Source organism: Trichoplax adhaerens, genomic scaffold, assembly GCF_000150275.1.
Source record: "Trichoplax adhaerens TRIADscaffold_5 genomic scaffold, whole genome shotgun sequence".
Classification (NCBI taxonomy): Eukaryota; Metazoa; Placozoa; class Uniplacotomia; order Trichoplacea; family Trichoplacidae; genus Trichoplax; species Trichoplax adhaerens.
In genome coordinates this window covers 2,482,734-2,533,340 of record NW_002060947.1, presented here as the reverse complement: position 1 = coordinate 2,533,340, position 50,607 = coordinate 2,482,734, and the positions used below count along the sequence as shown (strand labels likewise).

Here is a 50,607-nt window from a genome sequence, read left to right as displayed (position 1 = left end):
CGAGGGATAGGTCAGTCCAGGTCTTCTTCTACGTGCAGTACTGTAGTCCATGGCTGTACTGTACTGTACAGTGTAAAGTCTAGTAGACTACTGTACTGTAGAGCAAGAGAGAGGGACGCCTAGCGGTTCTTCAGTTCAAAATAATAAGGTTTATCATTTTTCTGCTCGTTCTACTGCACAGTACAGTACAGTACATAGTATACGCTACCACCGAAACTGTACAGTACAAAATCAAGCGGCTAATTTGGATGACAATCGTGAACAGTACAGTGTACCGTTTCAGATATTAAACTGTACAGTACGTTTCAAGTGAGACTAGTACAAACTCCCGTCGCTTTACGATAATGTGCTCATTTAACAGATAGTACAGTATTACTGTACCATTTGATAGACCTGTCAGAGGTTCAGTAACTTTATACCGTGACTACAGTACTGTATTTTTAGTACAGTTTTGAATGGCTGTATTGTACCATTACTTCGTCGTGCAGACGTAGTGTTACGTCAATAATTAATTTAAATTAAAACCATTATATTCAGTAGGATTTCACCCGCACAACTGTACTAAAAGCTAGAAGAGAGGTCCCTGTATTGCTGCTACGCCACTGCTATATACACAGTATACAGTACTGCTACTACTATACACTATACAGTACGTATAGTAGTGGGGCAGTAACTAGTGACTACTTGTAGCACAGTAGGACAGTTTCAGCTGAGTCTACTGTACTGTACTGTACAAAAAACATTTAATTCTCATGCTGAAATTTTAATCGCAGTTGCTGCAGGATTGTTAACGAAAGATTAGTATTTGCAAACCGCTAAAACCTCAATTAATGCGTATGTTTTACTTGGAGCCAATTTACAGCATGATAAATTAAATTGTATAATATGTTTACCTTGGTAGTCTTAATGAATGGACTGTATAGTATACTGTACTGTATATTTCTGATGAAATATTTATTTATAAACGAGACTTGTGTTCTGCAGTATATCGCATATTTTAAGTTGTATTAAGGATGAATCTTCAGATATACTGTAGTTATCGTTTATGAAGTATTTTAGCCAAGCACGGCTATATTACCATTTTGATCATACCAAAACGATAAACAAAAACAGTAAGGTTATTGAACATCTATTTCTTTTATTACTGCATCAATAAAATCTGCAGTTGTTCTATCCCCTTGGATATCAGGCGTACGGCACTAATAGAAGGATATATTATTTCTTAATTAATTTAACTGCAAAAATGAGCAGATTAGAAGCTTTAAGGAATAAAAAATGACAGCAAATTTCATCATTCTATAAGGACTCTAATCTTTTTACTAAAATATTTAGTTTCATCTCTCTACTAGTAGTACCTTCCCATTCTTGATTGTCGTCCTAACGGCGCTTTCGATGATATCGGCATAATCATCCAAACTATATTATGAATTAGAGTGACGTCGCTTATTACAGGTTTGCGAGCACTGTTGAAGGAATAATTATGTACAGGAAATTTGGCTATAAGATAAAGACGAGAAACCTACCCTAAGTGTCGCAACATCAAGGCACTTGTAAAGAGAAAGCCACAAGGGTTCGCCCGATTTAATCCTACTAGGTCACTTCCAATATTTCTTGCACCCTTTGTATTTAAAGTCAATAAAAATTGAATTGTTTCAAGAAGGTGGATAGAGAATGTACAGTATGCATAATTTGGGAGCTTAGTACATCCCGTTTATGTTATTGATAAGCAAAGTAAAAATAATCTGGGTAAGAATTAGTTAACTATAAGATTAAATTAATTTTACTTAATAAAGAAATAATCATTGACAATGTAAATTCGTCTAAAAGTAATGCTACTACCGTACTGATTCAAAAATAGCGTATTTATCTCCGATGTTTTTCCCAGGCACTAGACCAATGCCACCTACTAAGCCGATGCCAATGTGGCTCACGATGTTACCATATAGATTTGGCATTACCATAACATCAAATTGCTGAGGATTAGTTACCATCTAAGGGATCTCGAAAACATGGCATTATGAAACGTTAAAATCTACGGTTAGAACATGTTTTTGAATATTCTTGGGAGTAGTAAATCACGTAGTAATTCAAGTAATTCTATCAAAACTCGTAATAATGAAACACAGCCTAACTGCTAACAGATATAAAAGATTTTGACCTGCATACAGCAATTGTCAATTATCATAGACTCGAATTCTATGTCTGTGTAGTCTTTTGAAATTTCTCTGCATGTCTCCAAGAATAAGCCATCGGCTAGTTTCCTGTATAAATTTTTAGTTGGATAAAACTTAGGTGATAATATCAGTAATACTGCATACTTTAAGTGGTACTTACATTATGTTAGCCTTATGAATTGCAGTTACTTTACGCCTGTTATTCTGAAGTGCGTAATCGAAGGCAAACTTTGCAATCCGCCGACTTTTCTTTTCTGTTATAATTTTTAAACTTTCAACAACTCCATCGACGTTCTAAGTATTTGATAAGTTACATAGGTTCCTCATTCGCTAAAATATATTGCTTATACCCAAATTTACGATAACTATTACGATATTGAATACTAACCTCATGCTCGAGGCTGCCGTACTCGCCCTCCGTATTTTCGCGAATAACTACTAAATCAACCTGGCCATGCCTGTTATCAGCGAAGTCGCATGAACATACGAGTGTATTAATTACAGTAGATAATCTGACTTAAACTGATTCGTTTAAACAATCTAGCTTAACTATTACTGTATACACATTTACCTAGTCCAGACACCAGGTATTGATTTACACGGTACGATATTAGAATACAGATCAAGCTTTCGCCTAGTATAGCAACAATTTAAAAATAGAAACCGCATCAAATTTCATACTTAATATATTTTCTATAACCTGCCGCGTATCTTTCATTACATAATTATTAAAAACATATTCACCTGCTAGACCTTTAGGAGCTACAAGAACAGTAATACAAAATAATACACTTGTATGTTTGTCACAATATAATGATATAAGGATTATGGCAGTACCAATACCTTATTTGAGCGTTAATTGATTGAGATTGAGGATTGGAAATATTAGTAGTAATTGTTCCTAAAGTACATTCAATAAACTTAATATTCAAGTACTTAAAATTGCAGTATAGAGAATATTCGAATACCACTCAGGCATATTGAAGTCGTACTAAACCAGAAATTATTGCAATTTGATCATTTATAAGCAACAGCTTTACAAGCTATAGGCGAAATTAACCTTTTAGTCCGATACCGTTTCTTTTCAAGGAAATGATAGCAGCATCTGTAGATGATTCATCTCTATCGTAGCGATAAAATTAGAAAAAAGCTGTATTACGTATTATTGAGTTCACTTTATGCGTATTTCAAATAATTATATAAAATCAGATCAGCTGTCACTAAAACATGAGTATGCTAGAATTCAGTACTGTGCTTTATGGTATACTTTTAAAGAGCTATTAAAACCAGTTTACGTAGGTTATTGCTATACAGAAATTTAAACAGATGTCAAGTAATATATTCAATAAAATACACACTTAACTTACTTGATATCTATTACTTCAAAATCTATTGGAGCGCCGCATTTACTACGATAAGGGACGTAAAATTATCAGATTACGGAATAATATCAATAACGTATCTTAAAGTCTATTTATTTGTGAAAGTGAAATACTATCTTACTGTAGCACCGTCTTAACGTGCCTTGCCATCTCAGGACCTATTCCATCACCTGGAATTAAGGTCACAGTATACCGACCTCCGTATTGAGAAAAAGCATACTAAAGAAGGCAAAAATAAATACATAGCACGGTAAATAGTTAATTTATGCATAATTGTAACATAAGAGATGTTTCGCTTTGATTTAGCTAAATTGTTAACTTAATACTGATACTACTGCAATTTATTGTTAAAGTATTATACCGCAATACTGCAGTATTATTAAATCATGTATGAAAAGTTCGGGTAGCTATAAGATGGTTAGTAATAAATTTGTAAATTCATTAATCTAACATTTGCTTTGGACGAAGATAGTAAACGATGTCCAATCGGATAGAATTGCATGTGCAAACCCTGTAAATTGAAAAGATACATGTAGGATGAAATAACTGAATTTCCAGTGATGCGCGCTGTATCTATTTTATCTAATTAATTAATTATATTATTTTATGATGAGTTCATCAAAAATTTTGTTATGGAAGAACATTACTAAAATTGCAAGTGGCAAAGAAACTGATTGAGAATGATTTTACATGGTAGAACTGGTAGGTGAGTTATGATTGATTTTCTTTACGAAAAATTGCCTACTTTATGCTTGTATAGATTTACTGTCTTCCATATGTTACAAGCAGAAGCCATTACGTCAAATTCGTTAACAGGAAATGTAACGAAGTTGGTAGTTCAGTACCAGTCTGATTCAGCTAGGGGCTGCAAGTGCTAAGAGAGCTGGAAATAGCTTTTCAGTCTGTACACTCAGTGTACAGTACAGTACGTAGCAGTCTCTGCAAGAGAAGCCACTGGCTACACTACACGTCTCGTTGTAGTCTTACCGCATACAGGTTGCACCAGTTTGAGTCATAGGATTCCTTTTTTCCTCGTTCGTTGTTAATTACTGTACTGTACAGTACTGTACAGTACTGTGTTGATTTCTACAGTACAGTACTGTATTTTACGTTAGAACTCACGGTACCAAATACTATACCGTACAGTACATACACGTACAGTACAGGACAGTGTACTGTACTGTACTCTACCGTCGGTTACTGTGCTTCTGCTACAGTACTGTACAGTACACTCTATCGCTATACTGTACTGTACTGTACGGTCGTGCGTAAAAACTTTGAATGCTGTACTGTACTGTACTGTGTACGGTACTGTTACCAATTGAGGTTTAAAAGTCTCTGACTAGTCTTGCAGGCATAACTGTACCCCACCGTTAGAACACCATGCACTGTACACTGTACTTTGTACAGTACAGTAAACTACAGTAAATCACTCTTGCGACTTTTGCGACTGTCATGTTACAGTGCTGTACTGAACAAATGAACAATGAGTAGTACTGTACATTGTGCAGTACTGTAATCTCTTTTAGCAGTCCGTAGGACTGTACTGTATTTTTATATTGATGCACAAGCAATATCAGCTTACAGTACGCGGTGCCAACTACTGTATCAGTTGCGGCGGCAGCGGTGCGCGAGTTGTGGGTGTACTTTTTGGACGAATAAATATACAGTATTTCTTCTCGTTTCATTTCTGCATATCAAAATTTCTGCTGGTTTGTTTATAACTTGACATTTAAAATTTAAGTTATTGATGCTATTCGTGACTAGAAAGTGTGAAATAAAATTCGATTTTTATGGTACAATAAATCCAGCAGTTTTGGAAGTTCTCGTAAAGAATCGATTTGAAGTTAATCTTGGGTTATCGAATCAAGATCATTTTTAAGTTTAAAAAATATCCTTTAGTTTTAGACTACCGTTAGTAGTTAGTGTACCGTATATAAGTGCGAAGTCGTCATATCTTGCACAAGATGTAATAGTTTAAGATTGACTTAAAAATCTAGTCAAATGGATTATTATGATTATTTTTATCTTATTTTATATTATTACTACTTGCAGTTAGTGGTCAGTGCAATTCATTATTATTACTATCTTATATTTCTGAAATATTATTTTATTGTACTGTATGTTTTAACTGTAAATAGCATTGAATTAATTTACCGTATATACGCGTAAAATGTACCATCATACAGTGATCGTTTGTTAATCAGTAACTGCTGAATGATGATTTTGATTTATTATTATAGTAATAAGAGATCACATATCCAGAGTTTTAAATGAAAACTATGCTATAAATATATTAGATTGATAATATTTAGCTTTCCTTATTAACATACAACACTTTTCTCTTTCATTTATAATAAAGTATTGTAACTGGATCGTCTAAGAATCAGAAGGAATGACTAGCAATACAAACGAAATGGATAGCAATATAAGATGTACACGAGAACAGTTGATTACACTGATGAAAGTTCGCGGCAGAGAGGGAGCAGCGAAACTAGGAAAAATGTTTGGAGATGCATCGGCTTTAACCGAAGATTACCTTAAGTCTTCTATCACTGAAGGCTTAAGTGGTGATCCTGATGACATTGCTGAAAGGAAGAGACTGTTTGGTGTCAACGTTATACCTGAGCCAGAAGCAAAGTCGTTTTTACGCCTAATGTGGGAGGCTATGCAGGATTTAACACTAATTATTCTGATGTGTTCTGCTGCAGTTTCTCTTATCCTTGGCTTAACGATCGAAATAGAGTCGAATGGCTGGATAGAAGGAGTTGCTATTCTTGTTTCTGTAATTGTTGTTGTGCTGGTTACGGCATTTAATGATTATACTAAAGAAAAGCAATTTCGTGGCTTGAAAAACCGTATTAAGGAAGAACAAAAATTCGCCGTTATTCGAGGCGGAACTGTTCAGCAAATTAATATTGCTGAAATTGTGGTTGGTGATGTTGCTCAGGTATGCATAACAAATCTAGATCGATTATTTTCTATCTTGATAATGCCTATATGATAGTTGTGTAGTGATAATTATAGCAGTAGCAATCTTTCTGAAAGGTAAAGTATGGCGATTTGTTGCCTGCGGATGGGGTTGTAATCCAGAGCAACGATTTGAAAACGGATGAAAGCTCACTTACCGGCGAATCTGATTTAATTAAAAAAGGACCAAATAACTTGATGTTATTATCCGGTACTCATGTAATGGAAGGTAGTGGTAAAATGATCGTAACCGCTGTTGGTGTTAATTCACAATCAGGGATAATTTTTACATTAATGAGTGGAAAGAAAGACATGGCTGATGACGCTCATGATGACGATGACGATGAAGATGAGGATCTGCGTATTGAAGATGACACTTTATCTGGGAACGGTGAAATCGACATTGAGAAACCGGAAAAGAAGAAAAGACTGAAAGTATAATTTTCTGTATATTATTTATGATTAATTTTTAATTGTAACCTTGATGCAAATTTCTACTGTGCTAGGAAAAATCAGTGCTTCAAGGAAAATTAAATAAATTGGCAATATTAATTGGTAAAGTAGGCCTATGCATTGCTGTGCTATCATTACTGGTCCTAATCGTTCGCTTTTGCATCGAAACTTATGCTATTGGACAACTACCGTGGGTGCCTTCGCATAGCCGACGCTTTCTGGGCTTCGTAATTATTGCAATAACAGTTATCGTAGTAGCTGTTCCTGAAGGCCTTCCATTAGCCGTCACGATTTCTTTGGCCTATTCAGTAAAGAAAATGATGCTAGACAATAACCTTGTAAGACATCTCGATGCATGTGAAACCATGGGTAATGCAACCGCAATTTGTTCTGATAAAACAGGAACTCTGACTACAAACCGTATGACAGTAGTTAGCAGCTACTTAGGGAAAAAACTCTATCCTCATGATCCAGTTATTAATGACTTGTCCAGCAACTACATTGAATTACTTTGCGAGGGTATAGCAACAAATAGTAGTTACACTTCGAAGATTACGGTATGTATATCATCGATCTTAGTTTTTCTTTTACCTGGTAGCATCAGATCTTATAATATTCTTTCAAATATATTACTAAAGCCGCCGCCTCCAGAAAATCCTGATCAGTTACCCGGCCAAGTCGGAAACAAAACAGAGTGTGCTTTATTAGGCTTTGTAAAGAAATTTGATCGTAATTATGATGATTACCGAAAGAAAATTACTGAGGAAAACTTTCTTAAGGTGTATACATTCAATTCGGTACGTAAGTCGATGTCTACCGCTATTCCGAAGAGTACTGGCTGCAGAATTTATACAAAAGGGGCGTCTGAGATTATTCTAAAGAAGTGCAGTAGTATCATTAATTCTGATGGTGCTGTTCAGTGAGTAATTGAGAGATACAGTGATAAGAAATGAATTTAAATTTGAAAAATAATCATTAGTTGCATGTGTACACTGATAGTGATTTCTCGAGTGAAGAACGTGATGATCTTATCAGATCTGTTGTGGAAAGTATGGCTTCTAACGGTCTACGTACTATTGGACTTGCTTATAAGGATATAGACAACTGTACGATTTTCTTGAGGGAGAGATCTTATTTGATTAATGATTTTAAGTTTGTGTTATTATGAGTATTCAAATATTTTCCTGATATATAAATAAATCTGAAAATACGTGCATAGATAATCTCGTAAATTGGGAGGACGAAGAGAGTGTGATAGACGATTTGACTTGTATTGGTGTTGTTGGTATTGAAGATCCAGTAAGACCCGAAGTTCCTGGTGCAATAAAGCAATGTCAAAGTGCTGGTATTGTGGTTAGGATGGTTACGGGAGATAACTTAAAAACTGCGAAATCAATAGCTCTTAAATGTGGCATAATATCGGAAAATGACGGATTTATAGTTATTGAAGGAAAAGACTTCAATAGAAGAATTCGAGATAAACATAATAAAGTATGTAAAATACGTATACGTATTGTGTTACATTACTAAATTGACAATTTCGTTGTAGATGATTGTTTGTCCTCAATATCGTATGTATGTACCATTTTCAGATAAGTTTAAATCTTATGAGCAAGTTACTCCCTAAAATAAGAGTATTAGCACGATCATCTCCAGAAGATAAGTATACGTTAGTAAAGGGCCTGATTCAAAGTAAAAATATTCAAGATGTTGTAGCTGTTACAGGAGATGGTACAAACGATGGTCCTGCCCTAAAAGTGGCGGATGTTGGCTTTGCTATGGTAAATATGAATTACATACGCGTAATTGTACCAACTGTAAATTACTAATACATTAATTAAACGTGATAAAATGTTTAATGTTTGAAAGGAGCATGCAAGTACTGTACAACATATTATGTTATGTCCACTTTCTTAGGGAATTGCCGGCACTGATGTTGCAAAAGAAGCGTCAGATATTATATTAACTGATGACAATTTTCGTAGTATTGTGAAGGCTGTAATGTGGGGAAGAAATGTTTACGACAGCATTTCAAAGTTCTTACAATTTCAGCTTACCGTAAATGTTACTGCTGTCATAACGTCATTTATTGGAGCAGCTTCAATACAGGTAAATTACAAAAAGAACAGCTGCACAGATATGTATTTAAACTGTTATCATACGTTACTGTACTTTCTTTCAGGCTAGCCCGTTAAAGGCGGTACAACTACTATGGGTCAACCTGATAATGGACACTTTTGCGTCTTTAGCCTTAGCAACAGAACTACCTTCTCCCGATTTGTTAAATCGCAAACCGTATGGACGTAACAAGGCCTTAATATCGAGAACTATGACGAAGAATATCGTAGGCCATTGCCTGTATCAGCTGACAGTGCTGTTTCTTATTATATTTTATGGAGAAGTCTTATTTGATATTAAGGAAGGTCGAGCAAACGAGACTGCTCACTCGCTAGTTCCTACAAAACATTTCACTATGGTATTTAATACTTTTGTTCAAATGCAGGTAGGTCTTAGTCATACTGGATGTATAAAAGAATTATTCAGTAAGTCTTATATACGCATTAATAGATCTTTAATGAAATCAACGCTCGAAAAATTCATGGAGAGAGAAATGTACTTCAAGGAATACTTAAGAATCCGATATTTTTAATAATATTTTTCGGTACAATCGCTGTTCAGGTAAATGATGTAGTATTAACGTAGTGTATTTGCTTGTATAAATTGGTTATTTAAGCGGATACTAATTGGTTTATTCAATAAATATTATGATTTCAAGTATGAGAAAGTAAATTGTATCACATTGCTTAGGTTGTATTAGTAGAAGCTGGTGGGATAGCTTTCCACTGTTTACCCCTCGATCTCGATTTATGGCTCTGGTGCATATTTTTCGGAGCTGGCGAACTCGTTTGGGGTGTGATGCTTAGCTATATTCCCAGTTATAAATTACCCAAGAGCTGGAGATTTGGGACGAAGCCAGTAGAGTATCCGATTAGTGAACCTGATTCAGTTCCTGATAACCGAGCACGAGTAATTATTTCTTTTAGGTGTTGTATCTAGACTTTGTTTGCTTTTAATACGGTGACTCAATTCTTTTATAATAGTTATTATGGGTACGAGGAGTATCACGTCTTCAAGCGCAGGTTCGTTCGATATTATCGCTTGGACGAAAAATCTTACCTCGTTGGAGATTAAATTCTATGATATAAATTGATTTTATTAGATTCGAGTCATCAATGCCTTCCGCTCAAGTCTAAGTGAAAGAAGAGCTTCTACACATGTTGCATTGGGGCGAAGACCTACTTATGGCCAGATTCACACTCGTGATTGTGTTGAAAGCACCGTTTAAAGAAACGAAATAGCAACTGTGTACTAATACTAATTATAACATATACGTCACCTTTCTTTTCAGTATTAAGCTTTCAAATTTAGATTACAGTACTACCAACATACTACAGTAACATTTTGGAATGTACTTTCAACTTGGATTGAAATGATGTTTTATGTACTTTTTCCATTAAATGTGATAAGTTGAAATTGTTGGAGTTGACGTGTACGTCACCCTGCTTTATTTTCGTTTTATATCCGAAATAGTAACTTCTTCCCAATAAATCATCCGAAAGTATTTACTTATTTAAGTCAAACCGGGTTGTTACTTATCATGTTACTTAATACAATTGATATTATTATATAGGTTCTGTTGTACTTATTCATTAGACTCTTTTAATGGATATATGTAATTCTTATCCTTGTAATGTATAATGTAACGGAGTACCATCTCACCATTTACTGCGTTCATACCTGCTAGCGTGATTCGCCATTACAATTTCGTACTGTACTCAATGTACTGTATTTGTTGCTAGATTTTGTAGCTAAGACGGCTTATCGAAGTAAGAGCATAATTATATAATCCTCTATCTCCTATAATTTTGTGGTTTATAATTTTGGTATGAACCATTCTGAAAAGAATAAAAAATTCGCTAATTTTGATGACTTAATACAAAAAGATCGGCTCCTACTTTATGTACCGCATATACTGAACTAGTGTGGAAGGCCAAATTTTCTAGACTTGACACTCCTCGGATGGACGGATTTTTCATACTAGATGAGGGCGAAAATGTCGAAAAATAGTCACTCAGTCGCTCATATTGCGTTGAACAACATTTATGATCTAAAGTTACTGCTTCCAAGCAACAGGCAATGGAATACAATGTAATATTACCTAATTAAAAAAACAGTCATTTCAGAATCGACTGTCTGAATATTAAATTACTATCATAATGAAGTGTTTGACACAATTTATTGACGAAACTAGGCCAAACGCTATACTGTACTGTAAAATAAAATCTAATTTATTGCAGAAACAAAAAATTTCTATACTGTACAATGTACTGTACGGTACATTGATTGCTTGTACTGTACAGTACTGTACTGTACAAAAATATGGAAAAATTCACCATCCACATTGGTAGTGTGGTACTGTACTGAACGACAGCGATTACAGTACTGTAATGTACAGTACAGAACAGCATTGTCTGGGGCTGATCGCTCATTGACTACTGTTTTACTGTAAGTTGATCAGTGCATTGCGCAGTCTCAAAGTACTTAGCCAACTTTTGTTAACTTGCCTCACTTGTAAAGATGGCGGTGCCGATGAAATGGAAGAAGATTCAAGGCACATCAGGACCAAATCCGCGTCCACGTCATGGGCATAGAGCTGCTGTAATAAATAATATGATAGTTGTATTTGGAGGTGGTAACGAAGGAATTGTAGATGAACTGCATGTATACAGTATAAGTAAGTACTGGGATTTCATACCATTAGCAGATATTGTACTTGTATACAGTGTGATATAATCAATTATAATAATACTGTACTGTATTATTGGTGTGAGTAACGCTATAAAATGATCTCGCAATACAAAAGCTAGTTTGTTAGCATCAATCTTGAGTTGAGAGGATTGTACTACTGTAAAAATATTTAACCTTTTAATTATGCTGTTAACTTAGTTGATCCAATATAACGAATAGCTCGAGTAAAAATGTCTAACTTGTACTACACATTATCAATTTTTGATATCACTTGTCTTCCTTGGTTGACACTACTTTACAGTGATAAGATTCCAGTACTGGCTTAGCAGGAAGATAAAATTTCAGTACTTTTCACGCTATCATGTTAAAAGTTAATACCGAAATATTCGACATTACGTTTAAATTAAATTAAAAATGCATTTGTCAGCACATTTATTATTGTAATAATTATAGCATTCTCGATTTTACTGTTCTTTGCTATTTGCACAGCGAACATAAATGCGGTGACTACGTAGCTCGCATGCCTCTAAGTTATGAACTTATGAAATATATTTTACTCATTGCTAAATTGCTAGATGTACAGTAGCTACAATACAGTGTGACTCACTGTGACTGTACATACAGTATTTTAGGGTGTACAATCACTGTACTTATGATGTGATATAAAACACTCATAATTTACTTCATTGAGATGATTTTACTAAATTTTAGTTAAAATTGTAGGGAAAACAGCAAACTGCAAGGTAGTTTTGATTTATGTCAAGAGTTGTTGTTCAGTATGCCGTTTAGTACAGTGAAGTGTTATGCCTCGCTATACAGTACTGTACTACAGTGGCATAAACCAGCACATGTACACTAGTAAGGTTACCTATAATTCTTCTAATTTTGAAGATTGTACAGTAAAGAAAATTGTAGCGCTACTGGTGCTTGCTTAGTCGTGCTAAGGGATGACCCTACAATTGAAGGATAGAATAGTGCTTGTTACGAATATAAGCTGCAAAGGGGCCACAATTCATTCAAACAGTAGCTTAGGAAATTGATTACTTTTATTATATAGTCGTACATTATTTTAATAAATTATTAGTGCAAACTTATAGTACAGTATAGCCTTTTTTATCTGAACTGTTTAATGCTGGTTAGTAGATACGCTGCAGTTCACTAAATATGGTATACATATTACGGTATATAAGCAAAAGTCATAGATCATTTAACTAAGCAAATCAGTTACTCTGAGAGTCAGTTAATGGGTATATTTAACTCTTATTAAATTAAACTTAATTCCTTTGTATACTGAAGTGCTATTCTGCTTGTAACTTAAATTAAGGTATATATTCTATTTCAAAAGCTAAGTGTATTACTTTGTAAGAATAAAAATTGTTGATTATAGCTAATGCCAAAGATTAGTTCGTCTAATGTCATAATTTTTTTAAGGCAACAATCAATGGTTTACCCCAAATGTTCAAGGCAACATTCCTGCTGGATGTGCTGCTTTTGGCTGTGCGAGCCATGGCAATAAAATGTACATATTTGGTGGTATGATAGAATATGGGAAATACTCAAAGGAAGTGCGTTTAACGTTAACAATCCATGCAAGACTTGTATAGCAATTAGTATAGAGTAACTAATACAGTTAAACAATCATTAATATTTTCTCATCAGTAATAATCTCCTAATTAAAATGCTACGTTACAGATGCATGTATTAAACGTGCGCTCAGTGCATAGTACAACAGACGCAGAACCTTCGAACTACCAGTGGGAATGGACACGAATAAATCCGAAATCGCCTGTAAATGGTCCACCTCCTTGCTGTCGTCTTGGACACAGCTTCGTGATAGTGGATAACAAGATTTATATGTTTGGCGGATTAACTACTTTGGAAGAAGAAGGAAAAGAAAACGTTCATAGGTATATAATTCATGACGAGTTATCCTTGACAATCGATCTAATTTATATACTTTAATATATATTTAGATATTTGAATGACTTGTATATTCTCAATCTGGCGGATGAAAAATATCCGAAATGGGAAATTCCTGAAACTTTCGGTACTATTCCTTCACCTCGAGAATCACATATATGTATAGTTAAGCAAAATCGAGATGAAAGTCAGCCGAAATTGTTGATTTACGGTGGCATGAGTGGAAATCGTTTAGGCGACATTTGGATTCTAGATATTGGTAAGTAAGTCTTATTCTTTATGTGTGAGACGTAGAAAATACTGGTAAAGGTTCAAGTTTTAATCCCTTTCTTAGCATCAATGACTTGGTCTAAACCCGAAATACATGGAATTCCTCCATTACCTCGCAGTTTGCATTCAGCTGTTGTTGTGGGCAGAAGGTATATAAATGATTATTGCTATATATCATTATCGGAACTTTTAAATTTTTTCTGTCTATAGGATGTTAATTTTTGGAGGGTGGGTACCAATGGTTTCCGATGATAACACTAACAGAGATGAAACCAAATCAATGTCCCATGAGAAAGAATGGAAATGTACTAATACGTTAGCGTCGCTCGAATTAGGTAATAAAATGTGATTGCAATATATTTAGACCTCTAGATTGCTTTATTATTAAAGTGATTTCTTCAGATACTATGAGTTGGGAAAAAATCGACATGGATATATCAGAAGATAACGTACCTCGAGCGAGAGCTGGACATTGCGCTATAGCAGTTAATTCAAGATTATACATATGGAGTGGACGTGATGGTTATAGAAAAGCTTGGAATAACCAGGTATAGGTATACAAGTTTAACGATTTGCTATTATATTGCACTCTACTTAGAAAGCATTCTTTTTAGGTTTGCTGCAAAGATATGTGGTATCTAGAATCAGGTACTTAAGTTTAGTATTTTATGAACTTGATATTGGTATTTACAACAAGAATGTTTTTCTTAGAAAAACCAAAAGTTCCTTCGAGGGTGCAGCTCGTAAGAGCAAGTATTAATAGCTTGGAGGTTTGTTGGAGTGCCGTTAGGTCAGGTAATTGTGTTATCATAGCTTAGTTAAGCAATTTTACTTAACGCACAGCCTCATTACAGCGCTGACTTAAAGACTTGTTTTCCATGTTTAGCCGATTCTTATTCACTGCAACTGCAGAAATTTAAGTTTTCTACAAGTGATGGTCTTTCGAATTCACAACGGTCAAATAACCTTACCTTAAGCGCTAATCCTTTAAAAACAGCTGCAGAAGATAATCGTAGCACTACGTCACTAGACCTTATAAACGATAAAACTACTGAACTTTTAGGTACAACCAATAACCGTACTTCAAGTACGAGGTCATCGGTAGATAATAATGATGATTCAATTCCAGGAGCCACTATCTCATCGGTGTTGGCCGCTTCCATTGGCAAAAGAACACCTACTAGTTCTAGTTTCTCCGCGGGTACTGATACCCCTAGCAGTAGATCTAGAATGCAATCTGCCGAGAGTGAAGATCGGCAACATGATATTAATCAATCAATAGCGGAAACTTCGGAACCTTTTTCTTCTGATCTCAAAGTTACTGATTCTGTATTAGATAGCCGACGCGAGTTGACCGTAGAATGTACAAGTAGTAATGTTAACATGTCGGCAGCGGTATCCACTGTGAGTAGATCAGAACTAGCGAGTGATAATCATTATCCGATTGTTATGGATTCCATATTGGCGGAAGGTATTCAGCCGTCTACAGTAGATTCTGCAGCTTCTTTGGCAGTTTTACGTAATAAGGAATGTGTAGTTCACAAGGGTACCATTTCTCAAGCATCAGATATAACGACTGCTGTAAAATCTAGTACAGTGTCTGCAGCTACTATTTCTCCAAGTACACAGTTAATGTCAAATAGTGGTGATGATACTACGGCGCAGGTTTCTCAAACTTCCCTGGCTGATATCAATGTTGACTCTACATCTCAGCCCTTCGATTCCGATTCACGTACGATTTCTACTTCTACAACCGGTACATCAAACTATTGATTAAGTTGCAATTTAACTACATTTATACCGGATTATGATTACAGATATAAAGCAACTACAGCTGGTGTGATATTCAAACTTGACGCAAACACAACTTTAATTCTGCTTTGCCTTTAGTTGCCTACGGCTGTTCCACAGCTGTACAGAATACTGAGAAGGCTGCTTATACTCAAGATTCGATTTCGGTAACCGATATTCATCAGTCTAGGATATTAACATCATCCGACCTTATTTGGTGCAATGTTGGTCTTATAAATAAAACTTCTACAATTGTATCTTCCTACTTTCTTCCTGATAGTTCGACTGAGGTTGGTATACATACCAATTTAATATCACTTGACAAAATTTCTAATATTCATGTGTGATTAAGGGGTCTTACATGAGTTTTTACGCGCAGAAAAAAGAACTTGAATCTGGAACAGCTTATAAGTTTAGAATTGCGGCCATTAACTGCTTAGGAACTAGCGATTACAGCGAAGTATCCGCCTTTAAAACATGTGTACCTGGTTAGTATCGTTTGCTTTAGTCGATTAATAGCGCTCTTTGTGACTAAATCTGTTAGCTAATATTACTTGCTATTAATTCCTACTTACTAGGCTATCCCGGTGCACCCGTATCAATTCGTATCAGTAAGGTTAGGCAATAGCGTCTCAATTATGTCATTAATTAAATAAAGCATCGTATTAATACGCGTCCACAATTTCATATTAGAACGCCGATGGAGCCCATCTTAGTTGGGAAGCTCCAACAAATACTTCAGGAACAATTTCAGAATATTCTGTTTATCTGGCAGTGCGTAGTGATGGTCCTGCGTCTTTAAATTCGCAACAGTCAGGACAATTACTTAGCCCTGTAGTCCACTCCGTTCATCTCTCCTTTATTCGAGTATATATTGGTACCAACGCTTTTTGTTTGGTAAATAATGGTCTCGTGTCTCGCGCTTACATTGATCAATCTGCCAAACCTGCTATTATATTCAGGATTGCTGCAAAGAATGAAAAAGGGTATAGATGGAATAGTACTGAGAAAACTTTGTAATTTTTATAAATTTTTGTTGAAATTATCTTTTAGGTATGGTCCTGCAACGCAAGTGAGATGGCTTCAAGGTATGCAATTCAATCATAGTAGACTTTGACGCGATCTGTCGTGAGACATGTAAATTATCACTTAGAAAGTTAAACTTCATCGTATTTTATTACAGAAGTGCAATCTACACTAACGAAAACAGTTGCTGGAAAAAACAGATCGAAAAAACCGCAAAGCGGTAGAAAAGCTTCAGATAAGTACGTTTCTCGTTCATATTTGTACAGAACTATGCTAACATCTTTACCTCATTAGGGATGAACCTCAACTAAAGAAAATTAAGACCTCCTCGGAGCCTTTGACGTAATTGTGTGTGATTGGACCTTTGGCTCATTTATTCGTTCTCCGACTTTCCCTTGTAAAAAGAGTAATTTTTATTTTTACAGCTCTCATGAATGGCTTACTTTATTTATGAAGATTTCTATGGATAACTGTATGTTACAAATATACTATCAACAATTAATCAGTCGTATTTCGATAAATGCATAGAGAGGTTCACATTGACTGTCTTACGTAAAGATTATACCTAAACACGTTCGTATAACATTTACCGATGTTGTTGATGAGAATTTTGAGAGTTTCCTTAGTTGAAATTGTGTAGGATAAATTGTACTGATATTCAGTTCAATTTATTTTCTGCCTGCACTGTTTAATTAGCTATTAGCCACACTTAGTTAATTAAGCATCAGTTAATAGTATTGTCTTTCTATTGAAAAAGTTAATCGTTACCTAACTGACATCTTTAATCACCGTCCAGTATCTACCTTCCATTCGTCTTTGTAATCGTGGATACCACTCTGATCTACAGTACGGCCCTATAGCAGATTTATTCTTCGGAATTTAATTTAATTTAATATATTACTGTATACATATCGTTCACGTAACCTGATAGATACATTATATAATTATCGTGGATTACTAATCCATGACGTTATTGCGTAATTACTTGGTTAAATGTATTTCATGTTTTGTAGTCCTCTCTGATTTACGTTACTCAGGCACTTATTCTTGTGTCATCGCTGTAATGCACTTATTAGAGACAATGTTAGTCAATATTTGATTTGTAATATTAAGTGTGTACCTATACTATCGATTCTTTATCTCAAATAATTTTAAAGAACTCCTACATGTAAACGATAACTTTGCGTTGCGTGAACTCTGAATATAAAGACTACGATGTCAACTATCTTGTTGATAGAATTCGTTGGAAAGCGAATACTACAATAAGTGTACGCGTATTCGCTTACTAACTTCGCTAGCGATAATGTATAGTTAGTTTTCAACCTAATTTATTAGCAGGTTTTGTCTATTAATTATAATTATTAATCCAAAATTGTAATAACCTATTCATAGCAGTGCGAATAAAAAAGACCAACTCTAGATTTATTGATACCTTTTGGTATAAAATCATGTCTTCATACTGTATCGATGCTGCAAGATTTTATGCATATACAATATGTAGTAAAGCTGATTAAAATAAAATAAATGTTTATTAAATGTTTACTATAGCTAAAAAATTTCATCGATAAAACAGCAATCACTTTTATTATCAAAATGCAAATATCAGAGAATATTGCAAAAATTGGATTAACTTGTGATTACGAATAAGTGAAATAAACATTCCAAATTAGAATGTAGAAGTTTGCTTTACATCATGCTTAAAAATGGAAATAATATGCTTTAGTTGAAGCATTACGTCGCTACAGAAGAACACTAAAAAACAGCTAGGAATAGTTAATTAAAAAATGTAACTTAGTGCTGTAACTTTTATGTTACATTGTCGCACTGTAGAGGCCAGCGCACAGCCTGGTTCAAGTAATTTCTATTTTTGTCCATAAAGATTTTTACAGAAACTCTACGTAATCACATAAATTTGCGTAAAGCTTGTAATAAAATAAGTTAATGAAATATACTGTACTATTGTGGCAAAGCAAAATCCACAGCTAAATATTTCTAGTAGTAGCTCACTGTTCTACTGTATGATCTCACGTAATTACGCGTAAATAAGCTGTCTGGCAGCAATTCAGAATCCTGTGGACTATCTCACTTCGCCAAGAGACCATCCACCACCTGTACTCTCGCTGTACTACCAGCAACTCTGCTTCGAACCGAATACGTCTAGAATATTACAAAAATTTGTTAACACAGTAGATTTGCTTCAAATTCATTTCAATGCGTACATGTTTATATTACCTCTTTAATAGAATTTAGAAATATACTAGAGTTAGGGTAGCGGAGACACAGTGTTATAGACTAAGAGCACACGATTGAGATTATCGATAATTATGGTTGATACCTTCAAACCAATTTGGCTATTTTTAGAGAACAGAAACGATGGATAGCCAAAGATTGCGTGAGCAGTTAGCGCTTCTCGGAATTCTTGAACTACCGCAGTTGCTGCCCATTGTGATCTTGTTCGATCGGCATTCTTCAAGTCAGCTAAGGAGAACCACTCATGCAGACCATTATCAATATCAAAATTAGTTAGGTGGATATGAACGTCACCCATTGGATCATTCTTTCCAGTCAGATCATAATCAAAAACGCTAAAAATAATTGTTCTAAAGAAAAACTTAGAATCAGCAAGATGAGCTACAAAATAGATTGTAATCTATTAATACAGATTACTAGATATCACCTTGAAGAAAACTCCTCTTGAGGAATATCGAATTCAAACGTTTCATCCCAAACAGGATTAAGAGTAGAATGCTTAACCTATAAACGGAAAATTTATACAGGTAAATTAAAATTTGTTACGATAGATTTTTTGGTAAATGCTATTAGAAAACTAAATTAACGTACGCTGGTTTTATAACGATTTGGAGTATCAACAACGTAGCATCGAATAAAAGGATCAGATTTGCCGGAAATATCCCTAGAGACTAGGTCTCGACCTTGAATAATTGTAACTATCATAGTTGAAGGCAGTTTGTATTCGAGAGAAATTTCGATTGCACCAGATATACTTAAATCAGTCTAAGAGCACAGAAAAGATTTCATTAGAAATTTGTAGTTATCTAGCAGTTTTCGATAATTTGCGCAAAAATTAAAGAACGAATATTACAGACCGCTTGTTGCAAAGGATACCAACCATTGCCCATTTGATCAAAGTCCAATTCACTGAGATTAATAATACATTCGCCCATAAAATCATCCTTTCCTTTAATGATAATTCAATATTAGAAGTATAATCAACTAGTCCATGAAATTAAAATCCACGACTTTATAATAAAGTCTATGATTACAACTAACCAAGAAGATCCCAATCATATGCCATTAATCGAAGTCTAGTTTCATGTAACTGTTCGGGAGGGACATTGAAAGCAATGACTTCATTGTAAATGGGATTTAAAGATTTCTTGACGGTTCTCGTTTTTTTAGCACCTTCTTTATTGCGATCGGGAATTAAGTCAACTTTGAAATATGGATCTGAAGTTCCAGCAGAAATATCTTTGATCGCAAGATCTCTGGCTCTAATGATCTAGAATTTAAGAAAGCTGAATTACATAACTATAACAAAAGCTAACATACGTGCATGGCATGACTGTAAAAAACATAAAGCGCTTAATAATTTTCGATATACTACAAGCAGTACGGAAAACTGTTTTTCCACAATTTTGGTTTTGAATCAAACGAGCGTTACAAAATTGGTTTAAATTTTTTTACCCTTATCATTCACGTTAAGTTACACTTGCAATCTATGCATACAGTACAGTAATAGTTAATAACTATTGTGATAATCCAACTGTGCATATTATACGTATAACGTTAGTTACTGACGCAAACCTGAGTACGAAACATATTATTTTAATACGGAATGACTATATAACCCTAACATAGCTACCATCGTCCGTTAAGGTCATAAATATTGATCGTAGAGGTAAGAAACCTCTATGGTCATGAGTTGTTAGAGATAAAGATACATTCCATTTATTGACTATAAGGTACTATAAGTCAAAAAAGCCACCTGCTCACTTTAAACGACTGTGTAATTGCATGTATTTTATACTATATTGTACTGAACAAGCGAACATGGGATTATGTATTAATAATTATAATTGATATTAATATAGAATACAGAAATTTGTCGTAGAGATTCGATGTAAATAAGGTTTACACGTGGCAAAGCTTGTTCAGTTATCTTATCATTAGAATTACTGCTTGTTTCAGTCGATAAAATCGTCCAATATATAAAGCAATTCACACAGAATAAATGAATAGAATTCAAGAAGCGAATTGACAACAATTGCAATAAAATCAATTCACGTTCAATGTTCTTAATTTTTTATTACTTTACAGAAGTATAGTACTGTACTATAATAGCGCTATTTAATTATACTAACAAACAGAATTTCCTGCATTGTAGTACTTTCAAACGCTTACTAGCGAGAACTCTGAATTGCGACTTGTATAGTCCGAACTTCGAGAGAAGTTTCATTTGATAAAAGTATACGCGTACAGTACAGTACATAAAGTGTAATTTATTCAAAAGTGTCTACAGTATAGAGATTCGATTGTTTAAGGATAGCATTCTACCCAGAGGCAACTAAGAGAAGGACAGAAGTGACTGTTGACTAAGAATTAAATTATTATGCCGACTATCTCACTGGCCATTTTAACTGTACGGTGCATAATTTCAATCGAAATTAACTGACTCTACCCGATGGTACTATAGTAGCACGAATTTAGTTTATTCACTACCAGCTGAGAATTCTGAGAAAGAGTTACCTTTAATCAATAGCCTTCATAAAACTTTTTATTATAAAGTACTAACCATGAAGGAGAATACATTAATAATTACAGTATATCGTTATAGATATAATGCTCGGTTGCTTACCTTCACTAATACCGCCGATTGTTCATCATTGTACTTAAAAGACAGTTGAACTTCTCCTTGTGCATCACCGGATTTCTTTACAGAAGGATCCATCAATCGATAGAGTTCTTTTAGAACCATCAAGTTATTCTAAATTATTAAAAGGATAATACACCTTTAATGGTTGCAAACAGATTACAGACAATATAGTTTGTTGTCTAATATACTGGCTTACAATATACCGTAGATTTTGTGGTCTTAAATTTGTTTAAAGTCATTTCATGTGATGGACTCGATTAATACACATTAGCCCCGTCATTTGCATCAAACTAAACGGGGACTAGTACTGTACACAATATGGATGAAATATCGTAGAATTTACAAATTACGAGTACAGTACAGTTATGTACATTTGCACATTGTACCGTATGTACTGTACGAACAGCTGGATTTTACTGGAATACTATACTGTATTTAACTGGAAGTATACAGTACCAGTTACAAGACTGAGTTCAAAAATTGACTGTGCTCCATTAGTAAAGTACGCGTAGAATTATTATTTTAACTGCGATGGTAAAGTATCTATTTATGGAAGAATTAAGAGTTGTCTGACACCGATCCAACGTGAAACGTTTATATGATTAGATTAATGCGCGATAAATCGTGGACTAATGAAAGAATTACCCGGTATTTCTTTAGTAGTCATAGATAAATCAACTACCTCCGATATCAGTTCAATAACTGTAAGTGAGCGAATTTACTTACTCGCTCACAACTTACACGTTGCTTTATTGTAAAAATGCGCCACGTTGAAGGTTGATAAATCGAACACTATGTGCGTAAAATGCGCATTGTATTACAATAGGACGCTGTCTAATAATTAATGGTAACGGTACTGATGGTAAATAAGTTGTAAAAGGCAAAACAAAATAAACAAAACTGGCAACAGGCTGCGGAGTGAGCCGGGGTCCGAGATGATACTTAGGATAGTACCGTATTCTGTATTTGTTTTGTTTTTATTGTTTTTATAAGATTCTGGTACGAATTTTAAACATTGACTATTTGCAAAATCAGATAAAGTTGATCCGTAAAGCCTAAGTATAAAGACTTCTAACTGCGATACTACGGTATATTACATGTGCTCCTGGGATGCAATAAACAGTACTTACTATTAGTTAATAGTCTGATTGACTTTCCTAATTATTGCTGAAGGTAAAAAGTTTTTACCATCAAGATCCGGTTACTGCACAAGTACTGTACTGTACAGTAGAATAAATAATTCTAATTCTAATAGAAAGTCTGGGGCAGTACCTTACGCGCACGAAATTTTCGATTACGTTCTTCTTTTTCCTTCTGCTCCGGAGTTAGAATTCCCTGATTTACAGCCGCTTCTAAGCTGTCAATAGATGATTTTCGGTAATTATCCATGTCTTCGTTTTTTTCCTTGCTCGTTCCAGCACCCATTTTTTCGCTTGTAATGTAACTAATTATTTAATTAATTATACTGTATATACTATATTATATTATATTATATTATACTGTATAGTGTACTGTACTGTACAGTATATTGTACAGTATAATCGCTATACTGTACTGTACTGTACTGTACTGTATAATTATTATTATTACAGTATTTATTAACAGTAAAAATACTGTATGATATACTGTACACTGTACACTAGTGTACTGTACAGTACTATGCGGTTGTGTAAAAAAAGTGATTCAATGCAGTACTGTACAGTATTGTACAGTACAGTATATGTACAGTACATAATGTACACTTGTACAGTCTGTACAATACTGTACTGTACAGTAAAAGGATAAACAAAAAATAAAAAGTACTGTTACTGTATAGTACTGTACTGTACAGTACAGTACAGTAACAGTAAAAAATAATATAATTTCTCGCACGGGGATGATGCAGGACACTAATTTGATTTGCGCCGCGTGAGATTGGACGATTTCTTTATTTTTTTTTAGATATGTCAATACATGTCTAATGTATCAGTAGGACAGCTTAAACGAAGTGTATAAAGTAATTTATGCAAAATGATCAGGGCTACTGTACAGTACTGTACTACAGGAAGCAACTTCCGTACAGTACAGGAGATTTCTCCACAGAAATATTTGGCACTTTTAGGCCACCCGCTTTTACTCTTCTGAGGAGTGTTCATTAAATTATTTACTGTACTGTACAGTACTGTACCATTAAGCGCGTTGACACATCGACTACGTTCTTTTACTTAACCTAATTTGCGCTTAATGGTACTGTGTACTGCAGTACAGTACAGTACAGTAAATGAACACTCCTCAGAAGAGTAAAAGCGGTTGTACTGTAGAGTGTAGAGGTAATAAAAACCTCTACAGTATGTTTACAGATGGATATCCGGCCAGCCATCCGTTTTTAAGATGGCGGAGATGTTAGCTGGCAAGCCACTTTGATGAACTTAATACTGTACTGTACAGTGTACAGTGTACAGTACAGTACAGTACAGTACAGTACTGTATTACCTTCATCAAAGTGGCTTGCCAACTAACATCTACTGTACTGTATACTGTACAGTACTGTACTGTACAGTATGTCAGCCACTTAAAAAACGGATGCCCGGATACCCATCTGAAAATGATGAAATCCTTCTTCGTAATAAAATGAAAACATTTTTGGTTTGGTTTTCGGTATTAAAATGGTGAAAGGTTTCAGACCTAAACCAGACGGTGATTAGGGATAAAAAGAAAGAAAGGAACGGAAAACCGTCGTTTGCTATACTAAAATATGGAGGTCGATTATTTTGCTGGTCATTTCAAGCTTATTGCATGTCTATGTACTGTACGAAGTACTGTTACTGTGGCCTGTACAGTCTTAAGAAACTTTTGAGTGTTGTACAGTACTGTACAGTACAATAAGTGAACACATGACATCCGCATGCTGCAATGAAGTACAGTACTGTACATTACTGTACTGTTCTAATTTTACGTAACGAGTTGATTGCCAGAGGCGTACTGTACAGTACAGTACTGTACTGTACTGTACTAGTGTACTGTACTGTGCTGTACTGTACAGTACAAACGACATGTTGATCGACATCTGTTAACCTACTGTACTGTACTGTAGCATGATTCTGCTTCTACCTTGTTCTTGGCCCTCTTGGGTATCTTGGCATTAGTAGTACTATACTCTACTTGTTCTTTTTCATCAGTTTCTTTGCCGTGCTTGCATTTTACTAATTATAATTAAGGATGGAAAAATATCTAGGAATCTTTTTACTATTCTTTTACTTTGCAATCTTCACCAGTACCGCTTTGCAGACCGGAATGCCTGTTCTTATGTGGTCAAGTGATAAGTAAGTCTGAAAAATAAAGTTGCCTATAATGATCAGTATGAAAGTTCTCTTCTACTGTCTTGAAATCTCACCTCCGCAGATTATATGGTATTAAATTCCAAAATTCTAAGCATAACACGTTCTCTGTACGTCCTATGAATGTAGACCTTCATCACAAGTGCTAACTAAAATTAAATTAAACTTTACAGTGTTAATCTTATAGTGCAAATTACACTATGTTAAACCCAGTACTAGTTATTACATCTAAGAGCTAGATAAAATCTAAAAGCCTTGCATGCGAAAAACATCTGGATAAAACGCGGGTTTAGATTGGTTTCAAGAATTTCGCCTGTCGGTCCTCAATCATAAATAACTGACTATGAAGCACTGATATTGAATCTGTTACATTATAATAATTATCTTTGTAGTATGGGTGTTTTCCTTCTTAAGCACATATTCTATTCCCTCTATAACTTAGAAGTACAAATTCGCAATATGTGAAATTCATTTCAATTGTCGATTGCTAGAACGTAGAATGCCCATATGGTTCTATCTCATGCATACATAATAAACTGTACCGTTATCGAAAAGTATGAGCTAATAAGTACACTTCGGTATATCGTGCTGCAATATAACTTGAATCGAACTTTATAATTTGGTTAGTAACCCCGTTTAATGTTCATCGTGTATAAATCGTCGAAATTCGGTTACTATAGTAATCACATTTTGTCCATGGTGCGTAAATATAGCCAGAATTTAGAAAAATTAATGCCCCAAAAATGTAGTTTGTATGCGTACATAATTTTAGCTGACAATGATAAAAGATAGTCTTATCTGCAAAATGTGTTTAACATAATCTTGGCTTAGCTTGTTTTTTATTTATTGGCACTTTGACTTCACCTAGGAGCATAGTTACAGACGATAATGTATTTGCTGGAGAAATTCTTGATGTTCAAGAAGCCCAAAAACGTTTACTTCCTATATTTTCCGGTAAACCTCGAACTGTCTGCTTCTTCGTGCAAAACAGAGTAAGTTTCAATGGCCATTTCTTACGTATTTTATTATTTACCAAGTAAATAACTCTAGTTGTTAAATTGGTGCAGCTAAGTTTAAATGATGTTACAAGATTTGGCCATGTTTATGGTTATGAACAAACAAGATCAAGTTTTCATCATCTAAAGGTAAGGAAAGCTATTAGCTAAACTGCATTAGACGTTATACTCGTATTTTACATCGAACACTAACTCCACTTTATTTTGAATATTTTTGATATCAGCTGGCAATTCAAAATGCCAAATCCTCTCTGATATTGCCATCTGTTATGAATGCTGATGTTCTAAAGGAGTTCTTGAAGAAGGCAGCGTCCGGTAAAGTGTTAGAGCTAACAGCGAAAGAAGCTAAGAAATTTAAATTTAATGATCATCACTTCGATAATGACGCTATCAACGCAATTATCGTTCATCTACCAAGAGTACCAGTGAGGCAAGCATGACTAAGGATCGTTAAGTTGTAAATAAATAATAGGGTAAGGCTTTTTTTAAGCTACTTTTTACTCTAAATCTGTAGCAATTCTAAGGAAATAGCCGCCGTATTTAAGAAGAATGATAGAATAATTCATGAGATTATGAAAGAAATTGGAGATCATGTTTCGACTCTTACTGGGATCTTTTCAGGGGCGAAACCATCGAAAGTATGTTTGATAGTTCTTGTAACGATTTTTCACTACGGAAACTCTAAAAAAAATATCTTACCGTAATAATAGGAGTTTGAAGATGGCTTCCTAGGCGAGACTGCTGATATTTACGAGGCATCCGGATACATTAGGCGCCGACTTCGGAAGGCTACCGAAGTCGTCACGCCTAAATACACAACATTAATAACGAATGATACATTTTTTGTTAACGTTAGTAATTGCGTTTACATTTACGCTACCAATTTCGTCTTTGGATTTTACAAACCCGCCCTTAACGTCAGCTTGATGTCTGTGCAACCAACCACCGTAAGTGCCGAATGCGATATGAAAAACTCTAGAAATGTCTCGTAAGTTTTTTTCTTATTTTCCTTCTTTTCGTAAGTCATGGGTATTTTGTAATTGAAATGATTGATTAAAATGTTTAGACTAGATTTGAGTTACAATAATTTGAAGAAAAGTCCGCTTAAAGATCTACGAATTTCGTTAGTAGATAAAATTTCAGAAACTTTCTTTCATGCTTTAATATGTTCTTACTGTAAGAATTGATGATTCTTTCTTCTAATTACATCTAGTATGAGATTTCAACGAACTGATCATATGTTTTACTGGAAGTGTGTTAGTATGAGTGTGTCATACGATTGGAAACAACCGAAATATTCTATCTCTGGCACAGAGCAGTATACGACACAGATCGAACTTATGTCTCCGTATGGCTACTCTTACGCATGCCATAAACCAGGAGTTCTGTCGGATGCAGTGTTAAATAATGGTAGCTACATTCGATTCGCTAATTTGCAGGCAAGTAGGATACTGTACTGCAGAATTATTCATATACTACATCATCGCTTAATGGAGTCCTTTTCCTTTAGATTCAACCAATGGCTATAAATGAAAACAAGTTTTCCTATGCCAGTAATTGCGTTGGATTCTTTACTGCTCCAATTTGGATGGGATTGGTAGTTAGTTTAGTTCTAATTGTTATATTATATGCTGGAGTTTTATGTACGATGTACGTGAAAACTATGGATCGCTTTGAAGATGCAAAATCACCAGGTATAACGATCAATATTTCCAATTAAATAGTTTGGCTAGTTATTTCTTGTATAGATTGCTGCTTTCAAGTATGATTGATACCTTAGTGAATTAGATTTACAGACTTTGGCTGATAGTACATCGTTACAAAGGCAGCGTTTTAGACTTAACAGTTTTTGCAGCTATGGCCTAAGTTCATGTACTCAGTTTAGCTAAACGTATAAAATCAAATCTTTCTATAATGTACACGCTGTCACCTAATAAAGTATCTAATGGTTACAATAGAATTGACTCATTCTCACTCGACTTGTTATAAAGGTATGAACAGGCACTGCCCTGTTGCGCTAATGTCGAATTAAGTAAATTCGTTTACACTACTACATAGTGTACATCGTGCTGTAGATATCCTTTTCGAATTGATTAGATAAGTTTATTTAATAGTAATCGTTTCTCAATTCGAATGTTTGAAGAGAAATTGCAATTATTTGATACGTGAATAGAGTTGATAATGCTTTCTATAACTGAACTCAAACCCGTAACTCTCGATAAGTAATGAAAGCAAACAAATTATCTTGTTGCTTGGGTCTGTAGTACAAATTGTTGCTGCCGCTACTATTCATAGATAACATTATTTGAAGTTTAAAAATTTATACTCATTACTCTCCCAAAAAAGCAAGCCTGACCAGCAACAGGTGGATATATAAGGAAATTAAAAAAATCACCGAATGTGTTCGTGCGTGTGTTGTGTCATATCCGGCACTATGTAGGCGTAGTCATGCAGTTGCACCTACAACTATTGTATGTTGTGGACGTAGCTCAGATATTGCTAGAGGCTCGATGAACATCAATTCTTTGACTAGCATGCTGCCCTTTCGAGTATTTATATTAGCCTTTTGCTTACGAATTCAGCACGCACGATAAATTATCATCGTTAATTCAATATTTTGGCAGCAAACGTATTTTCATTATTTGAAATTCGAGCAATTAGATTACGAGATACTTACAGCAAGAGATCGTGATTACTTAAATGATCAGCAAAGATATACAGCAAATTTGACTGAAAAAGTCATAATCAAAAATATAACTACTGTATGTCTTCATGCGACCGAATCAGCATTGTATACCAATATACTGTGCGTACTTTTCTCAGATTCGAGTAATAGATCTGTGACTTCTTTTTCTGTTGACGTAAATGACGTTTTATCAAGTTATAAGTCAATAGGAACAAAGCGATATAGAATTTAATTCTATTACACTTATTCTCTTTCGATTCACAATTTGTTCATTAATGTGAGTGTTGTAACTGCAGTACGAAATTACGAGCAAAATTGATCGAATGGTAACTTTGATGATAGATTTATAAGGCAGATAGACTGATTTCTCAGACTTCCTTGATTGCTTACTCATGTAATATTAACTTTTAATGAACGCACATTGCGTCTATTACCAAGAAGTAGCTATATAACTAAAAATGAAATTGTTTACATGTGACATTGCCGGTCATTTATTAATGCCCTGTTTCAGATATACGAATACATCATCTATAATAGATTTTGTAGCGATTTTTGTAACATTACATAAGAAGCTTGCAAATATATAATTGAAGAAATACATCAAAAAGCATCATTCAGGTTCTATCTAGTCGCTTAACAAGATATTTAAAAGAAGAATAATTTTCTATAAGCTTTCAATGAGAAGATCGTTTTTAATAGTTTCAGAAGAGAATCATATTATCGTAAGATTAATAAATTTACTGTAGCGATTCATTTGGTAGTTGAGGAATACAACTATTGTCAGAATTTTGAGAAAATCTTAAATAATTTATTTAAGATTAAGTGATCAAAGTACAGTAAAAAGGTAGATTTTCGTATTTATAGTGAGTTTAAATTATTGTATCAATTGTGCTAAAACAGGATTATGCAAATAACTGGCTTTAAAATATGTTCTAAACTTATATTCTGGAATAATTTAAATATTGCCGGAGTGTACAAATCTTCGATAGAGAACATATTCATTTTATTTTATTTCTATACCTTGGCTACTATACTCAACTGTAAGGTAATAATCATTTATGTGACTCAATTATTAGGTCATAGACTCATTGATTGAGTACTGTATAATAAGATATGGTTTTGAAATGTATTAATGCTACGATACTTGGTAAGTTAGATCGCATTTAAATTGCAAGTATTAATTTTCTTTATAATACTTCAGTTACTTTAAGGTTTAACAGAGCAGTATAGCAGCAGCTAACAGTACGGTTATCAATTTAAATACTTAAAAAGTTTTTCTTGACAGTATGACGATAAACCAATTCATTCCTTCAGTTCACGAATAAGAAATGTTCTTCTTAAATTGGCTGTAGTTTTATAAATAGCAACACGTAATTATATGACTTTCATCTATTGTTCAGCTTACTCTGATTAGCGAAAACCATGACCTCACTAGTGAGTTGATATATTAGGGGATCTCATCGTATTGATTTGATTGAATTCAGTTTTTCTCTTAAATATGGTACTAATTAATGCTTTTCGAATATTGGCAGTGTAATACGCATAGATAAAAGGTTGTATGGCAGGATAGCTAAAGGCTAAGTAACGTGTGGTAGATGCCGCTTGTAATCGTGCTGTTGATGTAAGATTATAAAATGCCAAAGTAGATGATAACAAGAAAGGCATCAGAAGTGTAAAATAGAATGTGAAAACTACAATAGCTTGGATAACCGCTTTTCGCTCGCGTCTTACGCGAACAGAGCGAGTATCATTTGGTGCCGTATCCTCTAAAGTATAACTTTTTACCAAACGGATTTCTTGCGTACGAACTAGACAGATCACTCTGCTGTAAATTAAAAATAGTATAACTAGAAGGAAGCAGGCCACAACCAACAAACAAATATGAATATTTGTATCGACAACAACGAATGAATTCACGTATTTAAGTGAACAATTATTGATTGAGTTACTGTTTTCACTCAAGGTCACTACGGCGGTAATAGGTATAATCGAGGATAATGTCCAAACAGTTGTAATAATGATAGTAATCTTTGTCTTGGTGATTAAACGCTCATATCGAAACGGGAACGCCACCGAAACGTAACGTTCCAGCATGATAAAACAAGCGTGTAAATTTAGGTTAACGAACATTCCTTGACCCAGACGCGGTAAAAGTATACATAGATAAATAGAATAGGATGAAAATTGTCCCGTAAAGCGTACTATTACATAAATACTCCATAAAATACCATTGATAAGCATACTTTGCAGAATAGCCGTCGAGAGCGACCTTAAACCTGATTTAGACCAAATGAAGGATAGTAAAAAGGAATTGGTAACCAGTGACATGGAGCCCAGAGTAATTAAAGCTGCACTACTCATGATTGATGTACGCCACAGGTTAATTTCTGATCAGAAGAAGATAATCAATCATAGAACGAATTAAGGTTAACTTATTCTGGTTTAAATAAAAATTCTCTCTATAATTTACTGCAATCGGTTGCCCGCTAGATAAATATTCTTTACGCTAATAAACCATTTCAGTGAAAATGTTAACAGTATAAAATTTTTAAAATGTAGGACAACGGACAGGTGAATCATATTAGTAAGAAAAGAGGATAATTAAGTTAAAACTGCCTGATAGCAAATTAAGATTTTTATCTTATATTCATAAAGTAATAACAATGGCTGCGACTCAAATTTTATTGTTGACTTCATTAATAACAAATACATGACAAAGAATTGTTACATAATCAAAAATGCCTGTTAGAACAGATGACTTGGAAGTGCTAGAATCAGGAGTACACTTAGGTGATATAGGCTCGTATTGCCGTAAAAATAGAAGAATAAAGATGCAGCGAATTTAAATAATCAAAAAAAAATTTAAGATAAATGCTGATGTAACCATCTGGTCATAATAATTGATTACGTAACATTATTGTTTCGATCATTTATTCAGTTCGATATTAGCTTAGCACAGGTTTGTCAGCTTGTTATGTAGGTTAAGTTGTAATTAGCTAAAGATTGAGATCGTAAAATATTGTAGTCATGGATTGAATAATCTTATCGATTTTTGGATGATTCGAGTCTATTACATTTCGAAGATAAGAATATGAGTAATGAGTCTAATGACGACACAAAAAAGGTTATGATAATAATTATAATTACGCATTCATAAGCATCCGTACACTAAAAGGAACTGATAGCCGGAGAACATCAAATTTATGACACGAAGACATTAATGTAAGTGCGGAGAATCCTTTCCCAGCCTAAATGTTTTATTATTGTCTAGACAAGCTTATGACTAGTCATAGGAGAACTATTTTTAATGAGCAAACAAATGATATGACGATTGTCTTAGGTTCTATTCCCTGTAGATACTACTTTTGTTTTCTTGTCAAAGAGATACTTTCCACTTCTGTCACTAATTAAAAACACAGACCTATGCTTTTTCAGAATTAGTAATTGAAGGTGGCATCCTCGTTGTAGAATGAATAAGTGGTTGAAAATGAATTCGAAAGTGTGAGGGGCCCTATGCGAAAATTAATCCCACTGATATGCTGTACTGAGAGGAGTTATTGTAAATATAAAATAAAAATAACAATTCAGATCTTAAAAATATTGTTAGAGTTTGAATTACAACATTTAAAGCAAATATCACCATTGATATCATTTATTGCTAATATTTCTGTTTTTACAGCAGAAAAATTCAGCTCATCACGAATCTAAGCCCTTTATCATAAATTCTATCGGTATATTTATACCACCATGTACAGCATTGTATTTAGGCGAATGTAGTTACATTATTCTAGGATCGTCTGTTTCACTCGTGTAAAATTTTTCCCTAATTTATCAATTTTCTAAATACGATATCTTTCTATTATATATTTACAGTATATTAATAGATTCATGCTTGTGACGGTGTACGTCACTGTATGTATGCTCTTATGGTGGATAGTATTAGATATGTTGTTACCGATGACTTGGTACGCTATAGACATGAATACAGAATTAAGTTGTTAGGGATAGATAGTACGGTATGATAACGTTTGATATATTATATATATCACTGGATAAAAGACCGGTTGTTATTGTTGCATATATAAGAGTAAGGAACAGGACAGGCGCTCGAATGAAGACTTAACTTAAAACCGTTACAATACTTGATAATGGAATATATATAATCATATACTGTATAATGTCCGCCTATCTTGGTACCAAACTGTATTGTAGGATATTACTATGCCATACAGTTCTTATTAACATGCACTCCGTAATATGTGTATGTCTGGTTGCCCTGGCTATTAAGTGATTTATACAATTATCTGTACATAGATATACGTCTTCCATAAAGATTTGACCTACACATAGATACTCCACCGTATAAGGTTGTTCGGTTTAGCAGTAGTGATACTATATTTGTTCATTAGATCAATGTTCACAACAGAAACGAGTTCTTTAGTATCGATAGTATAATGCGTCTGAGGATGAGTTCATTCTATTTAGTTGCTCTAAGATAAGATGAAAATAGCCTTATTTATGCTTCAGCTATCAATAGAATTTTAGAGTACCGATTTTTAGAGTCTTACTTATGTATTATAATTCATATTGTAATACTTGAATTGATTAAATAAGTCTTAACCATGGCCTTAATTATGTTCTTATTTAATATGTCATTGAAAGGTCTGTCTTTAGTAAGTAAAACTACTTTCATCGATACTTAAAGTTTTAATGGGTTGATTTTCAATTTATTATTTCGGTAGCGATTAAGTTTGACATTGTAAAATTAAATATAAGAATTTCAAGGATATTCATGCCTTCAGATACAATGATGATAGGGTCTGTATCATTAGCTATGTATAGCAATTTAGAGAACTATTGCTATTTTTGATATTTGATTTGAAATTTTATTTTTAATATTAAGGTAGATAATTCACGGATGTAACTACCTGCTGTAGGGTGCTTTAGTACAGTAGCTTTAATTTCTTGAAGATAGTACGTCACATCTAGTACATACTTAGAAATATCTTTCATTCTGGTATATGATGTCTATTACACGGTTTGTGAAATTTTAATTTAATCTATTTTGATCCGTTTTTTACTTATCATTCGGAACAATGAGCAAATAAATAGATGATGTAAAAGAACTTAATATTTGTAAGTTAAATTTCTGAATATAAAGAGATATTATCAAAAGGAAGAATTCGTTGAAATGACTGTTATCATTAAATGTTAACAAACAATAGCGGGATATACTTAGAACTTACGTGATATAAACAAAAGATGATATATTTCAGAAATTATTCAGTATTGTACAGTAGTATACATTTATCTTACAGAATGATATTTGGGTAATAGCTAAATATATCACAAATTTAATTATTTACCTAGCGTAGAGAACAGGTGTGCCATCCTTCGATCACAAGGATGGCTTAAAAGGTTTTCTTGATTAATTAATTAATAAAATTTTATGTTTTGTTGATAAATAGCAGCGGAAGATGATATTTCGGAACTACTGGATATTGATCCTGGGCTAAACGATCTGAAATTGTTATTACAAACCTCTCACTATAAAAATTAATCAGTTGTTATAGTAGTTATAAATAGGAAGAATGGCAATTAATGTTACGTAGTAATATTTGGTATACGCGTACATATATTTGGTTCGTTAGCTATCTTTTCTTACAATTTTATAGTAATGTTAACTATTACGTTAATAGCGCACTGTAACATTGCACTATTTTGTCATTATGTAGCTGATAATTGTTAGTAGGTTAAGGCGTAGCTAAATTATTGTTGTATAGTAGTAAATACTACTGTGCAATACCAACCATTGATTTTAAATAAAGTTTCGATAAAAGAAGAATGTTTTTCATATAAATAATTTACATCGAAATGTCTTCATTCGGCTATATTCAAGGTAAGAATGATATATTTCGAAAGACTTTATGCTTCTTTTAGTGCTCGGTGGCAACAGCAATTACCAAGCTTATATGAATTAAATTTTCAAATGTGTATAACAAAATGGCACAATCCAAAAATCAACCAACTTGAGTAAGTGCGAATAAACAGTTCACAGCTAGCGAGCGTAATTTAGTGGTATAAATTTTTTTCATGCTTTTTACAATAATAGTATCAAAATAGAGTTTTATTACATCGATTAAATTGATGCTTTTGTCCGATATTGCTCTCTTTTAAGGAAGGAATGACTTTAATCTCATTCTAATTTAGGACTTTTAATGTTACTAGATAGTTGCTAGTATAAATTATATATTAGGATGATGTAACTTAATTAAATTTACATGCTTGCACCTGTCAGATGTACTGTATATTACTCGATTTCATTTCCTTTTCAAATTTTTAACTATAATTTAGAGATGTTATTTTCGGTAGCGGTAACGTTGCTTTGGTGCTTGACTCTGGGTGTTTTCGTTATGCCATGAACTGGAATATAGGCAAATCTCAAGTTCCTAGCAAAACAAATTATTTATCATAATTTCTTAATGAATAAAATATTAAACATGAATTTTTAATTTTCGTACTCTTAATTAGTGCCTTAAGATTATGATTGCTGTATAATTTTCATTAAAATTCTTACTGACTCATATACGAGTATACTTTAAAAGTGTAAAGTATTAGCGGATAGGATTATATCTAATTCTTTGCAAAATAAAGTAAATAAAATATTAATATATATTTTTATTTTCGTGTTGTTAATTGGCGCCTTAAAAAAAATTAAGAAAGTATGGTCGTTCGTATCGAATTATCGATACGATGTCGAGTGATTAGAGACTACAATACTCGAAATGAGAGAAGGAAACATTTTTTCTCAGTAGTCCTAGAAATAATGTTATTGAAAATCTGATAAAGTACAGTAGGTTGTACGTATAGTAATAGTATGATGTACTTATTTAGGCTTAGTTGTACCGTAAGATCTTCACAAGTAAAAAATTGTGAATGTGCCAGCTATCTCACCTACAAATTACAGTATAGCATCGGAGCTGTGATATGTTAAATTTTGATATTCCGGTGCAGTAGGGTCGGTCGTTCAGAAATCGTCATGTTTTTTAATTTACTGTGCCGAACTGCCAATATTCCAACTGTTAAAAAAGTATTCAATGTATCCGACTAGTACGCAACGGGATACTCAGGCGAAATCCGCACATTCCTTTCATGACGCCTGGGTTTTCCGCGAATCTTCGGTGGTGAACATATTTCAGGTGTAATATCCGAAACCACAGTCAAAAGGTTATAGCTTATAGGCACAGCAAATCAAACAGTAAATTTGAACCTTGCCAGGTACAGTACACTGTATGATTTGAGCAATTTGCAGTTTCTCAGGTCTAGTCTCAGACAAGTTACGGAAAAATGGACAAAACGCGTAATGCGCAAAATACACTTGACACTGTGTATGAGCAAAGTACAGTACTGAACAGTATAGCAGGCCGGATTCTCGATTTCTATTTTTGCAATATTAAATTAATCAAAACATGAGGCTATATGGATTATTGCTTCCCAAGTTTTCAGCTTCTAATTCATGTTTTTACAGGCAGTGCCATGAAAGTACAGAATTTTAGATTTGCGTTCAAGTCATAGACTAATAAACAGATCGTAATACAAGTAGATATATGTACTGTACAGTACTGTACTCGCTGCGTTTATACAGTATATTGTACTGTACAGTACAGTCTACAAGTACTGTAGTCTGTAGGTGCGTAAAAATAGGGCCGTACAGTACAGTGTAAAGTACAGTACTATACAAGATACGGTACATAAGCGGAAATCTTGACATAAATCGTTTTAAGCAGCCAGCTAAAAGAATCTAGTGTATGTATAATGATTAAAATTTTATAACCATCTATAACTGCAAACCATTTGTCAATGATAATTACATTTTGAATATAGCATACCACATGCAATATTAAAAGAGCTACCTAAAAATCAAAGGCTACATTAATATATAGCTAAACTGTACAAAAATTCATCAATAACTGCGTATACAAAGTTACTCTATTAAATGTCATTCATTGATGCAGGCACATCCTCAATGCTTTTACTTAAATATTATAGCAATTTTAACAAATGTAATAGCATATAGTTTAAGCCACATGTCGTCTCTGATATATCAGTTAGCCAGAAATACGCTTTAGTTTAGCATTTCTTTAAATACGGGTTGCATAGACAGAATGCCAACACGGGGCAAAAAATTGCTAATACGTATTATACTCGTACGTAATAATAACGCTGTTATTTTCCCTCAACCGAAAATGTACTATATCTGGTGTCTTGACTATGAGATTCCAAGGTGTATTCCTTTACTGACAGTTTTTCTAGATTCTGATCTAAAATAGTGATGAAATAGTCGATTACAATGTAATTTTTGTAAAATCATTACACTTGATGGTCGCATAACTGACTTACCTGAAGAAAAGGTAGCTGTATACTCGTTCCCTATCAGCTTTTTTTGATATAGATTCATTATAGAATCAGCAATTATCTTCGCATTACTTTTCTAAGGATTTTGTTAATTAAAAAAGATTCATGGAAAAGTCAGTTAGTAAGTCAGTTTAAATAATGGGTTTCTTATAAAATAAATGGAGTATCTCTTGTCCGATACCTGATACCCACCAGAAGTTAGCATCACAATCGGAATATTTCTGAAACGCGTTTCCTTAAAAACGATTTCATCGCGCTTAATGACGCCCTAACCGTTACAAGATCGTTTGTATGTTTAAGAGCTACAATAACGAAGCGTTAAGAAATTCTCTGATACATCATCTAACCTGCGCAGATATACATAAGCCCCCTAAAGGATCTCCATCCAAGATATCAGTACCTTATTGAGTGGATGGAAATAACGATGGAGAAGATTAATCATTGCACAAATAATTAGCTGAAGTATGAGCCTTTGTGAAGAAAATTTGAGCTTTACGCGGTTTCAGAAATTGTAGCAAAAACTTACCAGCATTATATATCACTATATCTGGTTTGAATTCATCTAAAATAGTTGGATAGTTTCTGTAAACAAAAGATTCAAAGGTATGTGTATGACTCAATAGAAATTTGATTCTTAAATCACTGTAACGATTTCGCAATCGAATCAGAAAAGTAAAATTGTAATTACTTACAGTTTTATTAGCATTAAGTATCTATCATCCTTTTCGCCTGTTCTAATTTTAATCTCCTTACTAATCCCACCTAAAAATCTCAGTAAATTTAATATGAATATTTCCGTAACAATTTTCTCTATGAATACTACTCACGTCTTGCATCCTTATCACGAGGATATATGTCTGCGTTATATAAATCCAATATATAGACGTTAGAGTTATAAGCGAAATCTCTTTCGTGGCCATTACCCTAAATTTTGAAAGTAACAAACATAAAATGAAAGTAAAATGAAATAGTTCATTCAGATGAATAAATTATTTGCAATAAAATACAGTCATAGGTCTGTAAATTAATTTCTATCATGTAATAGTTAATCTATGTTAAGGGGAATTAATATCTTGGCATCGAGTAAACCTGATGAGCGTCTAGGTCTATTATTACAGCTTTTCTTACGCCATCTACGTGCTGAAATAGCATCTAGAGTACATATAGGAAAAATAAAATGTTGTTGTAAATTAGAAATAGGATTAGGAATAATTCTAAAACTATAGATAAATACGTAGCGTTATCCATCCATAGTATACCTTTAAGCAGATCGTGATATCAGCATAAGCACAAAATCCACCACCGTTATCGCTGCTGCAATGGTGAAAACCGCCACCTACGGGTCAATACAAGCTAACATTAAGTAAGGCAACAGCTACAATACCCTAACTTCTCATGGGATAGTCATTCATTTTATGAAGGAAATATGATAGAGTGATCATATCGCCATAATTGAAAAGAAATTATAATTGATCAGTCAAAAATTATACCAATATTGATAGCCCATCCTCTTTCTAATGCTAACTTTCCTGCCTGTGAATCATATACAGCATGATAAAATAGCCAATTGGTAATTTCACCTCCTATAAAGAACACTCTAAGTGTCATCATTTTATTTAAATTTTACTCACCAAAACGGTTCCACCGGTCTGATATCGAAATGCTTTCAATATACGTTTTTGAACAACAAAGTTTGGTAATAACGCTACGAATGGTACTTCAATTATATTTGCTACGGTTATGCTCCACTGTATCAGCATGAAATAAATAAATCAAAGCCTTCATTAATCTTAAAAATGTTACTTGTACTTGGCATAATAATGCGATGTCAATTATCAAACGACAGGTTGCGTTTATATTATATTATTTTATACGCGTATAACAACTTATACATACACCCAATTCAACAGGTGACCTGGTATATACTCTTAATACCTTAAGTCAATCCTAAGGTATACGTACATGTATTATTTCTTTCTCCTGCTATTAATCATCGCTCAGTATTATGATCAATGTGATACAGACACTACACATAAAGTTTGATAGAGTATCAATTATTTATAAATACGCGTGTCTGTTAATTTAAACTAGCTATACAGATTTACAGCTATAATAAGCGTATCTCTCCGAATTAAACCTTTAAACTCTTCAGATAAGAGCTTGGATGGACTACCAGCAAGTCATTTTCCGTTGCTTCATTTGGAATTACAATATCATCGTCACCAATTAATTTCATAGCTGAAAAGGTTTTTTAAATTTTTTGCATAATCAATTATTGTAATATCTAAATGATATTATCTAGTTAAATATAACATAGCGTACAGCCACAATAGTACAACTGTATAAAATTTAGAGCCGTATCTCGTAAGTTTGCTCTTTACTTAATACTGTAACGTACTACCCTACTTCCGTAATTTAGTTGGGCTTTTATACCCTCTACGTATGACACGAATTATGCAGTACATTGATGAGACCCTTTAGGTAAAAGATTATTTGTAAGCTCGTTTAATATTCACAATATAATTAATTTATTGATTGCAACGCATAACTAGTTGCGAGGAATCAGTTATTTACAGTATAATGCCACTAGTATACGATAAAGTACAATGAGAAAACTATTCCTGAATTTGCTTTTGTGCAGCCATTACTGTAGCTACTTTGAATCCCATAAGTCAATACATAGCAGGATAAAGAAAATAACATGATAGGATGTAATAGGAATAAGAACATCGTGCGATTTCGTAGTCCTGTGCCGTTAATGTAACTATCACGCTTTACTATATTCTGTGCAAAGTATTTTCGCAAGTCAGTCACATTAATATGCTTAAATATCGAAGAAAACTGGTACGTTTGTACTAACGATTAACGATACCAAGCTATTTAATTAATCTACTCGCATTTATGCTTCATGTATTGTACTAACTGTAAAGTAACAAAGTATCAAACTCAATGCAATAGTATAACCACTTGTACGTTGAAAAGCAGCAATTTAATTATTCTACAGCTCTCACAAAACAGTCGATAGACTTAAATATTTTTAGCTGGCTACAGTCAGCCAGTTATACTTACATCCGTACTTCAAAATAATTGAGCAGGCATTTTTATCAAGTCAAAACATAGTTTTCCTCTACTGACTACTAATTTTAGGGATTGTCAATAAAATAGTTATACAGTGCGTATATAGCATACACTTACGTGTTGTATGGACAACTAAAAGCAACCTACATTTTAATATTGCCATGACCTTTCCCCATTTACACGAATCGAATGGATGCAATTTTTCTACGCCGAAGAAGGAGATATCGTAACGATCACTATAAACAATAGGCCATTGATTATCTCTAATGTCGATGTATAGGTTCGTTAAGGAAGTTCTCGGGTCGATAAATTTTGGAGGCGATTTCCTTTCATTAATTTAAAATGCAAATTAAATCACGTCATTATACACTGTACAGTACAATGTGTAACCTCAATTAAACAGTTATTAGGTAGGCAATGAACTAATAAATTAGGGTACGGTGGTGATTGTGAGTGCGTGCTTTCCGAAATCGAAAGCACATATTTGGTTAACTACGCGTATAATAATAAGGGAATTTATAATAATAAGTTGCAATATTTTAAAAGAATTTGTATGCGTATTTGTTAACTTAATATACCGTACTGACTATAAAGACCAGCATAAATTTCTATAGTATCAAAGGCATTAACTTAAACCGCAAGTGTAACGCACAGTACAGTCTGTTGAATATTGCTAGAACATTTCAGAATTACGGTTAACTTGATGATTCTAGCGCCACAATCAAAAAAAGATTATGTACGATCGTAAATTCAATCCGACAATAACAAGTTAACATAATACTGTACTGCAAAATTCAAATTTTAAAGAATTAATCTATCTGTGAGTGATGCTCATGTACTATACTCCAATGTAAACGAGTACGCAATTTTTAATCCTATCAGCGAATGGAATAAGTACGGCTAAATGAGCCCAATTATTGCTTAAGGTTAAAATAATATAACTATGAGTAACTACAGTACTCAATAATATAAAAGTAACACAAATATTAATTATTCGACCGATTGACGTTGTGGATGTACGGGTAAGGTACTGTAGATACGGTACAGCTTTAAAATGACAATCAGTAAGATTTTGCGATTTTATATAACCGTCACCAATTTTCACCAGTGATCTTGAAAGAAATGAATAAAGTTTTAAATAAAAATTAAAATTACCTCTGCTGCTTCTGCATCCTCTGTTCGTCTATGATATACTGTATCATTGATTGCCATCATTCCTTTAAATGCTAGATTACAATACTGTACTGTACAGTACTACACCATGATCGTCATACTGTGTGTCTGCACTCTGCAAGACTGTCTTTCGCAAAACTCTACTGTACGACAGTGTACTGTACAGTACAGTACAGTACAGTACAGTAATGTACAGTACGCACACCGTACCATGCGCCCTGACCGGTTCAAGTGCGCACACTCTTAGGATGCCTTTGTCGTCGATGTGTTCGTTTCCTGTTCGTATTTTCATTGCATTTGCTTTGATGAAACGCCATCTATAGCAATCTATAGCAATTGATTACATCCAAGAAAGATCATCGCCATCCCTTACTCATTAGTTCCCTCTTAAGATAATTAAAACTATAGCAATGCGGACATATCTATTACTACTTTTTCTGACGTGGTCTGGCAGTTGTTCTGGCCTTTTAAGAGACTCATTGAATAACGATATTGTCAATAAAGATGTTACGAGATCGATTGACATTAGTAGCCAACTAGTCAAAATGAAAGTTCAAGTTTTGATGGAAAATACTGGTACCAACTCTATCAATTCCTTTCATATTGCCATTGAATCCAAGATGCATGAAATGTTATCATTTATCGATGCCAACGTAAGCTTAAGATCGCGGTACTGTTGTGATTATACAATTTATAAAAAAAATGGGAAAATTTTGCAAAGTCGTAAGGCAACATAGTGCGTGGCATATTTCATAAAATTTGAGATATAGTCGATACTGAATTTAATACCCAGTAGATGCTAATCTGGTAGAATTTTTGCAAGAAGTTCTGTTACTTCAGCCCTCAAAGTATATTTATGGGTCACTGATTTACTCAGTAGATGTACAATGTAGCAGTGTACGGTATTACCACACGTACGTACTGTATAGAGTATGGAGAACGTGATCTTGTGCTTTGTTCCGATGTTATAGCTAGCTTTTACGTCTAGATCTAAAGAATACAAGTGTGTAGCGATATTTTTTACTTACTGATGCACTCTGGTACTGTATGACATTTAGAATAATTTGATTGAGAACAGTTATACGATAAAGATGATGATAATTAGTGTAATAAATACTGTAGCTTATTTAGCATCTATCAAAAATATTCATTGCTACCATAACAAAATACGAACGATTATTATGTTGTTCACGAGTTTTAAATTATCCTTCTATACGACAGTATGTAAATTAGGACGATACAATCGTATTAAATTGACGCAATTCTGTATTTTTAGTATATTACTTATATTATTTCAGCAGTAATGTTGGATATCTGTTGATAGGTTAAAACCGACGCATCTAACAAACATCCTTTAATGCCGAGGCGTGTTTCGATCTCCGATAATAGGTATTTCTTAGAAATGTAAAACAGTTGCTCGCTTTTCGTAAATTATAAAGCGGCTTTTCTTAAGTGGAAACTTATACGTATTGCACAAATGCACGTCTTTTACAGAACACAGTAACAACGCATGACATAATTGTAAAATGCAGCTCATGCAGGATTGATTTTGTATCAAAAATGTACACTTATACCGTACTGTATAACTACATTCACATATGCAGCGTTAAAATAATAATTGATTAAAGTTGATTACTATGCATAGTTTTTTTATTACCACTGTAGTTATATGTCATATACAAAGCTGCATTTAGCACAGAACAGTACTATTAGCAAAGGATAATTAATTAATAATGAGGCCGAAGTTATTATGTGTCGTGATATTTAGCGATTCTGCGCGACTGTCAAGGCTAAATTAAGGATTTCTAAAATAATTGGTTTTATATAGGGATAAAAGCTTCTACCGCCTGCAATTAAGAGACAACGTTGCTCCTAGTGGGACTGTGGCAGTGGAAATTGAAATGGTTTTTGTGAATGCTTTGAGACCTTATCCCGCCCAAATTAATCAATTGGACAAGCAGTTGGTCATTTATGATGGCAGTCCATACTTTTTCTCTCCCTATAATACTATCAAGCAAATAACTACTGTAACTTTGGCCTCTAGTAATGTTGAAAGCTATTCCAAAGTGAAGCCCGTAAGCTTGTCCGGTAGCACGATTACATATGGCCCATACAGAAATACACCTGCATTTGACGGTACATCTGTAACAATTCACTACGAGAACAACTCTCCATTCTTATCCGTAGTTAGTCTCGAAAGAGTGATCGAAGTTTCTCACTGGGGAAATATAGCTGTTGAAGAAAAAATCCATATTAAGCACGTCGGAGCTGCTTTGAAAGGTGATAAAGAATATTAATACAATCTAAATTTGGGAAAGTTCCAGTATCTAATATATTGAAGTTAATATACCAATATAGGATCCTTTTCAAGATTCGACTTTCAAAGAGGACAATCTTACGAAAACATACCTGCTGTCAAATCATTTAAAACTGTACTTCCTGCTTCTGCTAAAGATGTATACTATAGGGATGAAATTGGAAACATATCTACTAGCCACATGTTGCAGTTAGAGGATTCGGTCGAACTCGATATTCGTCCTCGATTCCCCCTATTCGGTGGTTGGCAAACCCATTACACTCTTGGTTACAATGTGCCAAGCTTTCAATATTTATACTCTAATGGCAATTCTTATCTTTTGCAAATGAGACTGATAGACCATATTTTCGATAACTGTGTGATAGAAAATATTAAGCTTCGTATCATTTTACCTGAAGGCGCAAAGTAAGCTGCTATAAATATGCAAGTTTATATAATTAAATTTACCAATTAATTAAACCCTTACGACATTCGTTAAATTTCAAGTAACCATATATTTACATTGATTTCAGAAATATCATTTTCAAAGCTCCTTATCAAGTAGAGCGTGATGCAGATGGGCTACATTTTACGTACTTAGATGTCGTTGGTCGTCCTGTTATTTCTATTCATAAATCTAAATTAGTAGAACATCACATTCAAGATTTTAATGTAAGTTACTTCAAAATATTACCTGAATGTTTATGTTTCGGTATTAATGCAGGTGGTCTGTCTTGCTTCTAGCTACGCTATGATTTTTCCCAAATTTTGCTTTTACGCGAGCCTCTGCTTGTGGTAGGTTCGTTGTATCTACTATTCCTTGTCGTTGTTATATATGTTCGATTGGATTTCTCAGTCATTAAAGACGAAGCAAATGAAGCCCGTCAGAAAGTCGCCGGTATATTAGAGGAAATTCAGTGCCTTCAAGAAAATCGTGAAAGTCTTTATGAAAGTTTTAGTTCTGCAATCTCCAAGTATAAAGCGCAAAAAAACAGCAATGCTTTCGGATCAGCCCGCAAGAAATTTGACCTTGATTATAAAAAAATTTATGCTGATGTTACTGTTTTCCTTGAAAAACTCGGTACTGAAAAGGCAGAGAGCACTATAACGCAGCAGGTAAACACCTGAGAAATTCTAAGTAATCTTTGATTATGTTATATATGTTACATTTTTATTTCATATCTCTTTTTTCCCTAGATTCAAGAAATACAAACTAAGGAAATGGAACGCAAGCATCTTCTTGATCAGACAGCATCTTTAACCGAACAGATAGTAGTTGGTAAGATTGATCGCGAAAAATACATAGATAACCTGCAGAGTAATATGGCGAAGCGTTCCAAATTAGCCGAAGAAATTGCCATTTTAAATTCCAATTTGTAACACGTAATTTTGTCATACTTCTTAAGATCACCACAAATCTGTTAATAAATGAAAGTAATTACCAAATTTGAAACGGCTACATGGCCGACAAAGTTTTCATTTAGGTTGTGTTTTGTGAATTTCAATCTCGTTAAATAACAATCGATCTATAGTAATTGATGTGAAACGAGCACATAGTTACATTTGGCTAAAGAAGCTGATTTTCAAAAATAAACCTATCAGATGATCATGTTAAATGATTTTTGAACGTATTGGGAGCACTAATACCTTGTATTTTATAGAATAAAGAAGCTATTCGGTTTTAACGTAAAATATTCACGGTAGTGCTATAAACCTGGCTGAAGAGTTTTCATCAAGATCTGACAAGACTTTTTTAAACTTTTTAAAGGATTACGAGTACATGCACGTAAAAGCTTGATCAAAAGATCTAAATATCTCTTAATCCCTTTAAAATTGTACATTAATTAACTACTGTACTGCACATACACCCACATCGTAAGTCCTAAATACTGGCAACCATTGTCAGTTTGTATGTTATGCACGTAGCTATTTAGTCAAAAAATTCTTTAAATATGCGATCACTTTGTTATATACTTAATCAAGCCCAAATGCTTCTTAATATGGCAAGAAAGGTTTCTGGCCGTGCGCTTACTGTTACTCTAATGGTTGTTCCCAGCAGTAAAATATTCAAAATTAAAAACAGTATGGCAATACGGGAGTATATAGTACTTTTGTAAAATCAGTAGTAAGCTAATGTGTACGGCAGAGGTTGCTAATTAATGTAGCAAACATCGGTTTGAATGCCTCGATTATACAAATAGCACTGTATTATAATAATTATTAATAAACCAGTCTATACAATGGAAATTGCATTACGACGTTAAGCTACTGTAGTTCTACTTACGGGAGAAGTATGCAGTATACACGTACTATACGGTGTTTGGTGACTGTTATGCAATATTATACTAAAGTTTTAAGCGATTTTATCAAGACTTTAAATTGCACTTAGTCGAAATAACAATTGCTCTAAAACTCTGATACAGAGATTTCTTAGAAGTCCCTGACTGACAGATGACGGATACTTTCACGGTTTCCATGACGACGTGCTTGTTCAAAATTTTGATACTATCTTAAAATATTGAAGTAAGCATAAATGCATACAGTATTACTATCACATCATTTACTCAAGAGGCAATAGTGCTACTTACCGTTCTTACAGAAATCTGTTGAAGTAAATAATTGTGATTAGTAGCATAGTAATTCAGGGATATAGGTTAAATTTATTTAAACTCTAAGGTTATTTACTCGTATTTAACAATAGCTTTCTAATACTATACGCGTACAATATACGAATACAGGAGCACGGTCCGTTATATCCTAAACGACGTCAATTAAATGGATATCTCTAATGAAAGTGATGATAGCTCTTCGAATGGCAAGAGTTATATAGTCAGCGCTATCGCTCCAACAATTTTAAATGCTTCTCCGGAAACCAATGATATTCAAAATAGCATTGCCTATCAAGCATTAGACGAGGTATTAGACTACAGACTTATGAGCTACAGTTCTGCTTTTCATTTTATTTCTTTACAACATGCATTGGGCAAAAAATGTAACCAAAAATTATTCCCAGTTACTTATTCAGATGTATTGCATATATAAAATAGGCATTTTATGAAGGAAAAATTACCGGAGAAAAAATGGCCCGTCTCAAGGCTAATTATTCTCAGACCTATCAAGCGTTGCAGGAGTAAATTATTTTTTAAAATGATGTATTAGTTACACTATAAATTTCAAGAGTCATTACTGTGATAAAAAATCGTAATATCTGTATATTTACATACTCAGTTGCAGAAATAAAGAAGTTAAACTGTTACAGGATGCAAAACAGCTAGATACGGTAACAAATAACGAAGAAAATCCCAAATTATTGTTCTTATCAAGTAGAGAATCTAAAAAATGGAATAATTACATACATAATGCTAATTATATGTAGACGGTACATAAGCAGAAGGAAAGTTTACGCAAGGCAGAAGAATTTCCTGAAAATGATTCTTTAACTGAAGTCAGTCAGTTACGACAAGAATTACTGCAGGTACTGAATATATGGGAACTCTTGTATACTTTCAAATTGCTACACATTTTCATCCTTGAACTTATAATTTATTATATTCCAATTTTGTTTCCGTATCACCGTCTTGAAATCTATATTAGCATCATAATGAAGTTATCCAGTCCGAGAATCGCTGTGATAAGCTCAATTTTGAGATAGAAAGGTAGGGAAAAATATAAACAGGTAGTCCCATATATATCTAAACTATAATTTAATTATAGCTTACAAGAAGAAGTTCGATTAATCCAACGCGAATACGAAAGGATTCCTAAATTGTCGGTCAGTCATAATGTCTAAATAGTTTCTAAAATAATCTTATAGTAAGAATGATTTTGATCATGACTCTATTTTATTAAATTTAATGATCTGGTAGGAAATTGAAAAGAAGTTGAAGGATTTATCTAAGGATAGCAAAGAATATAAGGCTTCTGTAGATCAAAGAACATTAGAAATCAAGAACCTTAGCGAGGAACTTGAAGCTAAAAGACATGATCATGAGATCTTGCTGAAACATATAGTTAGTAAATAGTTCTGATGATTATCGTACTTATAAAATATAAATTACATTAAATAATTTCTTTAGGATAAATATATGAAGGAAGAGTCAATCTTAAAGGTTAGTAGCTAATGGAATGAGTAAAGTAATTTCATATTGATGGAAAATAGAGGTTGATCTTTTCTTCATTGTTACTATTATGATATGAAGGATGACTTGGTCCGAATACACGGAGAACCCGCTAACATACATGAACAGTATGAATTGCTAGCTAGAAATAAAAGGTATGTTCCTTTTTGTATTCTGTGTCTTTAACGATCTCTACAATTTCTACAGTTAAATTTGTACATGCAAAGGATATTTTAAAATATTTAAATCAAGTGATATTATTACTTGTCCTGATATCCTATATATAATAAGTTAATTTTATCCGTGTTTGTGTGTACTATTGAGTACATACTTACGAGTACATAAAGCAAAAACTTGTACCTGTACAAGTAAAGACTACGCGAGTATTACGAGTGTGGGGTCTGCTAATATATTTTATTGAATGATAGTTTGGAAAAATCCTAAATGGAAGTTTAGCTCTCTGTATTGTTGTTTATAGGCCTGACTTATTTAAGTTAGCAAATATTTTAATTTGATTGCAACAAAGCAAATCATAAAATAAATGTTACTTTTTATTTTAGTGATATAACTAATAGAAAGGATGAATTAGATAGAGTAGCAGAAGACTACAACTCCGAGGTTTATTAATATAGAGAGATGGCTTTAAATGATCAAATAAACCATTTTATGTAAATCATACTTATATTACACTTTTGTCCCAGTTGAAGCAGCTTGATGAAAGAAGACGGCGGCTAGAGGAAAACAAGGTTTATGTTACTGAAGAACTCGATAATAGTTTTGCGTTGCTTGAAGCACGGGTATGAATAATTTATAAGTGTTTTGAAGACTGAGTCTTTATCAATTTAATAATGAAAATCTATCTACCTTTTATACTGAGATTAGGAAAGAGAATATGATACTTTATTAAAACAGTTTGAACTTAGCAAAGAACAAGAAACGGAATTGCTGGAACAGCGAGCTTCATTGGAAGTAAAACTACGACATGCAAATTTGGAAAGAAAAAATCAGCACGACATAAATGCAAGAAAATTGCGAGAGAAAGAACGCTTCTTAAAGTATAGTTGCTTACGTTCTAACTTTAGCTATGATCACAGTAATTCTTCTTAAACATTGCACGATTTTTACCATAGAAACGTTAAGAAAATAGAACTGCAATTGAAAGGGTCTGAAGATGCTTATAATTTAATGAAAACGATACACACGAAAGCTAAGCTACAGGTAAAATTCTACTATTATATTTGTAGCATATAATGTACTTTCAATTGAATGCGACTTTGTAATTTATAGTTAGAAAGTCATCCAAAAGATGATACAGCTTTACAACAAAAACGGAAGGAATTACTAAAGGAAGTGGAAGCCGCTAGACGATTACTTTTACAGCAGGTACTACTCCTACAAACCGATATCATTTGTTCTCTTTGTCTTTTCTTTCGTTACTTATAATTAGTCCAATATAATACTACTTACTGTTAAGAATACACTAACATCAACTGAGAGAAATCGGGTCGAAGTCTGTATGGCTGAAGAGGAGCTGTTGATATCCCAACAATGCGAATTAAGAGATGATGTTATGGACCTTGGCAGAATGGTTGCAATAAAGGTATCGGGTAACATATTAAAACATAAATTATCAAAGAGTTGTATCGCTAAGTTCTTTTCTGGATAATCTATTTTCTGATGTTTATTACTGCATTTTATTGTACCTTATGTCTTCACTTTGTAAGGATGTATAATTTACAAGCCAAATTTGATGTAAATCTCTTCTTCCTTACATTACATTTGCCGGATCTACATGTAGTTTAAATGATTTTATTAAGATCTCCGGATTTTATGCTAACGTTGTCTTGAGGTCAGGTATAAACCAATTGTAATATTTAATTTAGACGGACGAAAGAGAGCAAAAATCCAGAGATTTTATGAGGGCCGAAGTATGTTTCAATGAGCATGTCAGATAAATAAACTGAGTTATTTGAAAATGTAATGATTGTTAGAGAGATAAAGTAATTTTGTATTGCTTTTCAGTTACGTTATCATAGGGCTTTAGAGGATCTAAAGATTAAGGACCTTGCTATTCAGGATGCTGCAAAAAAAAATATGGAAATGCAGCAAAGGTATTGTCATTTTATATTGCTTGGTGCAATTGTACGTAGTTAAACAATTCGGTATAGTGGCGACGGTTTACAATTGACTGATTTTAGTTAATTAGTAACTAGCAACTATATTAATAAAAAAAATGTATAGTGTTATGATATAGCATTTCTAATGATGCCTGATTTTGCTTTATAATAAAGATTAAAAGATTTCGCAAAATTATACGACGTAATTAAAAATGATCGTAATAAATGTGTAAATTTAATTCAAACCAGCACTCAGGTACGGAAGCGCTACTAAAATAATCTGACATCAGTATTATTCATTATGTAGAGTGTAAGTGAGGTGATATCTGGAGTAAATTTGATATGCACATTCCTTATAGAGAGCTGCTGAAATGAGAGAAAAAATAAAGATTCTTCAAAATGAAATTGAAATTTTACGTACTTCAGTAAATGCTAAGGAGAGGTGAGTATTGTTTGTAATAAATTTAGCGTCGCTATATGCTGTCTACGTATATCATCAAGCTATATGGATAAGTTTTCGCTATTCTATCACAGCCTCGATGTCTAAATTCTTCCCTTTTTTATTAATACTTTAGGCAGTATCAAAAATCTAAGCTCAAGCATAGCAATTCCATAATTATCAAAGATAGTTTAAGAAGCGAACTGAGTAAACAATTTAAATTTCAGCAAGATAATCGAGAAAAAGTTGAGCAGCAGGTCAGA

At 33.6% G+C, this 50,607-nt stretch overlaps 8 protein-coding genes across 8 annotated transcripts; 5 read left to right on the top strand and 3 right to left on the bottom strand.

Annotated features, from left to right (window-relative positions):
• Positions 1-1,118: 1,118 nt before the first annotated feature.
• TRIADDRAFT_63943 (expressed hypothetical protein) lies at positions 1,119-5,244 on the bottom strand (the record flags this gene model as incomplete). The annotated part of the gene is made up of 14 exons (XM_002112369.1): positions 1,119-1,199; positions 1,356-1,416; positions 1,524-1,618; positions 1,845-1,991; positions 2,159-2,261; positions 2,335-2,468; positions 2,563-2,632; positions 2,746-2,808; positions 3,018-3,075; positions 3,235-3,296; positions 3,542-3,583; positions 3,678-3,775; positions 4,008-4,138; positions 5,142-5,244. 14 exons carry the CDS (start codon positions 5,242-5,244, stop codon positions 1,119-1,121), a joined length of 1,248 nt encoding a protein of 415 aa, XP_002112405.1.
• Positions 5,245-5,972: 728 nt separating this feature from the next.
• TRIADDRAFT_25320 (uncharacterized protein) lies at positions 5,973-10,036 on the top strand (the record flags this gene model as incomplete). The annotated part of the gene is made up of 11 exons (XM_002112803.1): positions 5,973-6,506; positions 6,605-6,961; positions 7,033-7,536; positions 7,618-7,898; positions 7,979-8,085; positions 8,199-8,470; positions 8,572-8,760; positions 8,897-9,088; positions 9,162-9,482; positions 9,548-9,658; positions 9,788-10,036. 11 exons carry the CDS (start codon positions 5,973-5,975, stop codon positions 10,034-10,036), a joined length of 3,117 nt encoding a protein of 1,038 aa, XP_002112839.1.
• A 1,566-nt stretch (positions 10,037-11,602) lies between these two features.
• Positions 11,603-14,974, top strand: TRIADDRAFT_2707 (uncharacterized protein; the record flags this gene model as incomplete). Its single annotated transcript, XM_002112802.1, has 10 exons — positions 11,603-11,774; positions 13,220-13,357; positions 13,521-13,695; positions 13,762-13,967; positions 14,043-14,127; positions 14,189-14,313; positions 14,381-14,526; positions 14,593-14,626; positions 14,690-14,773; positions 14,865-14,974. Coding segments are annotated over 10 exons (1,275 nt in total), but the record flags the coding sequence as incomplete, so codon positions are not given.
• A 1,171-nt stretch (positions 14,975-16,145) lies between these two features.
• Positions 16,146-16,859, top strand: TRIADDRAFT_16582 (uncharacterized protein; the record flags this gene model as incomplete). Its single annotated transcript, XM_002112801.1, has 4 exons — positions 16,146-16,257; positions 16,348-16,385; positions 16,463-16,755; positions 16,823-16,859. Coding segments are annotated over 4 exons (480 nt in total), but the record flags the coding sequence as incomplete, so codon positions are not given.
• A 721-nt stretch (positions 16,860-17,580) lies between these two features.
• Positions 17,581-23,114, bottom strand: Sytntm (uncharacterized protein; the record flags this gene model as incomplete). The annotated part of the gene is made up of 8 exons (XM_002112368.1): positions 18,878-18,952; positions 19,131-19,395; positions 19,473-19,549; positions 19,637-19,810; positions 19,903-19,994; positions 20,087-20,315; positions 21,672-21,800; positions 22,962-23,114. 8 exons carry the CDS (start codon positions 23,112-23,114, stop codon positions 18,878-18,880), a joined length of 1,194 nt encoding a protein of 397 aa, XP_002112404.1.
• A 1,848-nt stretch (positions 23,115-24,962) lies between these two features.
• TRIADDRAFT_56385 (uncharacterized protein) lies at positions 24,963-26,462 on the top strand (the record flags this gene model as incomplete). Its single annotated transcript, XM_002112800.1, has 4 exons — positions 24,963-24,991; positions 25,875-25,998; positions 26,074-26,151; positions 26,247-26,462. 4 exons carry the CDS (start codon positions 24,963-24,965, stop codon positions 26,460-26,462), a joined length of 447 nt encoding a protein of 148 aa, XP_002112836.1.
• Positions 26,463-36,977: 10,515 nt separating this feature from the next.
• TRIADDRAFT_25844 (uncharacterized protein) lies at positions 36,978-40,487 on the bottom strand (the record flags this gene model as incomplete). The annotated part of the gene is made up of 12 exons (XM_002112367.1): positions 36,978-37,199; positions 37,305-37,391; positions 37,471-37,523; positions 37,650-37,705; positions 37,816-37,885; positions 37,951-38,047; positions 38,213-38,275; positions 38,383-38,459; positions 38,614-38,656; positions 38,755-38,871; positions 39,261-39,361; positions 40,349-40,487. Coding segments are annotated over 12 exons (1,125 nt in total), but the record flags the coding sequence as incomplete, so codon positions are not given.
• A 1,432-nt stretch (positions 40,488-41,919) lies between these two features.
• On the top strand, positions 41,920-45,050 carry TRIADDRAFT_56383 (uncharacterized protein; the record flags this gene model as incomplete). Its single annotated transcript, XM_002112799.1, has 8 exons — positions 41,920-42,027; positions 42,699-42,763; positions 43,203-43,654; positions 43,733-44,096; positions 44,204-44,342; positions 44,415-44,469; positions 44,527-44,786; positions 44,868-45,050. 8 exons carry the CDS (start codon positions 41,920-41,922, stop codon positions 45,048-45,050), a joined length of 1,626 nt encoding a protein of 541 aa, XP_002112835.1.
• Between the last annotated feature and the right edge of the window lie 5,557 nt (positions 45,051-50,607).